The 71,382-nt window shown below is 42.5% G+C and overlaps 4 protein-coding genes and 2 long non-coding RNA genes across 8 annotated transcripts in view; 4 read left to right on the plus strand and 2 right to left on the minus strand.

Annotated features, from left to right (window-relative positions):
* LOC138976541 (kynurenine/alpha-aminoadipate aminotransferase, mitochondrial-like) overlaps positions 1 to 1,373 on the minus strand; it is a 14,414-nt gene extending 13,041 nt beyond the window's left edge. The window contains exons 1-2 of the mRNA XM_070349399.1: positions 1,160 to 1,373; positions 1 to 93 (exon numbers count right to left, since the gene is read on the minus strand). The exon at positions 1 to 93 is cut by the window's left edge and continues 7 nt beyond it. Of these exons, the coding sequence (XP_070205500.1) occupies positions 1 to 93; positions 1,160 to 1,226 (160 nt within the window). The 5' untranslated portion in view covers positions 1,227 to 1,373. The remainder of the gene's footprint in view (positions 94 to 1,159) is intronic.
* A 9,058-nt stretch (positions 1,374 to 10,431) lies between these two features.
* Positions 10,432 to 11,060, minus strand: LOC138976543 (uncharacterized). Of its 2 annotated transcripts, none has more exons than XR_011459060.1 (2): positions 10,878 to 11,060; positions 10,432 to 10,672 (listed from the first exon to the last, which is right to left on the minus strand). It is a non-coding gene; the product is annotated as an uncharacterized lncRNA (long non-coding RNA). The 2 variants fall into 2 exon arrangements; XR_011459059.1 differs by having other exon boundaries at positions 10,828 to 11,060.
* A 4,752-nt stretch (positions 11,061 to 15,812) lies between these two features.
* LOC138977281 (E3 ubiquitin-protein ligase TRIM33-like) lies at positions 15,813 to 19,659 on the plus strand. Its single transcript, XM_070350184.1, has 3 exons — positions 15,813 to 16,925; positions 17,718 to 17,861; positions 19,480 to 19,659. Exons 1-3 carry the CDS (start codon positions 15,813 to 15,815, stop codon positions 19,657 to 19,659), a joined length of 1,437 nt encoding a protein of 478 aa, XP_070206285.1.
* A 112-nt stretch (positions 19,660 to 19,771) lies between these two features.
* On the plus strand, positions 19,772 to 35,957 carry LOC138976544 (uncharacterized). 2 transcript variants are annotated; one of them, XM_070349400.1, is made up of 8 exons: positions 19,772 to 20,126; positions 21,904 to 21,960; positions 24,919 to 25,512; positions 26,092 to 26,685; positions 27,971 to 28,132; positions 29,163 to 31,209; positions 32,004 to 32,228; positions 34,073 to 35,957. In XM_070349400.1, exons 1-5 carry the CDS (start codon positions 20,064 to 20,066, stop codon positions 28,061 to 28,063), a joined length of 1,401 nt encoding a protein of 466 aa, XP_070205501.1. In that variant the 5' UTR covers positions 19,772 to 20,063; the 3' UTR covers positions 28,064 to 28,132; positions 29,163 to 31,209; positions 32,004 to 32,228; positions 34,073 to 35,957. The 2 variants fall into 2 exon arrangements, with proteins under 2 accessions (XP_070205501.1, XP_070205502.1); XM_070349401.1 differs by lacking the exon at positions 19,772 to 20,126 and adding an exon at positions 20,172 to 20,686.
* Positions 35,958 to 36,882: 925 nt separating this feature from the next.
* Positions 36,883 to 40,135, plus strand: LOC138976545 (uncharacterized). The gene is made up of 3 exons (XR_011459061.1): positions 36,883 to 38,091; positions 38,892 to 39,121; positions 40,036 to 40,135. It is a non-coding gene; the product is annotated as an uncharacterized lncRNA (long non-coding RNA).
* Positions 40,136 to 68,607: 28,472 nt separating this feature from the next.
* LOC138977283 (E3 ubiquitin-protein ligase TRIM33-like) overlaps positions 68,608 to 71,382 on the plus strand; it is a 4,696-nt gene continuing 1,921 nt past the window's right edge. Inside the window, exons 1-2 of the mRNA XM_070350185.1 lie at positions 68,608 to 69,720; positions 70,943 to 71,086. Coding sequence (XP_070206286.1) covers positions 68,608 to 69,720; positions 70,943 to 71,086 — 1,257 coding nt within the window. The remainder of the gene's footprint in view (positions 69,721 to 70,942; positions 71,087 to 71,382) is intronic.

Below are 71,382 nucleotides of genomic sequence, written 5' to 3' on the forward strand. Positions count from 1 at the left end.
TGAGTGAGGCCTCATGTATTGGGAACAGGTCGGCATTGGGCATGCCCCCAGCCATGGAGATCAGAGATGGGGGGCCTGACGCCACAATGGCAGCTGAAAAAAGAAAACTTGAACACCTTAATTTATTTTGTACAGTGGAACCCCCCTCCTTTAAAGACCTTAGAAAATCTGAGAAAATCTGCTTTTTTCATTTTTTTTCCTTCTCATTTTCATGTTCATGGTAGACGGGCGCAGTGGCGTGGTGGTAAGACGTCGGCCTCTTAATCGGGAGGTCGAGGGTTCGAATCCCGGTCGCGGCCGCCTGGTGGGTTAAGTGTGGAGATTTTTCCGATCACCCAGGTCAACTTATGTGCAGACCTGCTAGTGGCTTATCCCCCTTCGTGTGTACACGCAAGCACAAGACCAAGTGCGCACGAAAAAGATCCTGTAATCCATGTCAGAGTTCGGTGGGTTATAGAAACACGAAAATATCCAGCATGCTTCCTCCGAAAGCGGCGTATGGCTGCCTTAATGGCGGGGTAAAAACGGTCATACACGTAAAATTCCACTCGTGCAAAAAACATGAGTGTACGTGGGAGTTTCAGCCCACGAACGCAGAAGAAGAAGAAGAATTTTCATGGTACTTTATTGTCCCATCGCAGGGAAATTCGGGTCGCTTCCTCCCAGTGGAAAGCTAGCAGCAACAGGGAGGGAGTCTTAAAATAGATCGAGGGTCTTTAAAGAGGGGTTCCACTGTACGGAATGTTTACCATCAGTTACTATTGCATGCCCCAAGTATGCACTTTAGCCTTACTAGTAGAAGCTGTTGAAGTACCTTGTATGATAGATCACAGCAGTGATCAGCTAAAATTCCCTTCACTGTCGGTGTGGCTGAAGGACACCTACATTTTGGTTGGTAGACAACAAAGGCAACTCTACGTAAAGCTGTCTTTTCATCAAAAGACACTGTGATCAGTCATTTCCAATCATGATCTCTAGCAATACTTAACAGCTTGGGAAAGTTCCATGATCTTCAAAGATGAAGGAAAACCAGAAACAAACAAATCAAACATCTCATGTACGCTAAGCATGCATTCCCATTGGAGACAATTTTAGCGCCAACAAAGGTTTGGGAAAAACTGGCAGTAAGACTAAGAACAACTCAACAAAGCATGCATACTCATCACACGAATAGCAGACGGTTGTCGAGCCAAGCTCGTCGGATTGAAGAAGCGGCTGTAGTTCATGGTGTAGGACTCTCTTCAAAACCTAACAGAACACAAACACAGATGGAATCAGACTGTAGTTCGATGTATAGGACTCCCTTCAAAACCTGAAAGGACGCAAACAGAGACGGAATCAGACTGTACTTCGTGATTGGGCTCTGCTTGAAACCTAAAGCATAAAATCAGACACTCATGCACACTAATTGTATTTAAACACAGACATGTGCAGTATGTATCATAATTGTTTCAGGTCATCATGCACAGATGGCAAAACATGCTTAAGAATCTTGCATGGTAATCAAGACAATGAATTAAGACAACGGAATTTTCAGGTCCATGTCATAAATGACAATGCCTGTATGTGTTTGTTTTTTACATTTACTCAAGTTTTGACTAAATGTTTTAACGTAGAGGGGGGAATCGAGACGAGGGTCGTGGTGTATGTGCGTGTGTGTGTGTGTGTGTGTGTGTGTGTGTGTGTGTGTGTGTGTGTGTGTGTAGAGCGATTCAGACTAAACTACTGGACCGATCTTTATGAAATTTGACATGAGAGTTCCTGGGTATGAAATCCCCGAACGTTTTTTTCATTTTTTTGATAAATGTCTTTGATGACGGACGTCATATCCGGCTTTTCGTGAAAGTTGAGGCGGCACTGTCACGCTCTCATTTTTCAACCAAATTGGTTGAAATTTTCGTCAAGTAGTCTTCGACGAAGCCCGGACTTCGGTATTGCATTTCAGCTTGGTGGCTTAAAAATTAATTAATGACTTTGGTCATTAAAAATCTGAAAATTGTAAAAAAAAAATAAAAATTTATAAAACGATCCAAATTTACGTTCATCTTATTCTCCATCCTTTTCTGATTCCAAAAACATATAAATATGTTATATTTGGATTACAAACAAGCTCTGAAAATTAAATATATAAAAATTATTTTCAAAATTAAATTGTCGAAATCAATTTAAAAACACTTTCATCTTATTCCTTGTCGGTTCCTGATTCCAAAAACATATAGATATCATATGTTTGGATTAAAAACACGCTCAGAAAGTTAAAACAAAGAGAGGTACAGAAAAGCGTGCTATCCTTCTTAGCGCAACTACTACCCCGCTCTTCTTGTCAATTTCACTGCCTTTGCCATGAGCGGTGGACTGACGATGCTACGAGTATACGGTCTTGCTGAAAAATGGTATTGCGTTCAGTTTCATTCTGTGAGTTCGACAGCTACTTGACTAAATGTTGTATTTTCGCCTTACGCGACTTGTTTTGTTTAAATCCGACTGGGTAAAATGGCCGTCACTATCAACTCCCGGACAAGCCATTGTCGGACAGTTAGTCCACTGTTTAATGTGTGGTTCCGGAAATCAAAATAGGTTCATAATTAATGTTCATGTGCGAGGAAGTTACAATCTTCACATCAATGCGTGTGTTCAAACCTCAATGAGGAATCTATGTCAACTCGTCAAGGTAAAACGACTGTCGATAAGTTATTCACTTCGTCTGTCCGACCTGTCTTGGGGTTGACGCTTTCGCTGTAAAACTGAAAATGCTTTCAAAAACTCAAAATGTTTGAAGTCAGTCCATTTTCTCTATTAACTGGATTTTGTCAGCTATATGATCGTGCATTCTTCTAGTTGCCGGACATTATGACTCAGCTGAAGGCTCACAGACATGGCAGGTTTCATGGTATTAGGCCATTTTGATAGTCTCAGATTTGCTTAGTCTTTTAAATCCATATCTGTGAGAATCTGCTGTATTTGTTGTATTAACATGCAAACTAGTTGTTGTTTAAATACTTTTTTGAAAATAAAAGTTGAAATTTTTGATAATGTGTTTATTTATGTGCGTGTGAATGGTGGCGATCGTCAAAATACGGACGGATGAATTTACTTTTGCCACAGCATCACTAAACAAAGAACTAAATTCCAACACACACATGCACAAGTATCAATGCTGTGGTGGTTGAGAGTGCCAGAACACATTAAAATGATTGTTTTTCAACAACAATCGATATCCATAACACAAATTCTAACTTATACTAGCTCCGCAAAAAAAAATGTATGGGGATTCGGATCTGTCCGTCGGCATAGCGATATCAAGAGCATCGAAACTAATTATATTAATAATAATAATAAATGAGCATTTATATAGCGCAACATCATAACTTTACAAGTATGCTCTTTGCGCTTGACACATTTAAAATTAAAACACAGTTATACAAGCATTTACATCTACATTCATAGTCAACAACGCTTAATTAAAAGCATACACCATCAAACATACATTACAAAAGATTCTTCCACTAACTAATTAATAAAAACATGAATAAAATAGGTAGTAAAAAACAAGGAAATACCAGCTGAATACCCTTAATCAAACAGAACATGTTATCAACAATGCTGAAAACAGTCCTAGATGTTTATATACATTATCACTAAAACAACAAATACACTACATGTAGCCTACTGATGGACTGAGAAAACAAAATCAGGGGTTGTATTTCTTGAAGAGGTGCGTTTTAAGTGCTCGTTTGAATGCTTGGGGTGACTGAGAGTGGCGGATGTGAAAGGGGAGAGAATTCCATTGTGTGGGTGCGCAGAAAGTAAAAGTGCGTTGTCCGTATGTTTTGGTTTTGGTGTGTGGAATGGTAAGGATGCGACGGTCAGAAGAGGCACGGAGTTGTCTTGCTGGAGAATAGACGGTGAGGAGTTCAGAGAAGTAAGCAGGAGACGAGCCAGAAAAGAAGTTAAAGCAGAGGGTGGACAGTTTGTAGTCAATGCGGGCTTGAATAGGTAACCAGTGCAGTGTGTGAAGAAGTGGTGTTGCGTGATCTCGTTTTCGTGCTTTGAGAATGAGGCGTGCTGCCGAGTTTTGGACTTTTTGTAGTTTATGCAGGAGGTACAGAGGACAGCCAGAGAGAAGAGAGTTGCAGTAGTCAAGTTTAGAAAGAACAAAGGCACAGACAAGAGTGTTAGTTGTTTGAGAGGAGAGTGTGTGGCGAATGGTGCTGATCTTACGAAGCTCAAAATAAGCTGCTCTACAGACTAAAGATATATGTTTGTTAAAGGCACAGTAAGCCTCCCGTAAACCATCACAGATACGGTCAGGCTTTTACACACAGTACAAACACCCTTTCATTTAAACACTCACCGATTGAGAACATCCTAGGTGCCCTCCGTAAAGAGCGAACAATTTTCAAAGAATTTATTTTTGCGTGGTTTATCTTACCCCTGAGCCATCGTGAACCCGTGTGATCCAGTTTCCCTTTTTCACAATGTAGTCGTCAGTTAGTTATTTGAATGCGACTATTTACAATAGCACGTTTTTATGCACGAAACAAACGGCTGTGGTTCACAAGAACTCTAGCGATGGCTTTTGACTGTTGAGAGGAACGGCGATATGCACTGATAAACCGGCGTCGTCTGCTACGACCCTTGCGTGACCCTGCTTCCGGGCTTTTCTTTTTTCAAACTTTCACAACGTACTGATCTTGTCTTGATGAAAAAAGAATTCTTTTATGATTAAAGAATGTTTGTGTAACAAGCTGTCAATTTATTATTTATATTTTAAAAGTTAGGTCTAGCGCAAAAACGCACCACGGTCCAAAAACATTTTGATAATCATCGATTCACGGCTATCGCCAGTTTACATCGATAGAATGAGACCCGAAGGGAAGTAACTCATGTTTGACCTGAGTTCAGGATGGGTCCAAAAAGTGTTCGAGACAATCTGCAAAATTAATTCTTTAAAAATTGCTCGCTCTTTACGTAGGGCACCTAGGATGTTCCCGTTTGGTGAGCGTTCAAATGGAAGGGTGTTTGTACTGTGTGTAAAAGCCTGACAGTATCTGTGATGGTTTACGGGAGGCTTACTGTCCGGGCGTGAATTCCGGTATTCATAACAGCCGTCCAGCACCAAAACGAGGCGCCATTGCTGTTGAGGCCAAGTCCACGAAAATAAATTCTTTGAAAATTTCTCACGCTCGACAGAAAGCAGCCAGGATGTTCCCGTTCGGTGAGCGTTCAAATGGAAGTATGCTTGTACTATATGTAGACGCTCGGGGAGCTCTGTGATGGTTTACGGGAGGCTTACTGTGCCTTTAAGGGTCATGTCAGATGAAAGGGTGAATCCAAGGTTTCTAGCTGATGGTGAGAAAAGAATGTCGGTGTTGCCTACTTGAACAGAAACAGGTTGGGGAGAGGGAAATGAAGTGTTCTTCTTTTTGCACAGTAAGACTTTAGTCTTATCATCATTCAGCTTGAGTTTGTTATCGACCATCCAAGATTTAACATCAGTGATGCATGTCTGAATGGTCTGGATGGCGGAATGTGTCTCTGCAGGGGGACTGGGTTTATACAGCTGGGTTTCATCAGCAAAAGACTGATTTAAAACAGAATGGTTTTGAATCAGTGTGGAGAGGGGCTTAGTGTACATGATGAAAAGGATGGGACCGAGTACTGAACCTTGAGGAACGCCGAAAGAAAGTGGGGCTGGAGCAGACATCTGGCCATCGACAAGCACAGCCTGAGTCCTGCCAATGAGATAGGACTCAAGCCATGCTAGCGGTGGACCGGATATGCCGTACAGAGTCTGAAGTCTATGGAGAAGCGTGACATGGTCAATCGTGTCGAACGCTGCAGAAAGGTCAAGTAGGGTAAGCACTGACACTAATTGTGATTTCACAGGACAAAAACACAAGTTTACCTAATTTTGTATACTGTAAATACAAGTTTGTGCACCCTTGAAGTGAGTTATAATGTTGCCGAGGTCAATTTGCCCTTGATCGACGCACGGTGACCCGAGTTTCAAAGTTGCGATCCAATCCGTCTAAACAATGTAGCGATCGCCACATTTTTCTTTTCATTCAAAAACTAACCGTTTGGGGAGGAAGTGACGTCACGTTGTTTTACGTTGACGCTCGCGCTCGACAGAAAAAGACCGCAACAGTTTTTCAGTTAAAAAAATCGCAAAGTAATTACATTTTCTGAGGTTTTCTAGTGTCCGTCTAGTAACAATCGCTACTCTAGCGATCGCCACTGAGTGTTGAAGTCACATTTAACTCCATTTTCGACTGTTTTAAGAAACTATTTTGACGCTCAATCGTCACGTTTCAGTGTCGAAACACGTACTGTGCATTTGCAATCAGCCGGTGTGTCCAAACTGAAATGCGAGTGATGCCTCGATTTGTGGCGATCGCTCACGTGGTTGACGGACAGAAATACCTTCTTAGAGGGTAGGGGAACAGTTACTCCTCCATACAATAATGGTGTTTACGAATGATTGCAAACTTGTCTCTTTATAAACTGTTCAGACATGTCTTCTCTTCAATAATTTTCACAGTTTTGCTCGGTTTGTTAATCAGGAGCACCCTGCAATGCTCGAAATGTTGACATAATTCCAATGCCCATATCCTTCTCTTGTTACCTCATCTAGCCAAAACCATTGAAGATAGAAAGACATTTATTGAACAAACTAGATGCACAACACTAGTCTTAACACGTTTTGTTCTTACATGTATATGAAAATATTGATGGCCATGGAATGGTTTGAAAAAAAAGACGGTTTTTTCCTTCAAAACGGTCTAGGTCTGCCGGAAGTCGTATTTGTTCAAACCATTCATTTGAGGATCAATATTTTGATATACATACAAGAACAACACTTGTTAAGGATGATGTGTTGCATATTTTTTGTTCAATAAATGTCTTTCTATCTTAAACGGTTTTGGCTAAATGAGCTATATGCATGCATAGGATGACCGTATTGCTTTTTTTGCGTTTTCAGGGTATGCCGCTTTGCGCCTGGTTTTTAGATATAAATAAGGACCAGGACTATAAAAAAAATTACTGTTTTTAGTTGTAACAAACTCACTTTGATGGAAAAACATGTCCTTTGAATTGTGTGCCAACATTTATTTTGTAGAATTTGAGTGTGTAAATAGTAAATTGCTGAACACAATACTGTGAAACCTGCCACATCCTTTGTGTGGCGTCTCTCGGGCTCAAGTCGTCCCTAAAGAGTTGCCTGGTTCAAAAGCAGAAAAAGAAATATAGACTTTCTCAACGTGCAAATGGACTGGAGAACAAAACCACATTCTGCACGACTGCCTTTGGTTTTATCAGGAAGAATTGGTCCCAAAAAAAACATAAAACGTTATCACAAAAAAGCTTTAAGACACCTCGAATATCCCATAAGGATGCAGTAACATATATTGGTTTGGCTCTTTCCAGGTTAAAACCAACGTTGGACAGAAGCTGGTCGACTTACCCGAGAAAAGCCGGGTGGGAGTGATGCTTGACAAGAAGCGATCTCTTCATCTCTACATCAACGGTGACGACCAGGGTGAAGCCGCCCCTAGCCTGCCCGACCCCTGCTTTACATTCTTTGACGTGTTTGGTCCTTACAGACAGGTGGGTTTGTCGAATGAATAATTAGACACTCTTTTCATGGTAACACGTCACTTTAGCGCCAGCACTACAGCGCCATACCTTTCAGCGCCACCATTTCAGCGCGGCGTCTTTTCAGCACCGTATTTTTTAGCGCCGTACATTTCAGCACGGGGGGATGTCAGCGCCGTACACTTTAGCGCCGGGAGACTTCAGCGCCGTACATCTTAGCGCCGTGGTGGGGGGAATGTCGGGGAAGGGGATAAAAATATTGGCATACCTTCCTCCCTTGCACGTTGAACAGGCATTCGAAACTGTGTTCGATCCTGCATCTCCGGTGTATGATGCACGCGGGCAACCAATCTTCGACTATTTTGAGGACACGTATATTGGCAGACCTCGCTGTCGTGGTCCTTGTCATCCGCCGACGTTCTCCATTGACATGTGGAACGTGCACGACCACGTCCTCACTGATGCTGCCAAGTCCAACAACAGCTGTGAAGGGTGGCATCACGCCTTTCAGAACGTGGTCGGGGCGTGCTACCCCGGCCAATCTTTGGAGGCTGATAGAGGCCCTCAAGAAAGAACAGGCACTAGTCCAGGCGGACGTCACACGTCTACTGGGAGGCCAGGCTCCAGCGCCCAAAAGGCGCAAGTACAAAGACTTACAGAAACGGATAAAGACGATCGTTAGACAATACAATGACGGAGGTCGGGGGCTGCTTGAAACAATGGAAGGACTCGCCTTTGCTTTCATGTTCTAGTGTTGACGTCTTCAGAGACAAGCTATTCAGTACGTCAGGAGACGCGGTGTGATCTTGAACTGGCACCTCCAGCTATTCATTATGGGCACATTGCAATCTAATTCATTTAATGACATTTTACTGATTTTAGTGATTTGAATGGACATTTTAATTCATACGCTTTATTGAGAAATAAAGGTAAAGAATAGATTTTTGTGGGATAAACTCAATCAAGCCTATTAGTCACTCAGTTTTTCAGTTTCGCAGACACTTTTACACACACACACACACACACACACACAAACACACACACACACACACACACACACACTCTCTCTCTCTCTCTCTCTCTCTCTCTCTCTCTCTCTCTCTCTGTCTTCCTCTAGCGCTATAATGTACAGCGCTACAATGTACGGCGCTAAAATTTCGCCACGCTCAAAGGTACGGTGCTGAAAAGTCCCAACGCTGAAGTGTACGGCGCTGAAGTATCCTCGCGCTGAAGTGTATGGCGCTGAACTGCTGGTGCTGAAGTGCTGGCGCTCAGCACTCCATCATTATAGTAGTGGCCATATTGTTTCAGAATACTTGATGGCATTGTTTCTATAACCCAAACAGAAAAATTAAAACTCTGAGGAAAAGTCTTCGAAAAGCTCGAAATATATGTCATCAATGCTCACACATGCCTAAGCACCATTTGTATCATCCCCGACATTCTAACAAATTAGACAGTTTCAAAATGAAATATCCTTCTTCCATTCAGCCCTTCTTTCATTCTAACTGTGGCAATGACACTCCAGGTTTAGGTATGGCATAATTGTTACTTTTACATCAAACATGAAACGTGATATTCTGAGGAAAAGTGATCGAAAGACCTACAATTTCCTTCATAAATGCTCACAGATTTCTTAGCAACGGGTTCATCCTCCCGGACTTTGCAACGAATTGTTTTCCTGCAACAAGAACGTAACTGTTCACACAGTCTAATACTACTACGACTTCCTTTCAAGGCAGTATAACCATGCACACATTGTCTTGTTGAAAAACAAAAAGTTTGAATGAACTCGAGCTGAGTGTAAACATTGCTAAATATTTCGCCTTCGTTGTTCTCATAAACTTGCACTTGACTAATTACGTCGTGATCTTTTCATTGCCTTTGTTTCAGATTACTGCTTTGCCTGTTCGACGCATACCCTGAAGGCACCAGACCAAACAAAGAGACTGCTTCGTGGACATTGACTTATTTCTAGCGTTCACCATTCATTAACTTTTTGTTGATGTGATTGTTGTTGTTGTTTTTACAGCAGAATGTCATTCGTTATCTTCATGCCTATGATTTTCTTTGTGCCGAAAAAGTTTCATGTTAGGCACATCAAAAAACAAAGATGTTGGTGTAATACTTTTGCACAAATGAGTGTTCCTCTCACAGTTTTCACAGATGACTTTTTTTAGTGAAAGTTTTTGCGCATTTATTGAAACTCGGTACATTGTTTGAACTACGAATGTTTATGAAATTGGAGATGTGTACATAGATTCCACATTAATTCTTCTGTGAATTTAAGCCAGAGTGTGGTTTAAATTGTAAAACTACAAATGTGTATTGCAAACACAAAGAGTTATACCCACATGGAGGTTACAGTTTCTTAGAAACGTTTTCTCTTTTCTTGTACATTTTTACATAGCTTAAGCCTAACATAAACACAATGATTGCTTTAGTTAACTTTAAATGCACAGGCCTTCCCATGTAAAGGGTTCTGCTCCTCCTCTAAGATCTAGCCAGGTTTTTGACAAGTAATAAGAACAATTCTGCATCTGGACATGTTCCAAAACTCACCAGCTTGGGGTGTTCTGTGCCAACTGGGATTTGCTTGTTTTGTATATGTGTGTGTTTTTGTGTGTTTTTGTTTTGTTTAAATGTCTTATTGTTTTAGCTGACACCAGTGTTTGTTTTGTTTATGTCTTATTGTTTTAGCTGACACTAGTGTTTGTTTTGTTTATGTCTTATTGTTTTAGCTGACACCAGTGTTTGTTATGTTTATGTCTTATTGTTTTAGCTGACACCAGTGTTTGTTATGTTTATGTCTTATTGTTTTAGCTGACACCAGTGTTTGTTTTGTTTATGTCTTATTGTTTTAGCTGACACCAGTGTTTGTTTTGTTTATGTCTTATTGTTTTAGCTGACACCAGTGTCCATCTCCAACATTAACTCATCCCCAAATTCTAACTCTGCATAGAAAAAAGTCAAGACGTTGATTGTTCGTATGTGCCCAAGTGGAAGGTATGGTCTAGCCCCGTGTGGACCGATGTGAGATAGCAAGCAGACTGTTTTCACGCCATGTAAACACCTGGACCGATGTGACTGAGATAGCAAGCAGGAGTGTTTTCACGCCATGTAAACACTTTGACATGTTTGAGATAGCAAGCAGGACTGTTTTCACGCCATGTAAACCCTGACAGGTGTGAGATACCAAGCACGACGGTTTTTACGCCATGTAAACACCTGGACCGATGTAAGATAGCAAGCAGACTGTTTTCACGCCATGTAAACACCTGGACCGATGTGACTGAGATAGCAAGCAGACTGTTTTCACGCCATGTAAACACCTGGACCGGTGTGAGATAGCAAGCAGACTGTTTTCACGCCATGTAAACACCTGGACCGGTGTGAGATAGCGAGCAGACTGTTTTCACGCCATGTAAACACCTGGACCGGTGTGAGATAGCAAGCAGACTGTTTACACGCCATGTAAACACCTGGACCGGTGTGAGATAGCAAGCAGACTGTTTACACGCCATGTAAACACCTGGACCGGTGTGAGATAGCGAGCAGACTGTTTTCACGCCATGTAAACACCTGGACCGGTGTGAGATAGCAAGCAGACTGTTTTCACGCCATGTAAACACCTGGACCGGTGTGAGATAGCAAGCAGACTGTTTTCACGCCATGTAAACACCTGGACCGGTGTGAGATAGCAAGCAGACTGTTTTCACGCCATGTAAACACCTGGACCGGTTTGAGATAGCAAGCAGACTGTTTTCACGCCATGTAAACACCTGGACCGATGTGAGATAGCAAGCAGACTGTTTTCACGCCATGTAAACACCTGGACCGATGTGAGATAGCAAGCAGACTGTTTTCACGCCATGTAAACACCTGCACCGGTGTGAGATTGCGAGCAGACTGTTTTCACGGGAAGGATTGTGTTTTCAACTCACGGTCTTTTTTCTTGACCCTCTGACCGGTGAGGGCTGGACGTACAGCAGCCTGTAAACTTGCTTATAATTAAACTTCGTTGATACAGATTTTGACTTGTCTGCTCGAGTTTTGTCTTTTCTCTCTCTCTCTCTCTCTCTCTCTCTCTCTCTCTCTCTCTCTCTCTCTCTCTCTCTCTCTCTCTCTCTCTCTCTCTCTCTCTCTCTCTCTCTCTCGCTCTCTCTCTCTCCCTCTCTTTTCTTTTTCTACGTTAATATTCGTGTAAATATGTGATTAGATTAGTCCCCTCTCTGGGCGAGGGCTGGTTGAAAAAAAGCTCGTTGTATTGCTTATGCCACAACTCTCGAAAAAATAAAATTTGATTTGATTTGATTTGATCTCTCTCTCTCTCTCTCTCTCTCTCTCTCTCTCTCTCTCTCTCTCTCTCTCTCTCTCTCTCTCTCTCTCTCCCTCTCTCTCTCTCTCTCTCCCCCTCTCTCTCTCTATCTTTTTCTCTCTCTATATCCCTCTCTCTCTCTTTCTCTCTATCTCTCTCTCTCTCTCTTTCTTTCTTTCTTTCTTTCATTCTTTCTTTCTCTCTCTGTGTCTCTCTCTCTCTGTCTCTTTTTCCGCTCTCTTTCTTTCTTTCTCTCTCTCTCTGTCTTTCTTTCTTTCTCTCTCTTTGTCTTTCTTTCTTTCGCTCGCTCTCTCTCTCTCTTGAATATACACACACACACATACACTGAGACACACACACACACACACACACACACACACACACACACACACACACACACACAGTTGTCGCTTTTCATCATCAAGTTTTCAAGTTTGATACACAATGTATGGGACAGCAAGGCACTGATGAGTTTCACAATCTATCGTCTGTTTACAGAATAATGATTGAATCAGTTGTAAACATTTCATTGTGACTGAATGACAAGGAGGCAAATACTGCCACATTTTTATCAAAAAGTGCTAGGAGTTATTGCCAAATCGCATGGTTAACCCCATCATTGAATGATAACTAGCGACCATTGAAACCGTATTTGGCTTCTCACAACATTGTAGTTGCAGTCACAGTAAATCCAGCAGGCGGGGCAGAAAAACCATACAACTCGTAGTCTTTATGTTTAAATGTCAGTATATTTCACTAATCATAATTCCAAACCGACCAGTGGCACTGGGAACAATGAGCACTTAAGACTATAGTTGTTCATACGTTATGTAGTTTAAGGCAGTTTGCATTTCAGGCCGTGTATGTGATGACACGTCCAACTCGTTCTTAACAGCACGAAAAACATATAGGGAGCCATCAAGCATTGATTGATTTAATCTATTTTTAAATCCAGGTCGTGAAAGTATGGTGCAGTTTTTGGTGATTGCGTTGGAACGGGAAAATCCGACAACAGTCATGAATCGTCTATTGTAAGAAATGTGATCATCTGAATTTATCAAAGATACTCTTATGACAAAGCACATCAATATGGCCATAACAAATTCACAACCAAAAAGCTACAACGTCTACGACTGCTTTAAATTATTGATTATGATCTTCGTAGTCGAGGTTTTTCAAGATCTGAAACAATTCCCGATGAAATCAGCTGACACACACTCTCTACATTATCCCTCATCCTTTTCCCTGTCTACCTGTGCTATTTACAGTGATCTGAATCATTGAACGGAAAGAGTGCTTGTGGCCAGAGAGACCGTTCGTCAGTGTGTGTGTGTGTGTATGTGTGTATGAGTGTGTGTGTGTGTGTGTGTGTGTGTGTGTATGTGTGTATGCGTGTGTGTGTATGCGTGTGAGAGAGAGTTTGTGCAATCGCACCCGCATATTTATGTGTGTGTGTGTGTGTGGCTGGCTGTCTGGCTGTCTATCGGATCTCCGTGTATGGTTTACATTTGTTATTATGTGACTATGGGTTTGGCTGTCAACTGACCCAGTGATTGAATCGTGTTGAAACTTGATACGCAGCTCGTAGTTTCAGCACTGACTTCAACACTAATGTGCTAATCGGGTCACAGTGTACCCAAAGGTTCGTCCGCACTGTACCGGAAAGATAAACTTTGACACACATCACGTGACCACCGCATATATTACGTCACACTCTTCAGTGCAATGGCTGCCGCTGTGCGAAGTTAGAACCAGTGTGGACAGTTTGTCACATCATTTGTGCTTTTTAGTGTGAATCATTCTTCCCAATTATTGCTTCTGGATCACTACCATAGATTTATCAACTCCGCTGTCGACTGCTCGTTTCTTTCACTGCGCTCTGAGGCTGAAACAAGTTGCGAGGTATATGTCCCAATTGATTTAACGCCCAAGGAATTTCCGGGTTTACCTTACTTTCGGTTCGCAAGTTTCTGTTCTCTCTAGACCACTAGACCACTCTCTCTCGCTCTCTCTCTCGCTCTCTCTCTCTATCTCTCTCTCTCTCTCTCTCTCTCTCTCTCTCTCTCTCTCTCTCTTTGTGTGTGTTTGTGTGTGCGTGTGTGTGTGTGTGTGTGTGTGTATGTGTGTGTGTGTAAGTGTGTGTCTGTGTGTGTGTAAGTGTGTGTCTCTGTATGTGTGTGTCTGTGTCTGTCTGCTGCATTCTGCCTATGTGATACTTCACTTCACCTCATTTCACTTCACTTCACTTCACTTCACATCCGATCTCTAGTACAGTAAAGCCGAGTGTAGCTCTGTAGACAATGTAATGCTGGCCATGGCCAAAAACAGGGAAAAGTGCTACAACGTAAGGCTAGTACTCTTTTCGCAATAACATTGTCGATTGAGCAGCGCAGTGTTCATCATTCTTATTCACGCACTCCACTCACAACGAGCTGACCCCATTTTGTAGAGCAAATAAAATATGCAGCAATGTCTCGATTTGGGTCACAGCGACCAGCGTGAATGTGACAACAACTTTGTTCAGTTCAGTGCTTCGTTCTAAATTTAACATGAGAAAGAGTGTCTCTTTGTGGGAAGGCGGCGTAACCGGTGTCTTGTATTTGTTCAACAGTGGTTTATAGATACGGTAGACATGAATGATACGAAATAAACAAATAGAAGGCAGTGCATGACTTTTGCAGCACGCATGAGCTTGTATTTGAACACTGGACGATCACGGTATTCTACTCTTCTTTACCCTTACTGAAGTATTACAGTATATTCTAACTAGCATAGAAATACATTTGACGTCTTCGCTATGTTTGGCTATGATCTGGTTCAACAGCACGGTAAACGTCGCAGGGCAAAGCCTGTCGAAAAATCGATTATCGCTCCTTTCGCGTACAAAGTCGAATCTACATAGTTTCCAATAATTATTTAATTTAAAGTTAAACGGAGAAATATCACAGTGTGGGTAAAGGAGTGAGAGACTGTGGTCGACCAGCGCTTTGATACAAGCTCCTGTGGTGCAACAATACGACTTGTTCGTGATATTAGCTTTCTTTCTTTCTTTATTTGGTGTTTAACGTCGTTTTCAACCGCGAAGGTTATATCGCGACGAGGGAAAGGGGGGAGATGGGATAGGGGAAAGGGGGGAGATGGGATAGAGCCACTTGTTAAGTGTTTCTTGTTCACAAAAGCACTAATCAAAAAATTGCTCCAGGGGCTTGCAACGTAGTACAATATATGACCTTACTGGGAGAATGCAAGTTTCCAGTACAAAGGACTAAACATTTCTTACATACTGCTTGACTAAAATCTTTACAAATATTGACTATATTCTATACAAGAACTACTTAACAAGGGTAATAAGTGAAGAATTTTATGGGTGAGAAAAGGAAAATAAAAGGACTTTGGGGAGGCAGAAATAGAGAAGAAACAAGAAAAAGATCCTAATTAGGTTCACGGCATCGAGAGTGATGCGACCTTCTCTCAGAAATTAGTAGAGAAGGCTCCCCCATCCACCACCCGGGGGAAGCGCCTCTACGCCAATTAGGGGGCGCGAGGTCGTGATATTAGCCTCACGGATCATTCTAAGCATGTTTTAACTAACATGTTCTATGCGATAACATCATGCTGTCAGTATATTAATACGAGTGAAACTAACCTTGAGAGCAAAAACTGTATAATAGTAATACACAGAGTAGACAATAACCTTCAGCATAACAGTTTTTTTTTTAAAGCTCAACCCCCCCCCCCCCCCCCCCCCCCACACCCTCTTGTTCTTTTTTACGACCCTGCTTCTTTAGACTTCTGTTTTAAAACGTCTCCAAGTTTACTTCAATTTTCAAACTCCCTCTTTTTAAAGACCTGATTTTCTCAGAGCTTTTTGGTAATTTCAGAAAACACATATACCATGGCGACAGCTGCCCCGCCGGTGCCAGAACCCGATGACATGGACTGCAGCGTGTGTCACGAGCAGTACGTGCAGCCCAAGCTGCTGCCCTGCGGACACCTGCTGTGTCACCACTGTCTTCTGTCCTGGCTGCAGTCTCAAGACCAGGCGCTGTGTCCGCTGTGCCGCTGTGCCATCGTGGACACCGAAGAGCGAGGCCAGAAGAGCTGGCAGGACGTCGCGGACGGTTTTCCCACAGACCTGGCCATGGCGGACCTGGTGGGGGCTCACCGTCTGCTCAAACAGTCGAACAACTGTATTTGCGGCGAGGCCACGGCCACGTGTTTGTGTCTGACGTGCGGGGACCTGTTCTGCGAGTCATGCCGGAAGATGCACGTGAAGCAGAAAGTGGCCAGGAACCACACGGTGGAGGACCTGACCTCCCTGACGGTGGACAGAGTGGCGGGAAGCCAGCACGCCGCCTGCGCCGTCCACACGGACAAGACCACGGAGCTGTTCTGCCCGACACACGGTGAGAGCATCTGCCAACTGTGCGCCACGTCCCGCCACCGCAGCTGCCCGGAGGTCAAGGACATGCAGGAGAAGGTCAAGGACGCGCGTGCCGTGCTGGCGGAGCTGGCGGTCACGTTGACCGAAGGGGAGGCCAGGCTGGACAAAGCCATCCAACAGCTGGACACCCACCTGGCGGAGACGGAGAAGCAGACCAAGAAGGCCGTTGCTGAGATCGAAGCCGTGTGTGCGCGCCTGGAGAAGTCGGTCCAGGACTGTCGTCATCGCCTGAACGAGCTGGCCCACAGCGCGTGCTCTGACGTCAAGGAGGCGGTGACGGAGACCAAGACGTGTATGCTACAACGACGCGGGAAGCTGACGTCACACAAACACGTGGTACAGCGCGTGCAGGAGGCCAAGAATCGCGACACTGTCAGCACCATGACGCCCGTGATGCAGACACGTGTTGGAAACCTCGACTGCAGCGCCACCTTACCCTCAGGCGCCAAGGTCGTATCCAAGGTGACCGTCGTGATTGACGCAGAGGCCGTGACCCGCATTGAGAAAGAGCTGTCAGTACTAGGTCAGACCAAAGTCATGTCTGCTGATTTGGATTTTGGACCTGTAAGTATTTTTTTCCTCGTTCTGATTATCTTAATGATCGAGCAATAATTTCTGTGGGGAAATATCTGATGTCAAGTCCTGAAATGAAACCGGTATCTCCAGGGGCCCTGTTTACTTTATGCATTTACATGTACGTATTTTTGGACACAGAAATCAGGTTTGTGATTTGAAAGGTTGTTGGCCTACGCTGGATTTTGTAACTATGCCAAAACATTTAACGCTAAATTGTTGAATAGGAACTGATAAATTTGCATTGCCGATTTAGGAAAAGTAATTACCAATTGCCAAACAAATTTGTTTCACTCCTGAAATAAGACGGTTTAGGTTTCTTATTTGATAACTGCATAGGGAGATGTCGAGTTACTCTTTCTTGCATACACAAAATCATTTTGGATAAAAATAACCATGAGGGTAAAGGGACACTTCAGTGGAACTGTAGTGAAACATTCTCTCTTAAAACAAAGCAAAAAGTAGTGAGATCGTACAACAAAGCCTAGCGGGCGACTGTTTGCAGCCTTGTTTACACATCCTCTTGACAGTTGTTCAAATCTTCATGCACGTGGCACAGGGAGAGAAAGCAGACAATGCCGAGATGAGGTATGATGGTACACGGTGGCTGGGCAACAAGAACACTTGGTTTTAATTTTGAAAACGGGTACTTATCAGGCCGATCAAATGAACGTTTACAATGTTAAAATATCTGTGTCACTGATTGTAAACAATATGCATTTTTCATGTCTAGACAGACCGGACTAATGTACGTGTAAGTGGAAATAAACTGCCTCTTTGCAGGTGACAGCATTTTGTTTCCATGACAACCACGGTAAGAACATCGTGCTGAGCAACGACAAGCAGACGGCAGAGAGAAGAGGGTCTGACGACGGTGGTGGTATCGTTGTCGCCTCTCAGCCTATGATGACGAACATGTTGTACGAGGTTAGTCATTGAGCTCAGTGTTCACTGTGACGCTATCAGTGTGTTTAGAGCTGTAATCCCTTCAAGAAATATAGCTCTTTCACATTGCCTGTTACCCGCAAATGTCACTCTTTACTTTCTTTACTTTATTTGGTGTTTAACGTCGTTTTCAACCAGGAAGGTTATATCGCGACGAGGGAAAGGGGGGAGATGGGATAGGGGAAAGGGGGGAGATGGGATAGAGCCACTTGTCAAGTGTCTCCTGTTCACAAAAGCACCAATCAAAAAATCGCTCCAGGGGCCTGCAACGTAGTACAATACATGACCCTACTGGGAGAATGCAAGTTTCCAGCACAAAGGACCAAACATTTTCCACACACTGCTTGACCAAAATCCCTACAAACACTGATCATATCCTATACAAGAACCACCCAACAAGGGTAAAAGGAGAAACAGAATCCGTTAGTCGCCTCTTACGACATGCGGGGTGCAGAGAAATAAGGATGTGGAAAAGAAGACTTTTGGTAAGTGAAATAAAGGTGATGGATCCAGTCAGGTAGAAATAAGACAACAAGAAAAGAATTGGAAAACTGCAGGGAATAGTAGGGAGAGTTTTCTTGGAAGGAAATATAGGTGAAAGGACTGGTAAGGCAGAAATAAGACAAAAGAAGAGAAGTAAAGGGGTGGGGTAGCTCTGTTTAAACGCTCCCGCCGCGTGAAGGCGACCCCATGGGAGCAAATGTCACTCAATTGAACATCCTGTCGTCACAGACTGTGCAACACTTATGAAGAATTTTGCTTCTTACTTCAAATGGCAATTCAGAGAATACTGAGAATTCTAAAGAACAGGTTATTGTTGTTTTTGTATACTGTATGAATAGTTTTAAATTGATTGTGTGTGTGGGAGAGGGGGGGAGGGGGCAGGGATCAGAGTGGAAGACGCCCATTAACTACTTTGGGTGCAAATAGTTTACGGTCTAGTTGAAGTGATTGTACATGTTAAACTATGTACAACGGAAAAATACAAGTATAGATGGACATTAAAGCTGCAAAAATCAACTTTCTGACACATATCTGCACTTTGCACAGTATTTGTGATTGTACGAGTACATAACGTTTTACAAAACAAAGGTGACCAACAACAACTTTTAAAAGAACGACTCTCTTGAGCGCTGTGCCGTGATAAAGCACAGAACCAGAGACAATTGTCAGTCGATTTGTTTCTTTCTTGTTTCGCCAAGCATGAGGGCATCCTTTCATTTGAACACAAATAAACAATCAACAGCGTTACCTCGCTATGTGCTTAAAGGCATTTGTTTTCTACATTAATTAATTTAGCATGTTGACACTCATGTCAGTTACGAAAATACTTTAACAAAAACATTTCCCTAATATGTGTGAGCGTACATGTGTGTGTGTGTGTGTGTGTGTGTGTGTGTGTGCGTGCGTGCGTGCGTGCGTGCGTGTGTGCTTGTGTGTGTGTGTTTTTGTTTTTTTTATGCGTGTGCGTTTGTGTGTGTATGTGTGAGAGTGTACCAGTGTGTGGGGGTGTGCATGTGTGCCTGTGGTTCTCTGTGTTGGTTTGTCTATGCGAAAGCCGCATGTCCCTGTATGTGACGATTTTATGCATTATTTCTAGGTCATCGTGGACAGAAAAGACGCTACAACTGGTTATATGATGTGGACTGGAGCAACAACCACTCCTCCAGAAGCTCTGACACTGCCATCTCACGCTTACAGATGGCCATCTGCCGTAGTCATCTGTACCGATTCTGTGGACGTGAATGGCGGACAGACGGTAAGTCTGACAAGATCGTAATCAAAGGATGGGGACAGTGAAAAGCGTGTACTTACGGATTCGGGTGTGTGTGTGTGTGTGTGTGTGTGTGTGTGTGTGTATGTGTGTGAGTGAGTGAGTGTGTTTGTGTGAGCCCCGTTAAGCTGCCTTTTGCAAGTTTACACACCCTCATTAGGATGCCGGGTCGGTATATCCTGCCGGCAGCATAGGGAAATATTGTCAAAAGCCGTATAAAACGGTCAATAAATACCCCCAAATTAAGTTTCGTTTCGTTTTACGTCAGGCAGGAAAATGGAGGTAAAATGTCACGGATGCATGTTTTTTACACACCTCTTGCGTAATAGGTGACCGCGCATACACGGTAAAATTCCTCACACAAGTTCACACACAAGTTCGGCGCGCCAAAACTTCAGTTGACACTGAAAATGGACACCGCAGGGAGAGAGCGGCGGCAAGAGCAGCGAAGCCGATGTGACCGAAAGAGGCCGGTATGTTTAATTTGGATGATTAATGTTTATAATATACGAAAGCATGATATAGTCTACATATATTTTGTTGACATATAATTTTGAAGTAGTTGTAAATTACGTTGGTTTGTAAAGAAGTCTTGTTTTTTTATCATGACGTCACAGCGATGTTGTCGCGTAACCGGAAGTTTGTTGAAATCGTAAAACTTGACTCAACGAGCTGACGACGTCCATCGTCGAGTGAATGAGTTTATCAATCGAAAGACCCAGTTTTACTTAGTTTTACATTTGTTAAATTGAAATGAAAACTTTGAGGAACAAATTGAAAGAAGATGACTGATGGATAGCACACGGCGTGCAAAGGGCAAGTAACTGAGTCAAGCAAACCTGCAAAGATGGCCGCAAGGGAGATCGCCTGAAATCGTTCAAGGCTGTCAAACTCTGATTGTTTTAGTGTCCTTCGCTTTGTCTGATCACCTCGAAACCAACTGAACTTGAAAGGATACAGGTTGGGCTTTCACCGCAACCCTAAAGTAATCGTCTGAGTGCTGTTGTTTGAAAAATAACCAGATCAAAATACGGTAGGTGCGTGGAAGTGAGAGAAAAAATTCGTGGGTGAATAATATTCCTCACACATACAGTCGGGACATAGGTTATTAGTGCTACATGAGTTATCATGCTAATGCACTTTTCGGGTTGCAATTTGTTCTGCCTAAGATTTTCATTGGTGACGAAATTTAATTCAGAAGTGGTTAGAGTTAGACTAGATCTGTTGTAAAAATCCAGGACGTTATCAACTGATCATGGTTTCGACTTCTATTCAGCGAAAATGGCGCATTTCTACAAAGGCACCTTTTCAGAATCTTTGACAGCTTCACTTACGCTGCAGACACACATTTGAAAACCATACATGTTGTCGTCTGCTACTTCATAATCTGTCTCATTGGGGAAGTGCCTCATTTTGATTGAAAACTAGGGCATTGTCTTTAGCAATTTATCGCAAAGCCAGCAATACGGCTGATATCGGTTGTGTGTGTGTGTGTGGGGGGGGGGGGGGGGGGGGCAACGTGCATGCTAAAGTAACTGCATGAATGAAAACATTTGCGGATTCACCATTTTGGAATAGGTTTTTCCTTTGCGGCGATTGAAAAGTGATAACTTCTACACTTTCGATGTGGTAACTTTGTGATTACTTACAGGTGTGATTTAATAATCTTTTTAACTTTAAGTGATAGCACGATAATTACATACATCTAAGGGAAGTCAGCAATTGTGCGTTGAAACTGATTGATTTCACTTCTCAACATAAAAGTTGGTGTGCATGTTCCTCATTGTTTTATGTAGATCTTTATGTAACATGCTCTTGTTAACCTTCACTGTAGTTTTTGAAGGATTAGATGAATACCGTTAAAAAGTAACTGAAAATATTATTGGGTAAAACTAACTGTCTACTTGACTTCTGATCGTCCCTACGTTTAGGTTCGAACCAAGAAGTTCCCTCAAAAATACCTGGAGAAAAAAATCAGAATGATAAAACAAGTGAAAACAAAATTGTTCTGGAAGTACAGCAGGAGTGATGCCCGCCAAATTGTTTAATTCACAAAAACAAATTCCTTATATGAAATGGAAAAAAATAGATAACCAAATACTGACTTGCAATTGTATAAATTATTTGTCTTTATCTTCGTTAACAGACACAGACACTATTTTTTGGCCAAATGTGTTTGATGTTTGAAACATCAAACAATGAAATACTCACTTTCTTTTTATCTTACAGTACTTACACCTTTTTTTTCAGATGACAAGAGGGCAAGTGATGGTGGAATTGTCCCGCAAGAAGATTAAAATTTCTCATGTGAGTAAATATATACTTTTTTTTAAAGAAAATGTTGCAGGGAAATGCAGGTTCTTAAGTATTACTTGTTATGTTGGTTTTCTTATTTAATATATATTTAAAATTCCTCTGGTAAAAAAAATTGTTCTTTAACTGATAATTTGGTTTACGTATACACACAGAAATGTCAAGTAACACCACGATAGTATACTTTGACATCTTGACCAAAAGAGTGGGTCTGAAACTTTAGGTAGACTGAAAAGAAATATAGTGGACGCCGCTTAAAGATACACAGTCGGTTAATTCTCTCTCACAGAATCTCTCGGTCTTTAAGGCTGTACATAACAGTCATGTTGTAATTAAGCCAAACTGTAAATTACAGCCAGAATTATGGCCGCATTGATGAGCTATTAATTTATGAATACAGTGGTACTCCCGACGAACGACCCCCCCATCAGAGACCCTCTCCCTTCTCAGACCTCATTCTTGCTGACGGATTAGTTTTGCTATATAAATCACCCCCATGGCCGACTCCCCCCAGAACCCGATTTGCGACCGACTAGTTGTTACAATTTGCGACCTTGTAACGACATTTTCAAATCAAAACCTAACAAAAAATCGTAACGTTTTGCTTGAATCACTGAAAAAAGATCGCAAAAATCACTCGGCCGGAAATATAACAGACGACGCGTTTAGGTCTCGATTGCGCATGTCCGGCGTTCACAATTTTACGATCCCAACATGCCCTTTTCTTTCTTCTTCTTCTTCTTCTTCTTCTTCCATATTGTGACCACGGTCATTTAGGCTGACCATTATGTCACATTGTGGAGGGTTGCAGATTCCAAAGAGTGAAGAAAAAAAAAAAAAAAAAAACCTAGCTAGAATCTACTGGGGGCTGGGGAGTTCCTGCACAATGCAGGAACTCGACTCCTGCGCAATGCAGGAGTCTGGGGCCTGGGGGTGTGAGAGGAGGAGGGATGAAGGGGTCTCGTTCCAGTCCCTGATTGTTCTTGGGAGGAACTTTGTTCTTTGTCCACTTCCTTTCGAAAAATCAACAAACACACGCGCGAGCATCAACGATCTTCTTCTTCAACCATGGCTTCGAACTCTCCTTCAACTTCAAACACTCAATCGCGCGGAAAGAAGAGGACATTTTTGACTCTGGAACAGAGGGTGGAAGTGGTGAAACGGAGCCGTAAGGGCGAAACAGCAATTTCGATCGCGCGGTCGTTTGAGGTAGGAAAAACTCAGATTCAATCGATCGTCAGCGACCAAGAAAACGTGGTCAATCGATGGGAGACCGGCGAAAATTGTGACCGCAAATACTCCAAGGCAAGGAAATGTATTTATGGTGACCTCAACGAACGCGTTTGGAGTTGGTTTTGTGACAGGTGTATAGTCCTCTTCCAAATACTGACACCCATATGAACATAAACTCTTTTGACTCCCAAATATTTTTTTAAATACATGTAGAGGATACAATTAAAGTAAAAAAAAAAAACAGAAAAAATACATACCTCTTGCTTTTTATTGAATTAGATTATCAAATTAATTCACCAAACCACAACTGTAATTATGCCACAACTTCGACGGACCCTGAAGGTATTTCTCTCTTTCTCTCTGTCACTGATTTTTTCTCTCTCACTGTCTTTTTCTGACCTGACCTCACCCCCCTTGTAAGACCCCCCCCCCCCTTTTAAGACCTAAATTTGTCAGATTTTGGGAGGTCTTACATGGGGAGTACCACTGTATTTAATTTTCACTTAGTTTGACTTGGAAACCAACTTAATAAGACCCCAGTCCCACAAAGGCGAATTTCTCCGCAGCGCATTTGTCCTTGAGTCTCTGCGAGTGCGACTGACTGTAAGTCTGCACGCTTTTTCACTGCCCAGCGTGCGCTTTTTTCAAAGAAAGAAAGCCGTTTGATGTGTCACTGTGTTGTGCTCAGTGGCTAGGGCTCGAAATTAACGGGTGCCTGGTGAATTTTGCACGGAAAGTTGGTGACGGGCACGCAAAGTTCGCGTCAAAGGTGCCCGATTTGCACGCAAAAAAATCGAAAACAATGACTTTTAGTCAACAGAAGGCACCCATAGTTCCATCAGGGCACTCAAACTTTTTCAGTAATGGGCCCGGGTTGCACTCAAGGAAAAAGGTTAATTTCTAGCCCTGGTGGCAAGTACTGTGAACAGTGACTTTAGATGCGCTTCAAAATTAAATGATAAAATATTGATTTCTCCTCATTGCAGCCATAATTGTGGCTGTAATTTACAGGTTGTCTTAATTACACAATGACTGTGACAGTCCTGAAAGCCCGGCTGATTCTGTGAGAGACACTTCAACGAATTAATCCATCCTTAATAAAGCTGCGGTTGATAAAGCCAGCCACTTTAAAAACTGAATTTTTTAGGGTCCGGAATGTCCACTATATGTTATGCTTAAGAAAAAGCCGCTTAATAAAGCCATTTTTGTAACTTTTGTGGTGAAATTTAAAGCAAAATCCTGTTTCTTAGTCACTTGAGTAAAAGTGACTCAATTGTAATCGGCCAGTGTTTAGTCTGGCCAGACGGATGACGTGTCACAACCTTAAGGTTGGACTTTTCTCGGAAACTATAAAAGTGACCGAGTTCAAATTTTGTTTGATCATTACCCCCAACGCTTTAACATTAGTTTTGTTGACCCTTGTTAAGATCACTCACAGGGCAACCTCGAAGGAAAAATTGGAAATTTTATATAGATCTCTGAAACTATTCATCGGATTTGTTTCAAACTTGGTAGAATTCTTTACATCAAATTAGTAACATTAGCGTTTTACAAATTATGTCATCAAAAAAATAAGAGAGATAACTAGCCTTTCTGTTCAGTAACACAATAGCAAATCTACAGTAATAAACCTGATTGTGATTGACTAGATAAGTACAGAGCTTATTTTTCTGTTAGCTTGAAGGAAAACTCTCAACTTTTTATTCATGAAACTTTCAGGTACAGGAGAGACTTTCACTGCAGGAACGACAACAACAACACCAGTCCCAGCCAGCCTTACATGCTGCCGACTCCTTCTCCATCGCAGAGGGGGGTCGGGAAACCCCCATCTCCCCTCCGTCAGCCTTCGCCTCGTCGGCTGCCACGCCCGTCAACAAGCACAACATCTCCATCGTCGCCCAGCCCCCTCCCCTCAACCTGAGGGAGCTGCGAGTGGAAGAACAATCCAACAACACTGAAAGCGACATCAACTCTGATGTCTTGGACAGTTCTAGATCAGAGTTTGAGAGGATTTACACCGTTGCTGAAAAATATCACCATGACGTTGATGGTGGTGATGAAGATTTTGACCTTGACGCAGCCTTCATTGTGGCAGCTGCTGCTGACGACAGTCTCCTCGACAACCTTAGCAGAGGTCGTGGCGGCGACAAGGGAGATGTGTCTCCGGCTGATACGATAAAGAACAAATCTCCGGCCAGCGTGTGCTCGGCGGATTCTGTCGTTGTGCTCATGTGTCAGGAGAGAGTGACCAACACCGCTGTGACTGAAAACAGTCAAACTGCTGATAAGAAAGAGATCTTGAACGATGACCAGGTAATCCTTTTCTCTTTTCCCCCTCACTCATCAGTTATGAGTTTATAAAAAGACAAAACTGTTGTTTTTCTGGCAAGTTACTTCAATGACAAAACAGGGGTGTTCAAATACGAAACCCAGGGTTACCTAAACAACAGTTGGGAAAGACAGACACATTAAAGCTTGTAGTACCTCCAAGTCGAACATGGAGAGATAAAACTATAGTAAAAGTGACTGAGTTCAAAATTTGTTTGATCATTACCCCCAACGCTTTAACATTAGTTTTGTTGACCCTTGTTAAGATCATTCACAGGGCAACCTCGAAGGAAAAATTGGAAATGTTATATAGATCTCTGAAACTATTCATCGGATTTGTTTCAAACTTGGTAGAATTGTTCTTTACATCAAATTAGTAACATCTTTAGCGTTTTACAAATTATGTCATCAAAAAAATAAGTGAGATAACTAGCCTTTCTGTTCAGTAACACAATAGCAAATCTACAGTAATAAACCGGATTGTGATTGACTAGATAAGTACAGAGCTTATTTTTCTGTTAGCTTGAAGGAAAACTCTCAACTTTTTATTCATGAAACTTTCAGGTTCAGGAGAGACTTTCACTGCAGGAAAGACAACAACAACACCAGTCCCAGCCAGCCTTACATGCTGCCGACTCCTTCTCCATCGCAGAGGGGGGTCGGGAAACCCCCATCTCCCCTCCGTCAGCCTTCGCCTCGTCGGCTGCCACGCCCGTCAACAAGCACAACATCTCCATCGTCGCCCAGCCCCCTCCCCTCAACCTGAGGGAGCTGCGAGTGGAAGAACAATCCAACAACACTGAAAGCGACATCAACTCTGATGTCTTGGACAGTTCTAGATCAGAGTTTGAGAGGATTTACACCGTTGCTGAAAAATATCACCATGACGTTGATGGTGGTGATGAAGATTTTGACCTTGACGCAGCCTTCATTGTGGCAGCTGCTGCTGACGACAGTCTCCTCGACAACCTTAGCAGAGGTCGTGGCGGCGACAAGGGAGATGTGTCTCCGGCTGATACGATAAAGAACAAATCTCCGGCCAGCGTGTGCTCGGCGGATTCTGTCGTTGTGCTCATGTGTCAGGAGAGAGTGACCAACACCGCTGTGACTGAAAACAGTCAAACTGCTGATAAGAAAGAGATCTTGAACGATGACCAGGTAATCCTTTTTTCTTTTCCCCCTCACTCATCAGTTATGAGTTTATAAAAAGACAAAACTGTTGTTTTTCTGGCAAGTTACTTCAATGACAAAACAGGGGTGTTCAAATACGAAACCCAGGGTTACCTAAACAACAGTTGGGAAAGACAGACACATTAAAGCTTGTAGTACCTCCAAGTCGAACATGGAGGGATAAAACTATAGTAAAAATGAATGCTAAGTCTAATATGTGGGCTGACATGTACAAATTTCACCCCTATTGTATAAAGCTTTTACTTCCATTTTTTAAAATTTGTTTTTACTTACTTTTTACTCGAATAGATTATCATAATTATATGCTTATACTGTTATAGGTAAGAAATTTCACTGCATTGCACACACCTAAGATATTGCAATGGAAGTTTTAGTCTGGGGGACAGGTCATTTCATCATTTTCCATTCTGAACCCAAATTTTAGTTGAGAGGGATCACTTATGCATTTATTTTGCTTTCTTTGAAATGGCTTTTTACATTTCTGCAGTAGATTTCATTACCCTGTGTCAGTTACAGGATTTTTCCTGTGGACTAGAATTCCCGGCAATAACACTTTCTTGCTTTTTTGCGGTGGATTACATCATTCAGGCACATGGTACCCTTCAACAAATTTGCGGATATCAGCAAAGTCTGTCCGATTGGAACCACCATTTCTTAGCCTGTTTTAGTGTTTAGTCAATTAGTGTGAAATCTTTGCAGAAAATGATGGAGAATTGTTCAAGAAGCAACTTTTCAGCGAAAGTTGCTTCCGACTTTGTACAATGCCTGAGAATTTCACAACCCTGTGGTAGTTGCAGGATTTTACGGTGGATAGAAGAGATGAAATCACTTGTCGGGGGTTGTAGCGTTGTTGGTTGGAGCGTCTGGTTGATTTGGCTGACTGTGGATCGAGCCCAGGTACCAGAATCAACTTGAGGGGAGACCAGAAGGTTTGTACCACCCTCGTGTGCTAACGCATGCAGAAAGATTAATGCACATTTTAAACTTCAAGATCCCGAGTTTCCCGCGAAAGTCTAGGGGCTCGGAAACACAAAGATATCCAGCACGCCTTCCCCTGAAGTTGGCGTCTTGCTGCCCGCGTAGCGGGGTAGGAAAAGCAGTCTGGCACGCAATACTCTCACCATAAGGCAACCCTGACACAGTAAAAAGTTCAAGAAAGAAAGAAAAAAATCATTCTACTACCCTGCATCAGTAACAGGATTTTATGGTGGATCTAGAGAAGAGATTGAATCATTTCTCTACCCTTTGTCAGTTACAGGATTTCACGGTGGATCTAGAGAAGAGCTCGGCGGGAGGCCTGGGCTTCACGGTGGTTGGGTGTGCCAGCACCACAGGGGGCCGCTAAATGAAGGCCGGGGTGCAGGATCCGGCACTTTCCGATGGACGCCTTCGCCCACGTGACAGGCTCATCCAGGTCAGCAGTTTACATATATGTCCGAAAAACCCTTACCGAGTTAACAAAGGCGAGAAAACTGTCGCCTTTCACTGATAGCCTACTGGGACGATTCGATTCTCTGTTGCGGAAAATAAATCTGCAAAGGAAGTACAAGAGATTGGACCGCGATATGTATTTGCGTTGTAGTGGAAGGCATTTAAAAACACTTGTGTTCAAGTGGGCTACAAGCATGTTGGTGCGATATAGCCGAATTCACAATATACTGGACCGCAATATAGTGGTAGTCCCCTGAACTGTTTTACGGCAACTTACCAGAGTGAGACTTAATCCTACAGAGGATATATATAGTTTGGCTGAATTGTAAAGAAGATTGAAGCTTATTGCATATTGTTTTACAGTGTTTCCCATCACGTACAATTGAGGGTATTTCACGTAATAAATTAAAAAATCACGTTATTATTGCTTGCTTGGGGGTATAAAAACAAAGAAAAATCATTTGGGGGGTATACAAACGTAAACGAATTTCAAATGAGGGCATTGACTTTCGATCTTGAGCAATGGAGAAAAAATCAGAGAGAGAGAGAAGCAGAAAATACTAGTCAAAGTTTAAAACAACAGCTTGCTTATAAATGTATTGAACAGTTAAACAAACTAAAACAATTACAGCTGTAAATTTCAGAAAGATAATTTATGAGTCACTTGAGTGGCGGGGTAAAAACAGTGTGGCATGCAAGACTCACCATAAGGTGACCCTGAGAGTAAAAAGCTCAGGAACACAGAGGTAGAAAAAGAAGAAGTTACCATCTTGTCACCGAAATAAGAATACTTTGGAAAATTAATTATGTTCATGGGAATAACTTCAATAAGGAATGATACAGAAAGAATTTGAAGCACGTGGTGAGATTGACAACGGTGCAGTTGTGTTTGAGACGATCTTAGAAATAACTCCAATTGAAAGGCATTCAGCAATTACTTGACTAACGACCCATGCTCTCTTACCTAAAATGCATGTAGCATATGTGATAAACCCCTTTCATTTATGTTTCAGGACAAAGACAGTGCCAGTTCGGACTACGATTTGTCGGACACAGACCCAACATGGATTCCCAACGATGAGTCTCAAAAGGACCATGTTTCTGACTCTGACAGTTCTGCTGTAAATGAGCAAACAATACCCTCCCCTTTTCCTTACTTATCGGTTCCACTTGAAAATCCAAATGCTCCGTCAACATTGCAACGTTGCGATATTTCTTCCACATGTCATTCTTCCTCTGACAAGCAAGAGCCTGAAATTACTGGCTTTACTGTTGATCAAAGTTCAGGAGATGGACCAAAAAAGAAGAAAAAAGATAAATCTCATTGGTGTCTTGTGTGTGGTTTGTCTACAACAAAGTTGGAAAGACATTTCAATAGTTTTCACAGAGATGAGTCCATTCTTGTTCCATTGTTTCATGCATCGAGGAAAGACAAGAAAAAAGAATTGTCAAAGATGAGAAATTTAGGGGATCATAGGCATAACCGGAAAGTTTGGGAAGAAGGCAAAGGGGAAATTGTGGTAAAGCGCAAAAGTGCCAAAGAAGAAAAGCAAGTGAAAGACTTTGTACCTTGTCCAGAGTGTTACGGTTATTTCAATTCGAAGGACATGTACCGTCATAAGTGCGTAAAACCCTGTTGCAAGTCTTCAAAAGGAAAGGTTGTTGCTGGAAGACTTCTTCTTCCTGCTGTCCCGGGGAGTAAAATCACCAGGGACCATGACGAAGAAAAGCTGCGTGAAATATTGGAACATGTGAAAAATGACCCAGTGGGCATGATTGTTAAAACAGATATAACGATTCGGGAACTTGCACTGCGAGAGACGAGGAAGAATGGGTTTGATTCCGATCGACATGCTTACATTCGAAATAAACTGAGAGAAATAGCACGCCTTGTACTTGCACTCAGGAAAGAAAGTGGCAATCAGAATGGACAGTTGATTGATTTTCTGAAACCGGACATGTTCAGTACTATTGTCCAAGCTACACGTGTACTTTGTGAATTTTCAAAAGAGTCGTCCGACTTCAAAAACCCATCAACGGCAAAGAAAATTGGCCACACTTTGAAAAGATGCACCTTGTTGATGCAAGCAAAGGCCATTGAGCAAAATGACATGCAACTGAGACAGCAGTGCAAGCACTTCATAGAAGTCTTCGATGTTCGGTGGAATGAATGGGTTTCGTCGTCAGCCGCAAGAACTCTTTACAGAAGACATCAGAACAATGTGCAGCGACTTCCACTCTCGAAAGATATACAAAAGCTCTCGTCGCACCTATCACAGGTTGCAGAGGATGCAAAAAAGGACATGAAAAACGCTTCTTCTTCTCGGGACAAAACAACAGCTCGACATTCACTTTGTAAAGCTCTACTCAGTCAAGTGATCCTCTTCAACCGCCGAAGATCTGGAGAAGTGTCCAAAATGAAAGTTCAAGATTTTGAAAACCGTCAGCTTGATACAAGTGATGACATTCTGCACAGCTTGCCTTCATTTGAACAAGCTTTGAGTAAATCATTACAAAGGGTGGAGATTATTGGCAAAACTGGCACAATCGTTCCAATTTTGCTGACAGCAAATTTGGTAGATTCTTTTGAAACACTCATTGCATCTCGTCAAGAAGCTGGCATTCCTGAAACAAACAACTTTGTTTTCTCTCAAAGCTGCTTTGGTCATGGTGATAGAAATGGACACATTCGCGGAAGTGACACTCTGAAGATTCATTGCCAACAAGCAGATTTGCAGCACCCTGAACTTATTACGTCCACATCCTTGAGAAAGCACGTAGCCACAATGACTCAACTCTACAATCTTGCAGACAATGAGCTTGACGTTGTTGCTCAGTTTCTGGGTCATGACATTCGCACACACAGACGTTACTATAGATTACCTTCTGCAGCGCTTCAAGTGACGAAAGTGGCAAAACTTCTCATTCAGTTGGAGAAAGGAGAAATAACAAACCCAACTTCTCTGGACAGTGTCGACATCAGCGATGACATCATTGTTGACGAGGAGAACGACGACGATGAAGAAGATACCCATCCTCAAACAGCAGCCTCACAAAAAGGTATTTGAACTAATTAGAAAATGATTTGTTTCTATATAATGCTTGGTATCAAATTTCATTGACAAGCACTAGAGGAGATGAGCTGGTGGCCATACTAAGGCAGGATTTTTTCGTTAAACTGTTAATTAACACAGCAGGAGCTGAATGGACCCTACCACCTGTCAATCAAGTCAAAACTCTACTCCAATCAAATGCAGCCCAGCGCGAGCCTTATTTTAATATTATTGAACCACAATCAAAAGCCAGCAATCGTGAGCCTTATTTTAATATTATTGCACCGCGCAATCAGAAGCCAGCAAGCGCGAGCCATAAATCACGTATTGAACTCGGCTCAAAAGATGCACGGGACTTGTGTGCTTGTATGACTAATCTTAGTAATCAGTTCTCTCGAGACTGACCGCCATCGTTTGTTTTTTTACGTTTTCGTCGTTGCCTACTTGACTAAAGAAGATGGATCTGGAAGTTTATTGTCGGTAAAACTTTTGTTTCGTTGGAAAACTTGTTAAATTCAGTGGAGCAGGTCGACGGCGTAAATCTGATACGTATTGAAAGGGTCAAAACCGTCAAATTGTACGGACACAGACTGGGAAGGGCTGCATTTTGAGCAGCTGGTTTACGTTTAACACGGTGGGAATTGAGCGCTTGTATGATTGGTCAAAGTTATTGCGAGACTTTTGTCAAGATGTTTGTTTCTTCCCACAACTTGGCGGAGACCCTGACAGCATTTTTAAGTAAACCACGGCCCTGGTATCCAAAAAGAGACTTTTTAATTTTACTCTTTTTTTTTATTTCAGGACAAGGACACCACAACTTCACTGGATATCCGCAGCTGTGTGGCCAGACAGGGTCATCTGGATCGCTTCAGTCTTCTGGTGGTACGCTCTCATCTGGATCGCTTCAGTCTTCTGGTGCGACACGGTCACCTGGATCGCTTCAGTCTTCTGGTGGTAAGCTCTCATCTGGATCGCTTCAGTCTTCTGGTGCGACACAGTCACCTGGATCGCTTCAGTCTTCTGGTGGTACGCTCTCATTTTTCACCTTTGTTTGATGCGTCGAGGTCAGATGCCATGATTGTTTCACCTGTCGGTGCAAATGTTGCCCCTCAGCCCTACGGACTTCGGGGTAACTTTTGCACTGACAGGTGAAACAATCATGGCATCTGACCTCGACGCATCAAACAGCAGTGAATAATGTATAATTATTATTCAGAGGATCGGATAATTGAAGGAATAAAAAACGCTCGCGCTGGACCCGAGTACTCTTCAGACTGGCTCGCTCCCCCAGTATGAACGTTTTTGTCTTGTGCACGTTTAAGACCAAGTGATTGCTCTGTGTGAATTACAGGCATTCCCTTTGCTATATAAATGCATTGCATGCGAGCCGAGGATGTGTGTGGTGACTGGCCTTTCTCTTTTATTTGATCACAGTGAAAAATATACTGCCGACCCTCTTCATAACTTAACAATATAAATGTTTGGAATGCCTGTGGTGTGAATGTTGGTTTCTGAAATTAAACTTAAGCGATTGTTCTGTGTGTGCTGATTGATCTCTACAATCGTAAACGAGAGGCTGGTCTCGGGATCCAACATCTGAGAAAAGTTCCTCATAATATGTGTAAAAACCATCAACATCACTGTGAGAAAATAAACAATACAAACACAACCAGTTCCCCTGTGGAACATTGTGGACTTTCCCACAACCTGACCTACAAAAATCCTCTGCGTGCGTGTGATGATGCGGGAAATAACCAGCGAGCTGGCTGACTGTTCTATCAGGCTGCGTGTTGCCCCGCCGGTGTGAATTCCTCCCACCGTTAAGTCGTTTTTGTGAAAAAATAAAGTCTGCTGAGCACAAGTACTAGCGTACTCGGGGATAAACAATAGTAAACAAGAATTAAAAAAAATAAGAAGAAAAGAGATCGCCCATGCCAGGAATCGAACCCGGATCACTTTGACCATAGGCGTACGTGCTTTCCACCAAGCCACCAACTCTGACAATTTTGCCAGTGAACTCAAATGCCTAGAGTGCTAACTTCAGGTCGCGCGCACGCGAAGTGGCACACGCACGCAAAGCCTGGTGTCGGTGGCTGGCTGGCAGTTCTATTAGCCGAACAGCAGTTCTATCCCACCGCGAATTGCGCCCACCGCCAAGAGTCGTTTTTGTGGATTATTTCGCATTTAGGTCCCAGCTAACATTATGAAGTTTTAATACGATCAATCGGACCTATTATCAAGTTAGTGTATCAACTTTTGAACGAACTGCGCCCAGTAGTTTCCCAGCAATAAGCTGTTAAATCCAGACAGACAGACAGACAGACAGACACACAATTAAAGTCTGCTGAGCCCAAGTACTAGCGTACTCGGGTATGATGTACACTTATATCCATGTTAAGTTGACCTTTGACCTATGTTTTGATAATGTTTCGACCACCATGACCTTTTTCTACGTCGAAAGTGACTCAATCGAGCGTTTGCTCTTCTTTTTTAGTAAGTTATCAGTCTTTGCGGAACTTGCATGTCTGAGCGCGAGCTTTTCGTCAAATCACTGACCAAATGTGCATAGAAATGTAAACATTTGACAAGGCTTCCTTGGTTTTCGTCTGCTCAGAACCCACATGAAAAACAAGTTACAAGTTACTGACACATGACTGGAAAACTTTCTCTTCTTGTGCATTATACAATACAATTTTACGTATTTTTGGAATGTGCTTTTTCTGAAAGTTTGTTTTGGACAGTTCTATTCCCCAGTGCCATGACATAAGTTGTGAAGGTAGTGCTTTTGTAATTGTTTGCTGTCTGTTGTGGTGTTGTCTGTGTTTAATCTGAGGAAATTCTCAAGCATTGTATCATTTTTCTCTGTGCAGCAAGGAAAGCCTGGTCTGATGATGAAGTCAGCGCTGTGCTCAGACACCTGGAAAGCTACATCCTCCTGGGTCATCTGCCTGGCAAAGAGGTTATTGTCAAGTGTCTCATAGAGGATAAGGCTCTCAAGAACAGGACGTGGCGAAACGTCAAAGATTTTGTAAGAAACAGAATCCAAAAGAACAGGTGCAAGGACTAGTCATTTTTTGTTTGTTTGTTTGCTTAACGCCCAGCCGACCACGAAGGGCCATATCAGGGCGGTGCTGCTTTGACATATAAGGTGCGCCACACACAAGACAGAAGTCGCAGCACAGGCTTCATGTCTCACCCAGTCACATTATTCTGACACCGGACCAACCAGTCCTAGCACTAACCCCATAATGCCAGACGCCAGGCGGAGCAGCCACTAGATTGCCAATTTTAAAGTCTTAGGTATGACCCGGCCGGGGTTCGAACCCACGACCTCCCGATCACGGGGCGGACGCCTTACCACTAGGCCAACCGTGCGAGTCGACTAGTCATTGAGATCACTGTTGTTCATGCTGTGGTTGTCACTTTTTGTTAACAGAGTATTGTCAGGAACATCATTCAGTTCTAGTCATTCTAAGACACAGTTTTTTTTATCAGTTGAGAATTAGTTCTCAGCTGTGTTTACTGATTTTGACAAAAGCCATTAAATTACATATTCTTACTCCAATTCTCATAAATACATTGACTTCAATCTCACATGCTAGATGTCGAAAAAAACACTCAAAATACCTGCCCTTAGAAGGGTGGTAACCAAGCAAAACGAAAAGCCATAGCCGTTGCTATGAACTGACCTTGCTCAGTTACCCATAACACCCTGCGCACCACGTGAGCGCCAGCATCCGGAATAATTAGAAAGTTCACCTGCATTCTCGTCCAAACATAAATATTGTGTTTACAAAATATAATATCGGTACTTTCCCACAAAGTACAAAAAAGTCAACTACATGCAACACACAAAACTAAACCAAAGCTCAGCAACGACAGCGTTTCCTAACAGTGTGGTTGATCTCTCAGGATTTCTACGTTTTGTATTGAGACATGACTGTACAGGGAAAACTCTTGATTAGTATGCTTGATCTCTCAGGATTTATACTTTTTGCAGAGAGACATGACTGTACATGGAAATCGCTTGGTGTGAATCAGAATCGGAATCAATTTTCAGAATCAGAATCAATTTGTATTGTCTTCTAAGCTTTCTTATAAGGTATGTGTGCTTGATTTTGCAGGATTTCTACTTTTTTGTATTGAGACATGACTGTACAGGGAAAACTCTTAATTTGTATGCTTGATCTCTCAGGGGTTCTACTTTTTGTATTGAGACATGACTGTACAGGGAAAACTCTTGATTTGTGTGCTTGATCTCTCAGGAGATCTACTTTTTGTATTGAGACATGACCGTACAGGGAAAACTCTTGATTTGTGTGCTTGATCTCTCAGGAGTTCTACTTTTTGCATTGAGACATGACTGTACAGGGAAAACTTGATTTGTGTGCTTGATCTCTCGGGATTTCTACGTTTTGTATTGAGACATGACTGTACAGGGAAAACTCTTGATTTGTGTGCTTGATCTCTCAGGAGTTCTACTTTTTGTATGGAGACATGACTGTACAGGGAAAACTCTTGATTTGTATGCTTGATCTCTCAGGAGTTCTACTTTTTGTATGGAGACATGACTGTACAGGGAAAACGATTTGTGTGCTTGATCTCTCGGGATTTCTACGTTTTGTATTGAGACATGACTGTACAGGGAAAACATGATTTGTGTGCTTGATCTCTCGGGATTTCTCTCTCAGGAGATCTACTTTTTGTATGGAGACATGACTGTACAGGGAAAACTCTTAATTTGTATGCTTGATCTCTCAGGAGTTCTACTTTTTGCATTGAGACATCCCAGCCAGCATGATTCTGCGTGACGCATGCGTTATTTCTGCGTTTTTCATGCGGGGATGCGTACGGCCTCGTGACACCTTCGCTTCGCGCGCGTTACTTTTCGCCAACTTTTACGCAGATTGTCGCATTCGAAACGACTTCACCACGCAGTGTTTAGCACGCATGGATTCAATGAAAAGGTGATTGCAATTTTTGTTTTTCCTAATTTTATACCGTGGGTTTATGCATTTACTTCATGAAATAATTTATTATATTTTATGTTATTAAAAAATATTTACTTTTAAATTTTGGTTATGAATAGTTATTCTTCTTCAAAAACTTCATTTTTTTTTTTTTTAGAAAAAAAATTGCATAAAAACTTTCAATCCGTTATTTTTCAGTTTATCTTAAGACAGTTTCGGTTAAAAAAAAATGCATTTAAAAGTTTAATAAAAATATTTTTATTTTATGTAATGGTTTTCCCATTTAATTTTTATTTAATCATTTTGTTATTACTAACATTTATTTGCTTAATTGTTATCCTGATTATTTTTATCTTAAAATAAATATGATTATTTTAATTTGTATTATCATTATAATTGTTTTAGCATGTAATATAATTATTGTAATGGGGATTTGGTATTGTTGTAGGAATCAGCTTTCCACAAAATAATGTCGTGGAAAAATCTAGGCAAAGCATAATAAAAATATTATATGAACAGAAAAGATAACTGAAATCTATATGAACACCCATAACAAAACGATAAAAACATTTAAAAAATTCAGATTAAACAAAAAAATGTAAACTAAAGTAACTTTGAAACTAATTATCTACTCAAAATAAAGGCTGATGTTAATGGTTACATAAAATTTGTTCTCAGCATATTTTCATTTTATTTTATTTTGCTTTGGAAGAAAATCTCTATGAAAGTTCAATTTCAGGGGAGACAGTTACCTTGACTGAAAAGAGCAATTTATTGAAGTTATTTCCCTTGTCTGTCAGACAATCTCCAACTTCCTGTTGGCAAGAAGTCTGTCAAATCCACATTGTATCGGCGTTTTTTTGCTTTTTCTTCATATTGACTTGTATTATTGACTTGCTTATTGGATGCAAGGTAATCTTATCCTTCTCTCTGAAATGAAGATTGACTTCTTTCAAGAATAGGTAAGTTGATCAACTGAAGGAAAGATTTGGGAATTTGAATTTTTGATAGCTCGCGGCTTCGGCTTCCGAGTTTGATGGCAGAGAGAATTTCTCACACTTTCGATTTTTTTTTCGCCTAGAAGAACACTGTTCTATTCATTCATGTTTGTTTTGTCTGAAAGATGGATGAATGAACTAACTTTTCCAAAAACATAAAGTTGATTGATGCAGTGGTTTGTTTTTAAGGAGTTGTGGAAGAGTGAAAATACCATCCGAATCCCGATTCGCGGGTCGCTCACGGCACCATAAAAACTGAATTTTCGTTTATCATTTTATGTCTCATTGTCTGTTTCTTGGTGAACTTTGGTTGGTTCCTAATCTGGTCGAGTCATTGCGGCAGCAGTTGTCAGGAGCTTTAGTAGTAATACTAATAGGCTCTTCATATATCTGTTTTTGTTTTATTTGTATCTTTTTATTTTTCCACAGATGTTCAACTTTCAGTTCCGCATACTGACATAGACTCATAGTCATAGTGGAATATTCTGTGTCTGAGTCTCGGAAAAGAGAAAAATTACCCTTGTTCCCGAGGCATGCATAGACTAGAGAGGCAGGCAGAGGCTGTGTCAGCGTGTGCAGTGATAAAGTTGAAAAACAGATTTTTTTGAAATAAAAATAAAAAATACATCACAGAGAAAATAAATATACTAATTTAGTGAAATTGAGATGCTTATATTTAATAATTAATATTCCAGTTTTGATGTTTGCGTGTTACTGTTACTGTTAGGTTTGGGAATCAATGTGATCCTATTTAACTTCCAAGTATTTATTTTTTCAGAAAGCTTTGACTTGAGTATGACGGTGCTCACTGCTTGTTTGAACTGAAGGTGAAGAAAGCTGAGATGGACAGTGACCTTAACACCGCCACCGATGCCAGTAACGCAGACTGTCGTTCCGTCCCGGCAAGGTGAAGATGAACAGGTATGGCTCGATAGCAATGAGTGTCTCATTCAGAGTCATTGATAGTGACACTGACAGCGTCTTTTTGTTCTGTGACTTTGGCTTATTTTGTGTTTTATTCTTTTAGTTATAACCAGATGTGTCAAACAAATTCAGCTGATCTCTTTTACTGTTTTAGTGAAACAAATGTATTGTTTCCAGCAAAGGGAAAAAAAATCGGGTGGGGGCGGTTGGTCGATTTTATTTTTATATTTAAATTTTTATTTTATTTTAATAGTTTTATTGATGTTTGTTTTTAATTAACACAGGCATCTCATTGATGAGAAAGTGTGAACTGTGTCCGCGGGATGCCAGAGAAGAGTAACTTTTCATCCAAAGTCTGCAAAATTGAATTTAAAATTTAACCTTTTTGATGAATATTTTTGAATGAATACAAAAAGTTCTAGTGTTTGGAGGAAAAGTTAAGGTCAGTTCAACTTTAAACAAGGATTTTTAGTGTGTGTTTGTTCTTCTGTCTAAAAAAAAAGAAAGAAAAAATCTGCTTGAAGTAAATACACACACAAATTTTCATCTCCAACTGCTGAGTCCCTACATCTTTTTACCCCATCAAATGCCACTCTGTATGCCCCTTTAAAAATTGATTGCAATATATATATTCCTCATCTTCTCCTGAATTCAAAAATATAGAGATGTCACGTTTACTTTGAACATTTGCTCAGATTGTTTTTTAGTGCTGATGGTTTCTTTTCAGGCCGACAGATTGTCTAAAATATGTATTGCTTCATGTAAATGACTTTTTGTTCTTCTTTTCTTCCATTCAGCGGACACAAGACTACGAGCAGAGCAGAGCGGCAAGATAAACATCAGTTCTTGCTGCTGGAGAAGGTTCTACAGGAGCAGATGGACCTGATGCGACTAATTTAGTAATTGGTCGCCAAAGAATCATGGTGGAGCCAGAGCCTGTGCTACTGTTCGATGGAGTCATCTTTTTACTGTTGAGTGTGGAAGATGTTGAAGGCACATGATGGATCTGTCGAAGGAGTGATCACTGGTAGGTGGCTTTGAATGCTATTGTTGAAGCAGACCAGTCATGCCTGTGCTATTTTCCCCAGATAACTGTAGCAAGATCTTGTGAGAGTGACATGTTATTGTTAGACGCTCTTTAGGCTTTAAATGTTACCTTGAGTGTGTGCTTTTTGGAGGATGCCAGATGTCATCACGGTTCACGGGTGTATCTTAACTGTTCATCAGTTCTCAGTCATGACCAGTTTCCCATTATCCTGGGAATTCATGCAAGGTTTATGCGTATTGGTCACATTTGTGAATTTAACCAACACATTTTGATGATAAAACTATGCTTATGGGTACGCACAATGATGGGCCTCTTTTTCTCATGTGGGGTGCGGAAAATGCATGCACCACTTTGTTTTCTGTGATCATTGCATCTGTGAGAAATAATGCAAATATTGCTCTGTGGCCAGAGCTGCCATCTGCTAGGTTTTCAGGGATGTAACAGAAATTGCTACGCTGTTTCCTCAAGTTCAAAATTGCAAGTGCTACACTCAAGCAAATAATCACAAACATGCAACAGTGCCTTCTTGTGAGTTCTGATTCTCACTTTGTGTAGGCATCGGATTATGGGTCAGAAAAAAATTGTCCACACTGAATAGTATCACGGTTGACGCTCTCTTCTAACTATGTTTGTGCTTTCCAAATGAAGATTTGTGAGATAGTATTGAATGATTGATGCAGGTCACCTGAGGTGTGTGATTACATTTTATGACAATGCTACACTCAATCACCATTTGCTCTTCTGAAAACTTTTTTTTTTAAAGCAAGTGCGATTATTGATTTTTTGTTCCAGGTGACAGTATGATGCTTCCAGATTGAATTGTTTGTATGTGAAGAAGAGCTGTCTGAATATTTGATTTTTGGAATTCAGTTGGCTTGTTTTGTTTGTTTCAGATCCATGACCATGAGCTCGGTGTGGTTGGTGGACATGAACTAAAGACGACTACTGATGCTGTGATGACGAAGGTGTTCCATAGGCTACACAGTTGCTGACAGCTAGGGGGCTATGGGGGAGGGCAGGGAAAGAGACCATGGTGTACGCTGCGACTAAAAGCCATCGACAGTGAGTTGTTTTTCATAATTTGTAAAATCATCCTGGTCCTTTTAGGAAGAAGATAAAATCCATGTCTACAAAACAACAAGTTATTTCTGTCTCAAATTTTGTTCTTTGGAATCAATTTTAAATTTGCCATGTTTCACATGTGAATGATAGTTGTCAAAGCTTTTACGCTTAACATTAAATTGCTAGAAGCCAAGTTCCTGAGCTCATTTGTCAGTGTCATGGATTTTCGACTACATACGAAATAAGGATGTTAGCAAACGGTATGATGTCGTCACATATGCGTCTGCACGTCACAGTACATGTATTATGAATTTCCGAAGGCCCCCAAAGAAAAAGTCATAGTAAAGGTAACTTTAACCACTTGACTGCCTTATGACGGGTATACCAGTCATGCGCTTGTGCAGCCGCAGCGCCTTAGGACGGGTAAACCCGTCTTCTCCGTTCCGGGATTTTCCAGAAATGCTACGTCACTGCTGACACACAAATAGCAGCCAATGGCTTGGTAGGATACCTCATTCTCATGAATAAACATAAATGGTGACGCGGTTTTGCGTTTGAAGGCTATTTTCGGCCTTGTCGACAGGGTATGGGAGAGAAATCTCGACTCGTCAAAATGGCTAACGGTGACTGTCGACCGGGCCCTAGTAGGGAAAAACAAAGCCGGACTGACGCTACAGGCGGTGCAAATGATTATGGATACTGACAGGGGAAGGGGGAGATCTTCTTTCGGACAATTCGTTGGAAACAGGTAGATGACAGTGATTATAATCCTTTCTTGGAGCGAGCAAAACAGCCACCTGTGTTTGATCCACAGGCACCGGAAGATGCACCGGGCTGATTTTTCAAAAGTTCATATTTAAACATCATTATAAGCCAAACTAATTATCATTTCCATGATTAGACACTAAAAACAGATTCTTGGTTCAATTTCCTTTAAAAACAACATAGGTTTTACTTACCTACCTACTGCCAGTTTGAAGCTAGATTTTTTTGTGAATTATTACACCCCAAACTCCAATATTCCCTGGCAGTCAGGAATGCACATACCCAAGTTTTGATTGGCAGCGAAAGGGTTAAAACAAATATTAGGGTAGGTATTTTTTTTTTACTTCTCTTCTACAAGGATTACAATGTGTTGTAATTTCCTAACTCAAGTATAGTTGGTGTGTTGTAAAAGCGTATGGTGTGTATGCAAGTTTGTGTGTCTGTATGATTTTTAGCAAGTTTACAGGCGTCAGGAAATAAACTTGAGACTTTTCTCAAATCAGTGATAGTTGTTTGATGATCTAAGTTCATGTTATTTTTTGTTTTGTCATGCAGAGGCTGTTCCGTGAAGCTGTACGGGTGCCACAGGTCAAGACCTTGAAGACGGCCGTTCAAGACTGGTTTTTGGAAGCCTGTGATAAAAGAAAGAGACAACAGGCCATGGAAGAGCCTTCATGATTTGGTTTGCAGTAATTGAACTTTGTAATCTTTGTAGGCTTATTTACAATGCTAGTTGCAAAAATGTGATGAATGTAAGATTTGACTCGCCTGAGAAATTGCTAGTGAGTAATTGTATTTCACAGTTCAGGTCTGTGTGGCTGATGGGTAATGTACAGAAGAGTCTGGGGTTTTGTTGGACATTATTTAAGCTAAGCTTTAAACTTCACACTCTTCTACAGATGATGTTCAGACATGATGTACCCTTTTAGGTTGTGTCAGAACGACAGAAGACTAAACTGGAAGTGCTCAACTACCATTACTATCAGTGGAGACGCATGGATGCATTTGAACTTTTCTTGTGGGTATCCCATACTAAAAATATAGAATACATGATTCTGGAAAAGCTGTTCAAGGGCACTTACACACTATATTCGATTTTTAATACACGACTCAAACCTTCAGGCTAAATTAAAATGAATAAAATACAAGTATAAAGAGTTCAGAAAAGAAGAAAACAAAAAGTGAACAAATAGAAAGAAAAGGTTTTAACAATTCCTTGTCATTTATGGGAGTCGAACGCAAACAACCTAGGCAGCTTGAAGGAGACAATGCATGATGCGGGTTTTTGTTGTTCTTTATTATTTTTTGGAGTTGAGTTGAGAATTTAGAAGCGAGACTAGAAATATACTTTTTTTATTTTTGCTGTTAAAACCGTTATGATTGGATTTCTATAGATGTAAGTCTTGGTGCAGCTGATAAAAATTTAGCCCTTGAATGCAGGCAGTGTAAGGTAAATGAAGCAAAGTTCTCTCCGAAACAGCAAAAAAAATGCATTTCAATTATATTGATCCTCGCCACCTTATTTTGTTTGCTGAGCAGCTGGCCGCTGGAGACTTGTCTATCATTTTGTGAGTAAGCTGCGTGTTTTACATCCATTTTGAGATGGCAAACCTATGTTTTACGCAGTCTGATAAGGTTTTTTTAATTTATGAGTTTTATGTCATGTTTTTTTTAAAATTTATGAGTTTATGTCATGTTGGTGTGCTTATACATATCAGTGGAGAAGGGGCATTGAATAAGTGTTTCTTTTTGATATCATTGTTCTGAATTTTGACTATTAGCTGGCATTTTACCTTTTGTTTCATTATTGTAGTTGTTACTTTTGTGTAGTGAAACTTGATAACTCACTGCTGCCCATGTCTAGGTTGTGTCAATTGTTTTTTCTTCACTGAACGTACCACTGATTATCAATGATGACATCAGGGTTTTGTTCTGTTTTTTCTCTGGCATTTGAATTTGCTTCAAATCATTGTGAACTTTTTTTTTCCATGCAAAGTTACTGGTATATGTGAATATGTTAACACACTTCAAATCAAAACCTGAAATGTCTCCTTTTTAAAAGTAATTTTTGTAATTTCTTTTATTTAAATGGTACACATTCATATGATTGTCTCCCTTTTTTTTCCTTTTTTTTTTTTTCCTTTTTTTTTTCTCTCTCCTTCTCTTATTTTGTTTTTTTCTTTCTTATTCTTCGGTTTGTTCTTCCTTTTATCTTCTTATCCTCTTTCTCTTGCTTGTTCCTTGTCCCAGTATGCTTTCACGCCGCCCCATCTAATTATTTTGTGCTCCATCCACATCTGAATTTCGTTCAGCTGCCTTGTCCGAAATGTGTGTGGGGCACATATGTATGTTTAATGTCAATGTTCATGTTTCAAGTTCCTTGCTTTGTGAATTGCATACCAATGTTTTATGCAGTCGTGATAGATTCTAAATGTATGTGTTATCCTAGTTTGGTATACATTGACTGGATTTCGATCCCTGGAGAATGGGCATTAACTAAGTGTTTGTTTGTGATATCATTAGTAATCTGAAGTTCAACTATTAGCTGGCTTGTAGAACTTTTTTTCTCTTTTTGTTGCTGTTCTGTATTCAAACATGTTGATACAACTCACTGCTGCCTATGCCTAGGCTGTGCCAATTATTTATTTATTTGTTTACATCAATGTGATATAGTGACGAGTGTACATCAAAATTCTCTCTTATAAGTTATACTGGATTCTTCACTGCATGTACTACGGCGTATCGATGATGACTATCAGGGTTTTGTTCTATTTATTCTTTGTTCTGCCAATTTGAATTCTGCTTTGAATAGTATTTTGATCATTTTTGTTTCTGTGCTGCTGGTATGTCAAAATGCAGTGAAATTAAAACCTGGAAGTCACAATGGCAATAAGCGAGATTCAAATCTCTCCTTTGTTTTAATCAATTTATTTGACTGCATTTTTGTTTTAGAACTTGTACATAATTATGATCATCTCTGTTATCGAACCTGCACGCTTGACCTTTGTCTTTCTGGATCAATACAATGTTGTGCACTGCCCATTATTTGTTTGTGAGTGCGTAAAGCGGTTGTGTGGTCTGCGTAAAATTGTGTAGGTCAATCGTGACATCTGCGTGGAGAGTGCGTCAAATGCGTGAGAATGCGTAAAGCAATTGTGACATCTGCGTGGAGAGTGCGTCAAATGCGTGAGAATGCGTACAGCAATTGTGACATCTGCGTGAAGAGAGCGTAAAAAGCGCGTAATGCCTGAGAATGCGTCAATAATTCGTGACATCTGCGTGGAGAGTGCGTAAGATGATCAGGACATCTGCGTCAAGAGCGCGTTAAATGCGTAAAGCAATCGTGTCGTCTGCGTGGAGAGCGCGTTAATAGCGTGAGAATGCGTAAAGCAATCGTGACGTCTGCGTGGAGAGTGCGAATTTGTCTTGGTGTCAAATAAGCGTGCGCTGGAGGTGCGTATGGTCTGCGTAATCTGAGGGAAAACGAGTGTGTCACGCATGTATTTCGCTTTGCAAAATCGCGCGCGTTACGCATGCGTCCAGTGCAGTTGTTACGCAGAGTTTGGCGACTGCGACACGCATTCGCTGCGCAAAATTTTGCTGGCTGGGATGACTGTACAGGGAAAACTCTTGATTTGTGTGCTTGATCTCTCGGGATTTCTACGTTTTGTATTGAGACATGACTGTACAGGGAAAACTCTTGATTTGTGTGCTTGATCTCTCGGGATTTCTACGTTTTGTATTGAGACATGACTGTACAGGGAAAACTCTTGATTTGTGTGCTTGATCTCTCAGGAGTTCTACTTTTTGTATGGAGACATGACTGTACAGGGAAAACTCTTGATTTGTATGCTTGATCTCTCAGGAGTTCTACTTTTTGTATGGAGACATGACTGTACAGGGAAAACGATTTGTGTGCTTGATCTCTCGGGATTTCTACGTTTTGTATTGAGACATGACTGTACAGGGAAAACATGATTTGTGTGCTTGATCTCTCGGGATTTCTCTCTCAGGAGATCTACTTTTTGTATGGAGACATGACTGTACAGGGAAAACTTGATTTGTGTGCTTGATCTCTCGGGATTTCTCTCTCAGGAGATCTACTTTTTGTATGGAGACATGACTGTACAGGGAAAACTCTTAATTTGTATGCTTGATCTCTCAGGGGTTCTACTTTTTGCATTGAGACATGACTGTACAGGGAAAACTCTTGATTTGTGTGCTTGATCTCTCGGGATTTCTACGTTTTGTATTGAGACATGACTGTACAGGGAAAACTCTTGATTTGTGTGCTTGATCTCTCGGGATTTCTACGTTTTGTATTGAGACATGACTGTACAGGGAAAACTCTTGATTTGTGTGCTTGATCTCTCAGGAGTTCTACGTTTTGTATTGAGACATGACTGTACAGGAAAAACTCTTGATTTGTACGTATGCTTGATCTCTCATGATTTATACTTTTTGCAGAGAGACATGACTGTACATGGAAATCGCTTGGTGTGAATCAGAATCGGAATCAATTTTCAGAATCAGAATCAATTTGTATTGTCTTTTAAGCTTTCTTATAAGGTATGTGTGCTTGATTTTGCAGGATTTCTACTTTTTTGTATTGAGACATGACTGTACAGGGAAAACTCTTGATTTGTATGCTTGATCTCTCAGGGGTTCTACTTTTTGTATTGAGACATGACTGTACAGGGAAAACTCTTGATTTGTGTGCTTGATCTCTCAGGAGATCTACTTTTTGTATTGAGACATGACCGTACAGGGAAAACTCTTGATTTGTGTGCTTGATCTCTCAGGAGTTCTACTTTTTCTATGGAGACATGACTGTACAGGGAAAACTCTTGATTTGTATGCTTGATCTCTCAGGGGTTCTACTTTTTCTATGGAGACATGACTGTACAGGGAAAACTTGATTTGTGTGCTTGATCTCTCAGGGGTTCTACTTTTTCTATGGAGACATGACTGTACAGGGAAAACTCTTGATTTGTATGCTTGATCTCTCAGGATTTGCACTATTTGTAGAGAGACATGACTGTACAGGGAAATCGCTTGATGTGTGTGCTTGATCTCTCGGGATTTCTAATTTTTGGCTCATAAGAATCATAAAGAGTCTGTGTAATGTCGCGTGTATGTCTGGCTGTACGGCCATGTCAAAACTGTAACAATTTGCCCTTAACATGGAAACAATATGTAACATGTTTCAAACTTTGTGTGATGATGACCCTCATTGAGCTCTATGGGTTGATACCTGATTGGATGACCTTTGACCTTTTTCAAGGTCACAGCTTCAAAGAAAACAATGATGTTCTGTATCTTAGAGACTATTCATCAAACAAAACAGAGGCAGTAACTCTGCTTTTACCTCGACCTCAACAAACTTTAACATTGGGCTTTTCTTGGAAGCTATGGAAGCAAAATCTTTTAGACTTGGCAGGAATATGCCCTGTTTTGATCTTTACAACTGTTCCTAATATGAATTACTTTTGACGTTTTTCAAGGTCACAGGGGGGCTTAGAAGGTAAAAAAAAAAACCGCGGGTTAGAGGGAGTCCCATATTGGACGAGAAAGAATTTACCCGATGCTTCCCAGCATGTCGTAAGAGGCGACTAATGGTTCTGTTTCTCCTTTTACCCTTGTTAAGTGTTTCTTGTATAGAATATAGTACCCCCCGCGGGTTAGGGGGAGTCCCATATTGGTTGGGACGAGAAAGATGCTACCCAGCATGTCGTAAGAGGCGACTAACGGTTCTGTTTCTCCTTTTACCCTTGTTAAATGTTTCTTGTATAGAATATAGTCAATGTTTGTAAAGATTTTAGTCAAGCAGTATGTAAGAAATGTTAAGTCCTTTGTACTGGAAACTTGCATTCTCCCAGTAAGGTAATACATTTTACTACGTTGCAAGCCCCTGGAGCAATTTTTTGATTAGTGCTTTTGTGAACAAGAAACAATCAACAAGTGGCTCTATCCCATCTCCCCCCTTTCCCCTATCCCATCTCCCCCCCCCCTTTCCCCGTCGCGATATAACCTTGAATGGTTGAAAACGGCGTTAAACACCAAATAAAGAAAGAAAGAAAGAAAGTATAGAATATAGTCAATGTTTGTAAAGATTTTAGTCAAGCAGTATGTAAGAAATGTTTAGTCCTTTGTACTGGAAACTTGCATTCTCCCAGTAAGGTCATATATATTGTACTACATTGCAAGCCCCTGGAGCAATTTTTTGATTAGTGCTTTTGTGAACAAGAAACAATTAACAAGTGGCTTTATCCCATCTCCCCCCTTTCCCCTATCCCATCTCCCCCCTTTCCCCGTCGCGATATAACCTTGAATGGTTGAAAACGACGTTAAACACCAAATAAAGAAAGAAAGGTAAAAACCTGAGGTTCTGTATCTCACAGACTATTCTTCAGAATTGCATCAAACTTTGTAGGATTGCTCATGATCATCCCATCAAACTGATCACGTTCATACTTTGTTTGTCATAGTCAACAAAAAATAAGGGTAGTAACTCTGCTTTTCCGCCGACCTCCACAAACTTTAACATTGGGCTTTTCTCGGAAGCTATGGAACCTAAACCCCATTAACTTGGCAGGAATATGCCCTGTATTGATATTTACAATGGCGGGGACGTAGCGTAGTGGTTAGCACGTCTGGTTTGTAAGCCAGTCGGTCTGGCCGCTGAGGGTTTGAACCCCAGGTATTTTTTTTGTATTTCCAGAGTCAACATTCAGTGCAGACTCTAAAAGGACGGAATCGTACCACCCTTGTGTGCATGTGCATGCAGAAGACCAGTGCGCACGTTAAAGATCCCGAGTTTCCATCAAAAGTTTAGGGGCTCGGAAACACAAAGATACCCAGCACGCCTTCCACCAAAGTCGGCATCGCACTGCCTACGTGGCGGGGTAAAAACTGTGTGGCTCGCAAAACTCTCACCATAAGGTGACCCTGAGAGTAAAAAGCTCAGGAACAAAGAAGAAGAAGAAGATATTTACAATTATGCAAAATATGAATGACTTTGACCTTCATTCAAGGTCACAGGGGTGTCGTCAAAGTAGTAATTTCAAATTAGAGTCGTCTGAGCGTTTGCTTTTCTTGTTTTAAAATGATGTGATCAAAAAAGTAAAAACAGTGCCGTTTCAAGACACAAAAGCAGAGACTGCTTGGAATTGTGCTTACTTTAAAGTTGTATATTTGGAAATTGAATAATGACTTTCAGATAGAAAAGAAATAAACAAAGTCATACGCTTTTGTGTCCCTTTAATCACATTTTCTTTTTCACATTGTGTGTTAACTGAGAATTTCACGTCCTAATAATTCCCCAAAATCTGTCACTGCCGAAAAGAAATCGCTTGATTTATCAGTTGCTCTAGTACCTTGGTCGAGGCTTTGTATACATTTAGGGCAGCTGTAGTTTGAAAATATGCACACAAAAAAGAAAAAAAAAGAAAAAAAAGAGATCAAGAACAAAGGATTGTTAAGACTCAATCTGATTCTCTTTTTTTTTTCTAGAGAATATGTATTACTATATCAAAATCGATGAAAAAACCCTGACATTCACTGTTTTCTCAGTCCATGGCACAGTTGATATTGATTTTGACATCTCTGTCAGCATTCTCTCATGATTAAAATTGTTTCACTCTATTATGTCATAAAACATATTTGTGCAACATGTCTCAGTAGATGGGGCTGTCCTCAATTTCTTTAATTATTTTTTGAGTTTAAAACTTGTTCAGTTATATTTGTGTTTGAAACTTGTTTTAAACTTCAGGTGTGAAGTATCAGATCTATTCCAGTAATTAACTAAGAAGTTGTTTTGTTCTTTCAGTTGAATAATAAACAGTTTTTGTACAATGTTTTGTGTGTTTCTTTTTGTTCCAGTGAAATGTCCAACATCAAACTGAATCAGGTTTCAGAGAAAGGCTCATCGTAGTCCTCGGACTGACATAAAAACAAACAAACGAAAAGCAAAACAAAACCCTTTGGCCATCTAAGGGAGGTAAACATTACCATACACACATGACCACCTTATGATGGTTGAAGTTAGCAAGTCGAGGCTTTGTGTGCATATAGTGCGGTTGCAATTGTACAACATATTATTACACACAAAAAAAGGATTGTGGGGACGCATTTGATTAAGATAAGATAAAATAAAACACGACCATCTAAAGGATGTAAACATTACCATACACATATGACCGCCTGATGATGGTTAAGAAAAGCAAAACAAAACCCTTTGGCCATCTAAGGGAGGTAAACATTACCATACACACATGACCACCTTATGATGGTTGAAGTTAGCAAGTCGAGGCTTTGTGTGCATATAGTGCGGTTGCAATTGTACAACATATTATTACACACAAAAAAAGGATTGTGGGGACGCATTTGATTAAGATAAGATAAAATAAAACACGACCATCTAAAGGATGTAAACATTACCATACACATATGACCGCCTGATGATGGTTAAATTTAGCTTACACACATTGACCACTTTATGATAGTAAATGTCAACATACACTACATGGCATCTCTATTCATGTAAAATGTCAGCTTAGCTAAATTTTCAAAATAGGCGAATGATTTCTTTCTAACTTCATTTAGAATTACAAAATAAAGTTTCATCTCAAATCTGGACAGAATCGGCCTGTAAACTCTGCTCATTTTTCCCGGCATCTTAATGATTGTGCAAACTCACTGACCGGATAACGTGGCTCACACCAGTATGTGTGAGTGTGTGTGTGTGAGTGAGTGTGTGTGTGTGTATGTGTGTGTGTGTGTGTGTGTGTGTGTGTGAGTGAGTGCGAGAGTGCGTGAGTGAGTGAGTGAGTGAGTGAGTGCGTGAGTGAGTGAGTGTGTGTGTGCGTGTGTGTGTGTGTGTGTGAGTGAGTGAGTGTGTGTGAGTGTGTGCGTGCGTGCGTCCATGCATGTGTGTGTGTGCGTGCGTGTGTGTGTACGTGCGTGCATGCGTGCGCGCATATGTATCTGTATGTGGTGGCGGTTTTTGAGGCGAAAAAGAAAACGTCATGAACAGTTTTATGAAATCGTTGATCGAAATGTTGCTACTGTAAAGTAGGCTATCCTTGATTTGTTTGTTTATATCTGACTGGGTAAAAGGCCGTCACTATCAAAAGCCGGACAACCCACTGTCGGCCAGTTGGTAAGCTACAATGTTTTATATCTGGTTCTGGAAATCAGATTAGTTCATTAATGTTCATGTGCGAGGAAGTTACAATCTTCACAGCAATGCGTGTGTTCCAACCTCAACAAGGAATCTATCTCAATTCGTCAAGGTAAAACGACTGTCGATACGTTATTCACTGAGTCTGTCCGACCTGTCTTGGGGTTGACGCTTACACTGTAAAACTCAAAATGTTTGAAGTCAGTCCATTTTCTCTATTAACTGGATTTTGTCAGCTATATGATCGTGCATTCTTCTAGTTGCCGGACATTATGACTCAGCTATATGATCGTGCATTCTTCTAGTTGCCGGACATTATGACTCAGCTATATGATCGTGCATTCTTCTAGTTGCCGGACATGATGACTCAGCTGAAGGCTCACAGACACGCTGTGTGTGGCGTCTCTCGGGCTCAAGTCGTCCCTAAAGAGTTGCCTGGATCAAAAGCAGAACAAGAAATAGAGACTTTCTCAACGTGCACATGGACTGGAGAACAAAACCACATTCTGCACGTCTGCCTTTGGTTTTACCAGGAAGAAGTCCCGAAAGAGGAACATAGCCTATAACTTAATCAAGAACAAAAAGAGCTCTCAGACAACTCTGATTTTGAAAACAGATAGAGTTACATTGGTGTGGGTCTTTTCAGCTGGACACCAACGTTGGACGGAAACTGTTAGACTTACCCAAGAAAAGCCGGGTGGGAGTGATGCTTGACAAGAAGCGATCTCTTCATCTCTACATCAACGGTGACGACCAGGGTGAAGCCGCCTCTAGCCTGCCCGACCCCTGCTTTGCATTCTTTGACCTGTTTGGTCCTAACAGACAGGTGGGTTTGTCAATGGAATGATTACATATCCTCTTTTTATTCAGCACAATATCATTCAAATAATGGCAGTAATTTTTCACACATACATCGATGGAATATGGATGTTAAACACCTAACATAAAACGTAACATTCTGAGGAAAAGTCTTCCGAAAGCTCGAAATATCTTCCGCCAATGCTCACACGTGTCCAAGCACCATGTTTATCACCCCCGACCTTCGGACTAATTGTTTGACAGTGTGATAATCAAATATCCTCCTTCCATGTAGCCTTTCGATCGTTCTGATAGTGGCAGTGACACTTCAGGTATATGTATGGCATCATTGTGACTTGTACACCGAACTTGAAACGTCATATTCTGAGGAAAAGTCCCTGGAAGACCTACAATTCCTTTCATGAATTAATGCTCACAAATGTGTGAGCACCGTGTTTATCATCCCGGACTTTCTGAATGATTGTTTTTCTGCAACAAGACACTAGCTGTTCACACAGTGCAATCCTACGCTGACTGAGTTTTAAAACATTATTACCATGCACACACAGTCCTGTTGAAAACATTATTACCATGCACACACAGTCCTGTTGAAAACAACACTGTGTAAAACTGAGATTATGAACTCGAAGTAAGTGTGAACATTGCTTTCTTTGTCTCCTTCGTTGTTCTCATAAAACTTGCAATTCACTAGTTACGTCATGATGTTTTCACTGCCTTTGTTTCAGATTACTGCTTTACCTGTTCGACGCATACAGTGAAGACACCAGAGCAAACAAAGAGACTGCCAAACAAAGAAAACAAAGAGACTGTTTCGCGGACATCGAATTCTTTCTTGCGTTAAGAATTCATCACATTTTTGTTGATGTGATTGTTTTTCTGTGTTATTGTACAGTAGAATATCAGTCGTTCATGAAAACAAAGCTCCTGGTCTTTTCTTGATGGCTGTTTCTGAAGAGGTCTTTGATGCCTCTAAGCTCTTGCTTGACTGTTAAAGACAAAGATTTGAACTTTTTCCAGCTGTAAGTATTTGCCCAAAGACGGGTTGCAAATTATATGTTCAAATATGAAAACATAGATGTCGATTAAAAGATAAGATTGTTTCAACTCAGGTAAAGGAATGATACAAGACGATTTTCTTATCTTCATGTCTGTGATTACTTTGAGTCTTTTTACATTTAGTCAAGTTTTGACTAAATGTTTTAACATAGAGGGGGAATCGAGACGAGGGTCGTGGTGTATGTTTGTTTGTTTGTTTGTTTGCTTAACGCCCAGCCGACCCCGAAGGGCCATATCAGGGCGGTGCTGCTTTGACATATAACGTGCGCCACACACAAGACAGAAGTCGCAGCACAGGCTTCATGTCTCACCCAGTCACATTATTCTGACACCGGACCAACCAGTCCTAGCATGCACTAACCCCATAATGCCAGACGCCAGGCGGAGCAGCCACTAGATTGCCAATTTTAAAGTCTTAGGTATGACCCGGCCGGGGTTCGAACCCACGACCTCCCGATCACGGGGCGGACGCCTTACCACTAGGCCACCGTGCCGGTCCCGTGGTGTATGTGTGTGTGTGTGTGTGTGTGTGTGTCTGTCTGTCTGTCTGTGTGTGTGTGTGTAGAGCGATTCAGACTAAACTACTGGACCGATCTTTATTAAATTTGACATGAGAGTTCCTGGGTATGATATCCTCAGACGTTTTTTTCATTTTTTTAATAAATGTCTTTGATGACGTCATATCCGGCTTTTCGTGAAAGTTGAGGCGGCACTGTCACGCTCTCATTTTTCAACCAAATTGGTTGACATTTTGGTCAAGTAATCTCCGACGAAGCGCGGACTTCGGTATTGCATTTCAGCTTGGTGGCTTAAAAATTAATTAATGACTTTGGTCATTAAAAATCTGAAAATTGTAAAAAGAAAAAAAAAATTTATAAAACGATCCCAATTTACGTTCATCTTATTCTCCATCATTTTCTGATTCCAAAAACATATAAATATGTTATATTTGGATTAAAAACAAGCTCTGAAAATTAAATATATAAAAATTATGATCAAAATTAAATTTTCGAAATCAATTTAAAAACACTTTCATCTTATTCCTTGTCGGTTCCTGATTCCAAAAACATATAGATATGATATGTTTGGATTAAAAACACGCTCAGAAAGTTAAAACAAAGAGAGGTACAGAAAAGCGTGCTATCCTTCTCAGCGCAACTACTACCCCGCTCTTCTTGTCAATTTCACTGCCTTTGCCATGAGCGGTGGACTGACGATGCTACGAGTATTGCTGCGTTGCATTGCGTTCAGTTTCATTCTGTGAGTTCGACAGCTACTTGACTAAATGTTGTATTTTCGCCTTACGCGACTTGTTTGTTTGTTTGTTTGTTTGCTTAACGCCCAGCCGACCACGAAGGGCCATATCAGGGCGGTGCTGCTTTGACATATAACGTGCGCCACACACAAGACAGAAGTCGCAGCACAGGCTTCATGTCTCACCCAGTCACATTATTCTGACACCGGACCAACCAGTCCTAGCACTAACCCCATAATGCCAGACGCCAGGCGGAGCAGCCACTAGATTGCCAATTTTAAAGTCTTAGGTATGACCCGGCCGGGGTTCGACGACCTCCCGATCACGGGGCGGACGCCTTACCACTAGGCCAACCGTACCGGTTTTCTTTGAGTCGAAATGTTTTCATTTTAGACACATCAAAAGACAAAGATGTCAGTGTAATATGTGTGCACAAAGGAGTGTTCCTCTCACAGTTTTCACAGTTGACTTTTTTTTTAAATCAGAGTAAATAATGTTTTGCGCATTTATTAAAACTCAGTAGTTATTCGGTTGAACTATAAATGTTAATAAAACTGTGGCTGTGTGCACATATTTCCAATCAATTCTTATGTGAACTTAACCCAGAGCTGGTTGAAATTGTGATCCTACAATTGTGTATGTGTTTCACGTAATTTGAGTGGTAAAGTTGCACCGAATCGTCACAAATAATATGTCTGTGGTATATGGGTTTCGTGAAGAAAAAATATTACATATTGTGCCCAAGCTTTTAAAGTTTTTGTGGAGCCACACACAATGTTCAAATAACGTTGATTTGTATTTTTTATAGATGAGTTTATCCAATACTTAGGAAATATGTTTAAACCAAGAATAAGGGTATTGTGTCCATTGGTAGAGAGGAGAGATCAAAAACGCATATTTGGACTGTACATGTAGACTGAAAGGCATAAATTCTGCAAATAGTGCATTGAACGATTTTGCTCTCAAACGAAAATCAGATTGAACCTGTAATTTGTATTTGACATCTGGAGTGTCGGAGCAAATGTTTCACGCTGTCAGCGTGCGCTTTGCAGTATTGCTGATCCAGCCACAGCTCACTGTGCTAATAAAGACAGGGGGCTGAACGGGAGACAATAACGTAAAAAAGATAGTGTATGGCCCTATAAAATTGCAACTGGCTGTTTGACTGTATCAGATATCGCAATCATGCCACGACTTGATGAAGGAGAGAGACAGCAAGCGATTGGGATGCTTAGAGCTGGCCAAAGCATTGACCGTGATGAACACTGAACGTTTTCCGAAATCATTGCGCTTGGACTCAGTCACTTTTTTTGATAAATTGTCATTTCATTATGTTCTATTCAAAATCAATAAAGCGAAGGTTTATAAACACTAAAATGGCCAATAAATAAAATATTCAAACATTGAAAACATTCATCACTGAGTTGATTTTTTGTGATTTTTTAAAGTTCAGTTTGCGGAATTTATGCCTCTCGGTATATATAATCAGGTTAGAACAGGAATTCTTGCTGTTACTTTGATCAGTTTGTTTCAGAACAAATGCATTGTTATGGAAATCAAGCATATATACAGCCTTTTAAGAGTGTGTGTGTGTGTGTGTGATTTGATTTCATTGGACAAAATTTATGTTAGATATTTTTGAAGTAAAAGGAAACTAAGATTATGGCGAATTTACATGTCTCTGTCTGTGTATAGTGTATGTCGAATTTTTGCTTTATCAAGCCTTAGCTGATTCAGTGAGATAATATCAGCACGAAATCTTTAAAATGGGTAGTTCATGAATTATGTAATTGTTTGCAGTGTTAGTAATAATGATGAGGAAACAATCATTTCTATTTCATTAAAAAAAATTGTCATTGGCTGAAACATTGAATGGGAAATAGCATTACAAGCTCCAAAATAATTGAATGCTGCCAAAATGTTTAGAATATATACATTTGAAAACAATATACCGACTGTCTAATTTCAATACAAAGCACAGAGTTGTAGCCACATTGTGGTCATAGTTTCTTAGACCCTCCGCGGGTTAGGGGGAGTACCATATTGGTTGGGACGAGAAAGAATTTACCCGATGCTCCCCAGCATGTCGTAAGAGGCGACTAACGGATTCTGTTTCTCCTTTTACCCTTGTTAAGTGTTTCTTGTATAGAATATAGTCAATGTTTGTAAAGATTTTAGTCAAGCAGTATGTAAGAAATGTTAAGTCCTTTGTACTGGAAACTTGCATTCTCCCAGCAAGGTAATATATTGTACTACGTTGCAAGCCCCTGGAGCAAATTTTTGATTAGTGCTTTTGTGAACAAGAAACAATTGACAAGTGGCTCTATCCCATCTCCCCCCTTCCCCCGTCGCGATATAACCTTCGTGGTTGAAAACGACGTTAAACACCAAATAAAGAACGAAAGAACAGTTTCTTAGAAACGTTTTCTCTGTTCTTGTACATCTTTACATAGCTTAAGCCTAACATAAACACAATGATTGCTTTAGCTACCTTTAAATGCACAGGCCTTCACATGTAAACTATTCTGTTCGTCTTCCAATATCTAGCCAGGATTTTGGACAAGCAATAAGAACAATTTTGCATCTGGACACATTCCACAACTTACCAGCGTAGGAGCGTTCTGTGCAGACTGGTGTTTGCTTGTTTTGTGTGTGTTTTATTCCATTTGTTTCTTTGTTTTTGTGTGACTTATTTTTTCAACTGACACTAGTGTCCATCTGCAATAATAACTCTTTCAGAAATTGTAACTCTGCACAGAAAGAAGTCAAGACGTTGATTGTTGGTATGTGTCCAAGTGGAGGGCATGGTCTTAACCCGTGTAAACACCTGGACCGGTGTGAGATAGCAAGCAGACTGTTTTCACGCCGTGTAAACACCTGAACCGATGTGAGATAGCAAGCAGACTGTTTTCACGCCATGTAAACACCTGGACCGGTGTGAGATAGCAAGCAGACTGTTTTCACGCCGTGTAAACACCTGAACCGGTGTGAGATAGCAAGCAGACTGTTTTCACGCCATGTAAACACCTGGACCGGTGTGAGATAGCAAGCAGACTGTTTTCACGCCGTGTAAACACCTGAACCGGTGTGAGATAGCAAGCAGACTGTTTTCACGCCATGTAAACACCTGGACCGGTGTGAGATAGCAAGCAGACTGTTTTCACGCCATGTAAACACCTGGACCGATAGCAAGCAGACTGTTTTCACGCCATGTAAACACCTGGACCGATGTGAGATAGCGAGCAGACTGTTTTCACGCCATGTAAACACCTGGACCGGTGTGAGATAGCAAGCAGACTGTTTTCACGCCATGTAAACACCTGGACCGATGTGAGATAGCGAGCAGACTGTTTTCACGCCATGTAAACACCTGGACCGGTGTGAGATAGCAAGCAGACTGTTTTCACGCCATGTAAACACCTGGACCGGTGTGAGATAGCGAGCAGACTGTTTTCACGCCGTGTAAACACCTGGACCGGTGTGAGATAGCAAGCAGACTGTTTTCACGCCATGTAAACACCTGGACCGGTGTGAGATAGCGAGCAGACTGTTTTCACGCCGTGTAAACACCTGGACCGGTGTGAGATAGCAAGCAGACTGTTTTCACGCCGTGTAAACACCTGGACCGGTGTGAGATAGCAAGCCGACTGTTTTCACGCCGTGTAAACACCTGGACTGGTGTGAGATAGCAAGCAGACTGTTTTCACGCCATGTAAACACCTGGACCGGTGTGAGATAGCAAGCAGACTGTTTTCACGCCATGTAAACACCTGGACCGGTGTGAGATAGCATGCAGACTGTTTTCACGCCATGTAAACACCTGGACCGGTGTGAGATAGCGAGCAGACTGTTTTCACGCCGTGTGAACACCTGGACCGGTGTGAGATAGCGAGCAGACTGTTTACACGGGAAGGATTGTGTTTTCAACTCACGGTCTTTTTTCTTGACACTCTGCACGGTGAGGGCTGGACGTACAGCACCATGTACACTTGCTTACACTTATACCTCGTTAATAAAGATGTCTTGTCTGCAGGGTCTTGACATGTTTTTTACTCTCTCTCTCTCTCACTCTCTCTCTCTCTCTCTCTCTCTCTCTCTCTCTCTCTCTCTCTCTCTCTCTCTCTCTCTCTTTATCTCTCTCTCTTTCTTTCTGTCTCTCTCTCTCTCTTTCTGTCTCTCTCTTTCTCTCTCTCTCTCTCTCTCTCTCTCTTTCTTTCTCTTTCTTTCTTTCTCTCTCTCTCTCTTTATTTCTCTCTCTCTTTCTTTCTATCTCTCTCTCTTTTCTCCCTCTCTCTCTCTCTCTCTCTCTCTCTCTCTCTCTCTCTCTCTTGAATACACACTCACACACACACACACACACACACACACACACACACACACACACACACACACACACAGTTGTCGCTTTTCATCATCAAGTTTTCAAGTTTGATACACAATGTATGGAACAGCAAGGCACTGATGAGTTTCACTATCTATCGTCTGTTTACAGAATAATGATTGAATCAGTTGTAAACATTTCATTGTGAATGAATGACAAGGAGGCAAATACTGCCACATTTTTATCAAAAAGTGCTAGGAGTTAGTGCCAAATCGCACGGTTAACCCCATCATTGAATGATAACTAGCGATCATTCAAACCGTATTTGGCTTCTCACAACATTGCAGTTGCAGTCACAGTAAAGAGAGCAAGCGGGAACGAACAACCATACAACTCGTAGCCTGTTTAAATGTCAGTGTATTTGACTGATCCTAATTCCAAACCGACCAGTGGCCTTGAGAACAATGAGGATTTAAAGATCATAGTTGGTCATACGTTATGTAGTTGGTTGAACTACAGAAACAATGTTAAGGCAGTTTGCATGCCAGGCCTCGTACGTGATGACACTGCCAACTCGTTCTTAACTGCACGAAAAGCATAGAGAGAGCCATCAAGTATTGATTTATTTAATCTATTTTTAAATCCAGGACGTGAAAGTATGGTGCAGTTTGGGTGATTGCGTTGGAACGGGAAAACCCGAAAACAGTCATGAATCGTCTATTTTAACCTTCACCCGCCCGGGTTATCAAATACACACGGAAGACATCGTGGGTCCGTGCGGACCCATGCTTCTCAAAGAAGGAAAAATATGCATACCCTTCCGTAGACCCATGCTTTCCAAAGAAGCAAAATCGTGCACCCCCTTCCGTAGACGCCGTGGTTACATTTCCGCGAGAAGTAATTAAATTAAATAATTAATTTAATTATTACCGTGCGGACTAAAGCCTCTCAAAAAAGGAAAAACGTGAATATCCTTCTGTAGACGTCGTGGGGCCATGTGGACCCACATTGTTATGTATTATTTTCGCTCCACACGACTTGCTTATTAACTCCAGAATTAAACAGATCATAGAAAATGATGTTTAGAGCCAATACCTGAAGGTGTGTGACTTCTCTCCCTAGTTCCTTCAGTTTGAGAAACATGGGTACGCACGGCCCCACGATGTCTTCCGTGTGAAGTCTAAATTTGACCTTTGTTTTTTTAATTACTTCTCGTTGAAATGTAATGATCTATTAGGACATGAGAGCTTTTTATGTGTCTGAGGCATTCTTAAAAGCTCCTTAAATTAAACACCCTTCTGGGTCCACACGGACCCACGACGACCGGCGAAGGTTAAAAAATGTGATCATCTGAATTTATCAAAGATACTCTTATGACAAAGCACATTAATATGGCTATAACAAATTCATGACAAAAAAAAGCTACAAACGTCTACGACTGTTTTAAATTAGTCATTATGATCTTCGTAGTCGAGGTTTTTCAAGATCTGAAACAATTCCCGATTAAATTAGCTGACACACACTCTCTACATTATCGCTCATCCTTTTCCCTGTCCACCTGTGCTATTTACAGTGATCTGAATCATTGGACGGAAACAGTGCTTGTGGCCAGAGTGACCGTTCGTCAGTGTGTGTATTTGTGTGTGTGTGTGTGTGTGTGTGTATGTATGTGTGTGTGTATGTATGTGTGTGTGGGTGTGTGTCACGTTTCAATATATCACTCAAGGTGATTATGAACCGGTTAATTACTACTAATTAACTAACCACACCACGATCCACTCTCGCAGGCATACAATTAAATAGAGTCAACAAAAGTATAAGTTTCAGACGCCTGTTTATGTATAAACTCTCCACCTCCCTCGAGCCTTCACTCAAAATATGTTCCTTTTACGTTCTCAACACGTAAAAAACCAGTGTTCACTGACAAAATGCCAGTAGTATGTAGAAAATTATAGTAACACGCTGAACCCGTGTAAATACAGTCAAATGAGAATGTTCTGTTCGAAAAAGCTCTAGTTCGTGCAGGTGTCACACACCCCACGTTGTCCCTACTCCAATGAAATCATAGATACGAAAAGACAACGGTGGTCAACGGGGTGCGTACGACATGGTGCACTTAGCTTCATCTCTGCTGCTGCTGCTTAGCCGGTATGCTGGTTAGTCGGTTCGCTGGTTAGCCGGTCCGCTGGTTAGCCGGTTCGCTGGTTAGCCGGTCCGCTGGTTAGCCGGTCTCCTGGTTAGCCGGTCTCCTGGTTAGCGTAGCCCCAACAGTTCCCGCCAGAGTCAGCCGTGCCGATGTTACGGGAACGTAACGAACGAACGAAACGAACGAAGGAACGAAGGCTGCAAACAGAAAGCATCGGTGCACTAAACATGTCAGCTACCCCTCACCCACCACCTTAAAACATGTCATCTTTAAATATCTCATCGAGCACGTGGGCCTGCACAAAATGGACTTTTTACAACAACAAAACAGTCATTTTCCGTCCTTCTCTCCCTATCTGCAAAAACCATATACAGATTAGTATTTTAGCGTCACAGAGAGTAAATTATGCGCTAACCTGGAAAGAACAACAGAGAGTATTTCATTCCACAACACAGACTCATCAACAGCGTTAAATAATGATTTATTACCTCAAAAGCCTATGATTGTACTCTCAATGGAAGCAAAGTCCGCTTCCTCCCTGGAACAGTCTCTGTTCGTCAACAGTGACCCAAAACGTCCAGAACCCCTTGTCGAATCCTTATGCGAAAGCCATCGCCGACGAAGGAAAGTTGACGACTTGTCCTCAGCAAAATACGTGGCAGAGAGAAGAAATAATTGGTGGAAGTTCCCTTAGAGTGCCGAATATAATACTCGGTGAAAAACCATCATACTCTAGAAACTGTGTATTAGATCCTTCCCCTTCTGCCGCTGGGTGTCAAGTGTGTCGTCCTTGAGTCTCTGACAGACCACCTAGCCAAAAAACACGTGACTGACCTTGTCACCAAACCAGTCCAGCTATACACGATTCTGCCTCCCCAAGCAGGAAAAAGACACGAGAAACTCAATCCCTGCAAATCCCGTGCGCGCTGTCAGCAAAAAAAACCGTCAGCCCTATGACAGCAGAAACCCGCACTGTGAAGCTCGTGCGTTTCAAAACATCCGTGCTCGGGAGCACTGTCAGCAAAAACTGCTGTGTCCAATATCACACACAGGCGCTTTCTATCATACATTGACCCAGAACAGGCACTCCACTGAGTGACGCTTTCTTGGTCTCTGTCACCCGATCGTGACACACCTCCCCTCTTCAAGACGAAACCTCGGTTTCGCTCACAGTCATGTTCTCCTCTCCAGCCCGAGAGAGAAAGTCAGCTCCAACATTGTTGGCGCCCGGTATGACGCGTACCGTGAATTGGTACGGTTGGAGAATCAACGCCCAGCGCATAAGTCTGGCGTTTGCCAACCTTGCAACCTGAAGATATTGCAGAGGTTGATGGTCTGTTTCCAGACAGAAAGGTCGTCCTCAAGAACGAGCAACCCCTCGTTTCACCCCTGATGACTGCAACCTTCTCTGTCTTCTTGTCTTTGTTCTTCTGGTCTTTGTTCTTCTCCCCGTAGGCTGTCCTCTCTATGTAGGCGCGCAGCAGGTTGGCATGGTACAGGCGTGCTTTCCCGTGCATCATGATCCTGTAGTCGTTCTGGCCCACCCTCGCTGTCACCTCAAAAGGTCCTTGCCACTGCAGTTGTAGCTTGTTGTGTTTGACAGGTAGAAGTAGCAACACCCGTTCTCCAATCTTGAAGCTGCGCGGCCGTGCCTTGCGGTCGAATCCTCGCGCGTAACGCTGTGCTGCTCTTCCCAGGTTCTCTTGAGCCAGTTTGCAGGTCTCTTCAATCCTGTTCCTGAGTTCTACGATGTAGGTCGCTGTCGTCTGCACCTCCTCGTCGGCTTCTTCGTCCGTCCAAGCTTGACGCAGGATAGCCATGGGACCGCGTACCTGTCTGCCGTACAACAACTCAAATGGGGAAAAACCCAAGCTCTCCTGAGGAACCTCGCGGTATGCAAAAAGCAATGCTGGGATGTACCTGTCCCACGTGCGTGGTTTCTCCTGAGCTAGTTTCCTCAGCATGGTCTTCAAGGTGCCATTGAACCTTTCCACCAGTCCGTTGCACTGAGCATGGTAAGGAGTGGTGAAGTGCTGCTCCAGTGATAGCAGTCGTGCTGCCTCCGCCATCACTCCTCCCGTGAACTGCGTGCCTCTGTCGGTGAGTACCTCTGATGGAATTCCCAGCCGGGACCACATAGTAACCAGAGCCTCAGCTACTCGCGTGGCTTCAATCGATTTCAGAGGGATCGCCTCTGGGTATCGAGTAGCGTAGTCCACCATGGTCAAAATGTATCTGTTTCCGTCCTCAGACGCAGGCAAGATGGGCCCGATGATGTCCACTGCCACCCGACGAAAGGGTTCGTCGATGAGCGGCATCTTCTCTAAGGGGACCTTCCTCACCCTTCCTTTGGCAACCACCTTCTGGCACTTATCGCAGGACGCACAGAAACGTCGGACATCCGTGCAGATGCCTGGCCAGTAAAAGTGGCGCCAGACACGATCCGTGGTCTTCTTGGTACCAAGATGACCTCCCAGAATCGAGTCGTGTGCCGTTGCCATGACACCCTCGCGAAACTCGCGAGGCACGACAACCTGTTTGAATGTACCTTCTTGGTTGCTGAACTCACGGTAGAGCAACTTCTTGTCCCTGAGGAACCTTGACCTCCCATGCTTCCCGCTCAGCTTCACCTTCCCCGACTTCGCGTGCTCCCGAGGAGTAGCTAAGGTCGGGTCAGAATCCTGAGCCTTCGCGAGAAGCGCGGGGGTCACGTTCCCCAGGGCAGCTCGTGCAGCAGGTAGGGGTTTGAGAGGTTTGTCCTCTCGCTCCGCCTGTGCCCGCGTGAGCACTGAAATGACGTCGGGAGACCGATAAACGGGAACCTCCCTGGTGACGCCGTCCACAAACTGAACCCGGTTTCCAATGAGCAGGTCGCATGGAGGATCGTCCATGACGACGGCCACAATGGTCCCCGTGAACAACGGGGTTACGACCTTGATCACTGCCGTGTTCAAGTCGTAAGCGTGAGATGCCTCGGCCATTCTCACCCTGATGCTGTCTCCTGTGTAGGCCATAGCTGGAACTAGACTCGCCCGAACCACTATCATGTCTGCCCCTGTGTCCCGCAGACCTTCGCCCTTCACTCCGTTAACGTAGACGTTGCAGTGGGGCTGGAAATGTTTCCTGGAGCACGGAACGCAGAGTTGTGGGATGGTGCATGAGCTCGTGACGTCCCTGAACTCCTCACTGCCAACAAAGTGAACGCCCTTCTGGTCAGCCTGTCTCTTGTGGCAGTCCTTCTTCACGTGGCCCCGCTTGTTGCAGTAGTAACACTGGATGTCAGATCTGGAACTCGATCCCTTGTGTCCCTGATCGTCCTTCCCGTCCTTGGGTCCTGAAGAACCCGAATTTCCCGTTTTTCCTGGCCGTGAGCCTGAAGATTTGCCGGAGATCGCCTGGGCGTCCTCGTGCACTCTGATCCAGTCGGCTGCCTCCTGAGTAGTCTTTGGCTGGTGCTCCTGCACGAAGGTCACCACCTCAGGTCGCAGGCTGGACATCAGTTGTTCCATGACTATGAGGTCGGCAAGGTCGTTGACGGTCCAGTCCTTTTCGGCCATCTCCACCCAGCGCCGCAGGTAGAGGTTAAGGCGTGCCACAAACTGATGACTCAGCTCGCCGCTCAGTCTCTTGCTGTTACGCAGACGTCGTCTGTAGGCTTCCGCAGTCAGGTTAAAGCGCTGGAGTAACGCCTTCTTAAGTGCCTGATAGTCTCTCGCCTCGTCGTCCTCCAAAGCGTTGTAGAGCTGCAATGCGCGTCCTTTCAAGCAGGTGCTAAGGCGGCTAGCCCACGTGGCCTCTTCCCACTTCTGGTCAGATGCAATGCGCTCAAACCGGCGTAAAAAGTCGTCGAGCTCGTCCTTGTCATCGTCGAACGTCGGCAGTCTCGTACGGTCGGCAACAAATGTCGGCGCGCTAGCCTGAGTAAGCGTACCCTTCTCGGCCTGTAGCCTAGCTAGTTCTAGCTGGTGTTCGCGATCCGCCTGCTCTTTCTCTTTCCGTTCCTGTCTGTCACGCTCGGCCTGTCGTTCCCTTTCTTGTCTGTCAAGTTCGTCTTTCTTTTCCTGTCTGTCTCGTTCGGCCTGTCGTTCCCTTTCTTGTCTGTCAAGTTCGTCCTTCTTGTCCTGTCTGTCACGTTCGTCTTTCCTTTCCTGTCTGTCTCGTTCAACCTGTCGTTCCCTTTCTTGTCTGTCAAGTTCGTCTTTCTTTTCCTGTCTGTCTCGTTCTTCTTTTCTTGTCAGTCGCTCAAATTCTTCCTTGCGCTCTACTTCTAAGCGTTTTAGAACGCTTCGGGCTCTAACGCGTGCGTCTCGCTCAGTCGGTTGCTCGCTCCCAGGAGTCTCGAAAGTTATTCTCCTCGTAGGAGATCCCCCTGTAGCCATGGTTAGTTTTAGCAAAGCTTTATCGCAAAAGTAAGTCTAACGCAGCTATAGCTAGAACCCGCGGTGATGAAATGGATACAAAAATCCAGCAACCGGAAAATGCAGAAGAAAAATCCAAACGGTGTAGAACAAAACGCGTAGCCTACTTTATGGCTGCTTTTTGCGGTGAAACAAAGTGTTTCCCACAGCCGTGGCCTACTTTATCGGCTGCTTTTTGCGGTGAAACAGAGTGTCTCCCACAGCCTTGGTTAGGACAGAAGTCCTCGGACCCTTCCCCCCCAAAATTCCAACAAAGTCAAAATATGGAGAAAAATCCAAGTAAAACAAGACTATAGAAATGTAACCTGTTACAGAATGCGAAACAACAATGTAGAGAAAACTGAGTAAAACGAATAACGAATCCGCTAACCCCGCTCAGCTCTCTGCAACGGAAAACTCAACGTACAACAACAAAGATTCACAAACAAAGGAAAGGGAAGTAATCACAGTTAGCGCATACAATAACTCACAAATTACAATTTACATTTCCTGCAAGATGTGAATCGCTTAAGGTGTGGTATATGATCAAAACTATACAAAAAAGGGTAGCACCAAGCAGAAAATAAGTCGAGCACTGACGAGATTATCTGCTCTTAGTTATCCTTAATTGGTGGGTCTTTATCAGTTGGAAATTAACTGAGTAAATCCCGGCTTGGCCCCCACGTGTCACGTTTCAATATATCACTCAAGGTGATTATGAACCGGTTAATTACTACTAATTAACTAACCACACCACGATCCACTCTCGCAGGCATACAATTAAATAGAGTCAACAAAAGTATAAGTTTCAGACGCCTGTTTATGTATAAACTCTCCACCTCCCTCGAGCCTTCACTCAAAATATGTTCCTTTTACGTTCTCAACACGTAAAAAACCAGTGTTCACTGACAAAATGCCAGTAGTATGTAGAAAATTATAGTAACACGCTGAACCCGTGTAAATACAGTCAAATGAGAATGTTCTGTTCGAAAAAGCTCTAGTTCGTGCAGGTGTCACACACCCCACGTTGTCACTACTCCAATGAAATCATAGATACGAAAAGACAACGGTGGTCAACGGGGTGCGTACGACATGGTGCACTTAGCTTCATCTCTGCTGCTGCTGCTTAGCCGGTATGCTGGTTAGTCGGTTCGCTGGTTAGCCGGTCCGCTGGTTAGCCGGTTCGCTGGTTAGCCGGTCCGCTGGTTAGCCGGTCTCCTGGTTAGCCGGTCTCCTGGTTAGCGTAGCCCCAACAGTTCCCGCCAGAGTCAGCCGTGCCGATGTTACGGGAACGTAACGAACGAACGAAACGAACGAAGGAACGAAGGCTGCAAACAGAAAGCATCGGTGCACTAAACATGTCAGCTACCCCTCACCCACCACCTTAAAACATGTCATCTTTAAATATCTCATCGAGCACGTGGGCCTGCACAAAATGGACTTTTTACAACAACAAAACAGTCATTTTCCGTCCTTCTCTCCCTATCTGCAAAAACCATATACAGATTAGTATTTTAGCGTCACAGAGAGTAAATTATGCGCTAACCTGGAAAGAACAACAGAGAGTATTTCATTCCACAACACAGACTCATCAACAGCGTTAAATAATGATTTATTACCTCAAAAGCCTATGATTGTACTCTCAATGGAAGCAAAGTCCGCTTCCTCCCTGGAACAGTCTCTGTTCGTCAACAGTGACCCAAAACGTCCAGAACCCCTTGTCGAATCCTTATGCGAAAGCCATCGCCGACGAAGGAAAGTTGACGACTTGTCCTCAGCAAAATACGTGGCAGAGAGAAGAAATAATTGGTGGAAGTTCCCTTAGAGTGCCGAATATAATACTCGGTGAAAAACCATCATACTCTAGAAACTGTGTATTAGATCCTTCCCCTTCTGCCGCTGGGTGTCAAGTGTGTCGTCCTTGAGTCTCTGACAGACCACCTAGCCAAAAAACACGTGACTGACCTTGTCACCAAACCAGTCCAGCTATACACGATTCTGCCTCCCCAAGCAGGAAAAAGACACGAGAAACTCAATCCCTGCAAATCCCGTGCGCGCTGTCAGCAAAAAAAACCGTCAGCCCTATGACAGCAGAAACCCGCACTGTGAAGCTCGTGCGTTTCAAAACATCCGTGCTCGGGAGCACTGTCAGCAAAAACTGCTGTGTCCAATATCACACACAGGCGCTTTCTATCATACATTGACCCAGAACAGGCACTCCACTGAGTGACGCTTTCTTGGTCTCTGTCACCCGATCGTGACAATGTGTGTGAGAGAGAGTTTGTGCAAGCGCACCCGCATGTGTCTGTGTGTGTGTGTGTGGCTAGCTGCCTGGCTGCCTATCGGATCTCCGTGGCTGGTTTACATTTGCTAGTATGTGACTATTGCTTTGGCTGTCAACTGACCCAGTGATTAAATCGTGTTGAAACTTAAATACCCAGCTCGTAGTTTCAGCACTGACAACAACACTTCATGTACAAATCGGGTCACAGTGTTCCCAAAGGTTCGTCCGCACTGTACCAGAAAGATAAACTTTGACACACATCACGTGATCACAGCATATTTTACGTGTCACACTCTTCAGTGCAATGGCTGCCGCTGTGCGAAGTTAGAACCAGTGTGGACAGTTTTTCACATCATTTGTGCTCAGTTTTAAGAGTGAATCATTCATCCCAATTATCGCTTCTGGATCACTACCATAGATTTATCAACTCCGTTGTCGACAATTCGTTTCTTCAACTACGCTCTGAGGCTGAGACAGGTTGCGAGGTAGGCCCCATGTCACGATTGATTCAACGTTCAAGGAATTTCCGGGTTTACCCTACTTTCGGTTCGCAAGTTTCTATTCTCTCTAGGCCAAACACACATATATATGCCTATGATTTTGTGTATGTCTATGTGTGTGTGTGTGTCTGTGTGCCTGTGTGTCTATCAGTCTGTGTGTCTATCTGTCTGTCTGTCTGTCTGTCTGTCTGTCTGCTGCAATCTGTGTCTATGTGACACTTTACTTCACTAACGATCTCTAGTGCAGTATCCTGTCTGAAGATCGCCAGCAAAATCTGTAGCTCGGTAGACAATTAATTTTAATGCTGGCCAAACGGGAAAAAGTGCTACAACGTAAGGCTAGTACTCTTTTCGCAAGAACATTGTCGATTGAGCAGCGCAGTGTTCAACATTCTTAGTCACGCACTCCACTCACGACGAGCTGACCCCGTTTTGTAGAGCTAATACAATATGCAGCTATGTCTTGATTTGGGTCATAGCGACCAGCGTGAATGTGACAACAACTTTGCTCAGTTCAGTGCTTCGTTCTACATTTAGCATGAGAAAGACTGTCTCTTTGTGGGAAGGCGGCGTAAGAGGTTTCTTGTATTTGTTCAACAGTGGTTTATTTCTCGTTCGTTTTACACAGCCACTGCTACTGATGTTACCGACAACACAGCAAGGGTAAAGATACGGTAGACATGAATGATACAACATTAATAAACAAATGTAGAAGGCAGTGCAGGACTTGAATCGAAACAACGGACGATCACGGTCTTCTACTCGTCTTTATCTCTTCTGTATGTAGTATTACGATACTAATTAGTCTGAAGTCTTGGCTATTTTTGGCTATGATCCGGTTCAACAGCACCCCTTAACGGTAAACGTCGCAGGGCAAAGCCTGTCGATGAATTGATTATCGATCCTTTCGCTTACAAAGTCGAATCTGCATAGGTTCGAATATTTAGTTAAGTTAAACAGAGAAATATCACAGTGTGGGTAAAGGAGTGAGAGACTGTGATCGACCAGCGCTTTGAAACAAGCTCCTGTGGTGCAGCAATACAACTGATAACACTCAGTGAACGCAGAAATCCACGTGCCTGTCTTAATATTAGAATTGACTTGTTCATGATATCAGCCTCACGGATCATTATCGGCATGTTTAACTTACATTCTCTATCCGATAACATCCTGAGGTCAGTATAATAATACGAGTGAAACTAACCGTGAGAGCAAAAACTGTATTGGATAATAGTAATACACAAAATAGACAAGCTCACCCCGCCTCCCCAACCCCCACCCATCCAGCAAGCCTAATATTATCCTACGCAGCACCATGACTGCATGTGTATCACAAATCGCAATTCTTAGAGCATTATTCACTCTCGAATGTACGGGGCCTGTAGGCTGACAAACTGAGTTCACATACGATTCCTTTCTCTACAAGCGAGCCCCATGTCTGTATTAGAGCAGTACTGTAAATCCAACTTTTAATAATGCTTTTGATAGTGCCCTCCTCTCTCCCCCCCCCCCCCCCCCCAAGGAAACCCAACACCCTCTTCTTCTTTTTTACGACCCTGTTTCTTTGACTTCTGTTTCAAAACGTGTCTAAGTTTACCTCAATTTTCAAACTCCCTCTTTTTAAAGACCTGATTCTCTTAGAGCTTTTTGGTAATTTCAGAAAACACATAATTATAACGATGGCGACCGCTGCCCCACCAGTGCCAGAACCCGATGACATGGACTGCAGCGTGTGTCACGAGCAGTACGTGCAGCCCAAGCTGCTGCCCTGCGGACACCTGCTGTGTCACCACTGTCTGCTGTCCTGGCTACAGTCTCAAGACCAGGCCCTGTGTCCGCTGTGCCGCTGTGCCATCATGGACCCCGATGAGCGAGGCCAGAAGATCTGGCAGGACGTCGCGGACGGTTTCCCCACAGACCTGGCCATGGCGGACCTGGTGGGGGCTCACCGTTTGCTCAAACAGTCGCACAGCTGTATTTGCGAGGAGGCCGCGGCCACGTGTCTGTGTCTGACGTGCGGGGACTTGTTCTGCGAGTCGTGCCGGAAGATACACCTGAAGCAGAAAATGGCCAGGAACCACACGGTGGAGGACCTGACCTCCCTGACGGCGGACAAAGTGGCGGGAAGCCAGCACGCCGCCTGCGCCGTCCACGCGGACAAGACCACGGAGCTGTTCTGCCCGACACACGGCGAGAGCATCTGCCACCTGTGCGCCACGTCCCGTCACCGCAGCTGCCCGGAGGTCAAGGACATGGAGGAGAAGGTCAAGGACGCGCGTGCCGTGCTGGCGGAGCTGGCGGCCACGCTGACCGAAGGGGAGGCCAGGCTGGACAAAGCCATCCAACAGCTGGACGACCACCTGGCGGAGACGGAGAAGCAGACCAAGAAGGCCGTTGCCGAGATCGAAGCCGTGTGTGCGCGCCTAGAGAAGTCAGTCCAGGACTGTCGTCATCGCCTGAACGAGCTGGCCCACGGCGCGTGCTCTGACGTCAAGGAGGCGGTGACGGAGACCAAGACGTGTCTGCTACAGCGACGCGGGAAGCTGACGTCACACAAACACGTGGTACAACGCGTGCAGGAGGCCAAGAATCGCGACACTGTCACCACCATGACGCCCGTGATGCAGACACGTGTTGGAAACCTCGACTGCAGCGTCATCTTGCCCTCAGGCGCAAAGGTCGTATCCAAGGAGACCGTCGTGATTGACGCAGAAGCCGTGACCCGCATTGAGAAAGAGCTGTCAGCACTCGGTCAGGCCAAAGTCACGTCTGCTGATTTGGATTTTGGACTTGTAAGTATGTTTTTCCCCATATCTGATTTTCTTAATGATCGCGCATTCATTTCTGTGATGTTCCTTCTTTTTTTTATTAACCGATTAACCAAGTTAGTAAACAAATCAAACATGAGAAAAATAACTGATGTCTAGCCCTGAAAAATAAAGCGGTATTGTCATTTTGGCTAAAACACTTGGCCTGATATCATTGAACAGGATCTGATATTTCCCCTCACATGAACATAGGCCCTGTGTCCAATACCTATGCCTGGGAGTTGCAGGAAGTTTTGCTGCCACTTGGCAACCATCTGACTTTCACTCCTGAAATCATACGGTCGAAGTTTCTCAGCTCCATTGAGAAATGTCTAATTTGCTCTTTTTCGCATACAAACACACATTATTTTAAGAATAAACACCATGTTGGTACAGTGACACTTTATTGGAACTGCAGTAAAAGATTCAGTCTTAAAACAAAACAAACAAGAAGAGCAAACGCTCGATCGAGTCACTTTCGCAGTTCTGAATATTATATGAGGCATCAGATGGACAGGAAGAAATTGCTATTCACAACACAATGAGTCACGTTCACATAAAATTTGAGCCCGGTCACTTTTATAGTTTCCGAGAAAAGCCCAACGTTAAGTTGTGTGTTGCCGAACAGAAAAGGCTAGTTATCTCCCTTGTTTTTCTGATAACGTTCGTAAAAGGCTACAGATGTAAATACTTTGATGTAAAGAATAATCCTACAAAGTTTCAATCACATCCGATGAACTTTGTCAAAGATATAAAATGTCTAATTTTTCCTTTGACGCTGACCTGTGACCTTGAAAAAGGTCAAAGGTCAACGAAACCATCGTTAAAGTGTAGAGGTCATTGGAGGTCACGACTAAACAAAATATGAGCCCGATCGCTTTGATAGTTTCCGAGAAAAGTCCAACGTTAAGGTGGTGTCTACGGACGGCCGGCCGGACGGCCGGCCGGACAGACTAACACTGACCGATTACATAGAGTCACTTTTTCTCAAGTGACTCAAAAATACTGAGATTTTACAACAAAATATAGTGCGGCACCGTATGCAGGATTGTTTACATACAATTACTACTAATTTCAAAAATAGATACTTTCTAGACCGATCATTTGTATGTGCAATGTATACATTAACTGTGTCAGAGTGAGTAGCGTGAAATATGTCAAACATTTCTAGACAGTTCAGTTTCATGTGTACACTGACTGATTGCAGGTGCCAGTTTTGTCTTTCCATGACAACCACGGTGAGAACATCGTGCTGAGCAACAACAAGCAGACGGCAGAGAGAAGAGGGCGTGGTGTTTATGGTGGTATCGTTGTCGCCTCTCAGCCTATGATGACGAACATGTTGTACGAGGTTAGTCATTGAGCTCAGTGTTCACTGTGACGCTATCAGTGTGTTTACAACTGTAATCCCTTCAAGAAATATAACTCTTTCACATTGCCTGTTAACCGTAAATGTCATTCAGTTAAAGATCCTGTCCTCACAGACTGTGCAACACTTATGAAGAATTTTGCTTCTTACTTCAAATAGCAATTTAGAGAATACTGAGCATTTTAAAGAACAGATTATTGTTGTTTTTGTGTAATGTATGAATAGTTTTAAGTTGTTCTAACTGGGGAAGCAGGTGGGGTGTGTGTGTGTGGGGAGGG

The sequence above is a fragment of the Littorina saxatilis genome, linkage group LG9 (genome assembly GCF_037325665.1).
Source record: "Littorina saxatilis isolate snail1 linkage group LG9, US_GU_Lsax_2.0, whole genome shotgun sequence".
In the NCBI taxonomy this organism is placed as follows: Eukaryota; Metazoa; Mollusca; class Gastropoda; order Littorinimorpha; family Littorinidae; genus Littorina; species Littorina saxatilis.

Bases quoted from the DNA above. Each gene is read 5' to 3' on its own strand.
- LOC138977281 (XM_070350184.1), top strand. From the start codon at position 15,813: ATGGCGACAGCTGCCCCGCCGGTGCCAGAACCCGATGACATGGACTGC. The intron at 16,926-17,717 runs GTAAGTATTTTT...GCCTCTTTGCAG, and splicing joins CTGATTTGGATTTTGGACCT to GTGACAGCATTTTGTTTCCA. The intron at 17,862-19,479 runs GTTAGTCATTGA...CATTATTTCTAG, and splicing joins TGACGAACATGTTGTACGAG to GTCATCGTGGACAGAAAAGA.
- LOC138976544 (XM_070349400.1), top strand. From the start codon at position 20,064: ATGGACACCGCAGGGAGAGAGCGGCGGCAAGAGCAGCGAAGCCGATGT. The intron at 20,127-21,903 runs GTATGTTTAATT...CTTTTTTTTCAG, and splicing joins GATGTGACCGAAAGAGGCCG to ATGACAAGAGGGCAAGTGAT. The intron at 21,961-24,918 runs GTGAGTAAATAT...TGAAACTTTCAG, and splicing joins AGAAGATTAAAATTTCTCAT to GTACAGGAGAGACTTTCACT.